A 62012-nucleotide genomic window follows, 5' to 3' on the forward strand; every position below is an offset into this window, starting at 1 on the left:
GCAAACGCTTCAGTACAGTGAAGTAATCACCTTTGGTTCAAATCCCATCCTTATGTGAATGTTCTATGTTCCTACAGCACCTTCAGACCGGGTCCCTCCCATCATCCGCCAAGGACCAGCCAATCACACATTAGCTCCTGGATCCATGGCTCAGTTACACTGTCACATCATGGGCAACCCCATGCCCAGCATACAATGGGAAAAAGATGGCCAAAGGATCCTGGGAAATGATGGTCGAATCAGCTTGATGGAAAATGGAACTTTTCAGATCACCAACCTCCAGGTACTGGAATAAGACTCATACTCTTACATTCATTTGCTGTTTAATAACAATGCAAATATAGTGCGTTTCATTTTTTTCCAATCCCATGTTAACGAAGCCGTTTGCTTTTTAAACTCGCGGCTTTTCTATGATGACATTCAGCAGTGTGTATTTTATAGTCCCTGTAATCCCACCACACTCATTAAAATGTATCCACTGTCTGCATGTATCAGTATTAGCACATCAAACATGATGTAGTTTACAGAAGATAAACCTAATCCAAGAGATAAAACAACAGCTTTAATTCCAGGAAAGTATGAAGCATTTAAACAGAGGACAATTTTACGGTTGACTCAGACGATGAGTTTTTATGAGCGGAGGAGAGGTGGGGAACATTGAGGTGTGATCAACATGACAATGAGCGTGTGAGGCCATTAGCGGTCGTTAGCGCCGTCTTACTCCATGCTAATGAAATCTATTCTGCCCAGAATTCCCTCCTGGGTACGAAGCAGCACCTGAGGTCACCGCAGCCTCGAAGAGACTCGAGGAGGCGTGCGCATTAATTGATTGTGGGTTCTCAATGATTAACGATCGCTGAGACTTGTAATTAAATCCTCAATGCATCAGTACAAGTGAGGACTGGATGAATAAAAGAGAGGGCTAGAAACTGAGAAACAGGGGTGAGGGAGAGGATAGAAGCAGAAATAGCTGAGACTCAGAGGCCTAAAGTACATTTTAAGATGCATTTGTGTCATGGTGGAATAAAAGGAAATGTCTTGACAGCTGAGAGCACCATCTTGGAAGTGCTCAGCCTTTGGAACTCATTTGAAGCTGTCAGACAGCATGTTGAAGTTCTCATCAGACTTCAATTCATTTTGATCTGGAACATCAAAACCAATGGTATTTATGGCCTAAGACTGCAGGAACAAGATCACAGAATTACACATAAAAATTATTCATTTTGAAATGTTGTTCCATAAACTTAAGAAGATGCCTTGTCAGTGATGTCATACATTTTTTTGTGGAGTCCATCACTAACACAAGGAATCAAGACCCAGAGTCATGTCGAAATCCATCGTCTGTGTTGCTGTACAGGCAAGTGGTTTGAGCTGTAATGACGGTAGAAAAAATCCCAAAATACAGTCATCCAAGCAGCTCTCCTGCTGTGAACTAACGTCCTTTCATTTAGTACACAGGCTCGTCATCTTATAATATTAATTTGTAGAGAATTTACCTGTAGAGTCGATAAAGTGCATTGAAAAGAAAGTTGTTTCATTTTGATTATGTTAGCATGACAGCATGTGAATATTTAACCCAGCTGTCACTAAACAGGATGTAGATCTGATATATAATATGTTTTATAGGTCTTTGGTAACGAACTAAAGGTCTGGGTAAATGTTTAACCCAGTAATGGTTAAGTAATCCAGGATTTTTGCTTATGAAAGTAGATATCTTGACATTTCGGCAACAAATACAAAGACAAAATAATTATTTTGACATTGAAGTTTGGATTTAAAAAAAAACACATTTTGTATTGGACACTAAAATTTTAGTAGCAGATCATTCAGATCACATACGTTGTGAGATGGGATTCAGTAGGTGCCCACCCACACCCACACTGGAACCACCGACAAGAGTTTTTGACATGCTTTGAGCCATACTCCCTCTCAGTGTCTCAGAAAAACCCAATAACTTTTCATTCTGTTCTATTTACATGCTGCCTAATAATGTGTTTAAAAGATGCCATTGTGACAGGAAGTAATGCTATTTGTTACATCATAGCTTCATTGCTACATTGATAATCCATCAGCTATAAAGATATTTCATTCATTGCCACAAATGTCAACACATTTTATCAACATAGTCCAGTTCCATCAAATGTCCCATAAATGAAATGCAGTCGTTTTGAAAGGAACCTGTTACTGATGACGATGATGATGATGATGATGATGATGATGATGATGATGATGATGAAAAACAGAACAGGGGACATATCAGCTCTGGGTGCTGCAGCACCTGCCACTGTATATCTCAGGGGACTCAGCTATAAGTCTTCTCATGTAGGCTAACCAAGTGACACACACTGTGGTTAAACATCCATTTGACCCATGGCATAGGATTATAAGAGATTCAATTCAAATAAAGTCTTTTAGATAATCCCCAAAGTTTGATTCTCTTCATCTGGACGCAGCGTTTTCAGTGGGAGAAACGTTTCGTTACTCATCCAAGTGACTTCTTCAGTCTCAGCTGACTGCAGGTTTCCCCAACCTTATAAACAGTACATTTGCATAATGACTGAAACCAGCCCACTGAAGGAACAATGGGCTGGGAGGTCATTTCCTTCATCATTATTATATTATTATCATTAATATGCAAATTCCCATGACCATAGAAGTCACCTGGATGAGTGAGAAAACGTTTCTCCCACTGAAAACGCTGCATCCAGATGAAGAGAATCAAACTTTGGGGATTTACTTACCTGGATGATTGAGCATGCATCAAGATGTTTTAGATAATGGGACTAAACTGCTTTGTTGTTGGTGATATTTTTTATTATACAAGGATTGGCTGTGGACAATGTGTCAAAGCAATGAAAAGAAGTTGCTAAGAAACAGATTTTCTTTTTCTTAATAATATATGTTAAAATAGGTAAAGGCAAATGTTTACAATGCTTTTTCAGTGATTGATTTTTTTTTTTTGTTGCCATCTACACTGACAGTTGTTAAACCTGGGGTAGTTTAAAAGATTCATAATGCTCATTTTAAAAAGCTCTTCTATGAATTAGCTCTAAAGTCTAAACATATTAAATACCAAAATAAGCATAACCTTTAAAATGGACAAACAATGAAATCAGACATTTAACTCAGTATAAATAAGTCAATTTCCGCTGTGCCCCTGGAGTAGGACAGATGGTCTGTTTGTTCCTTGTACCCTGGCAATGAGGAGATGCCATTATCCTGGGATCTCTGCCAGACACACTCTATCGTTGTCCGTCACTTTGGTGCCAAGACTCCCAGGCCAGACGGGACGTGTATGTGTGTGTGTGTATGGCGCTGCTAAATCGTAGCAGGCCGTGGGGTACGTTATAGGGGCTATTAATGTTAGATAAATAAGGAAGCGAAACAGGTGAAGGCCAACAAAGCCTGGGGAGTGTGAGAAGGACTACATGGACACAGCTAAACAGATTTCTGGGAGTAATCAGATTAAAGCAGGAAATCAAATTCCTATGTTGACTTTAAATCCCGGCATACACGCGTTATAGTTGATAATCAGATTTTCCTTCTGCACACACCCAAAAATAGGCTCTGACATCATTATCACCCTTCTGGCTGCTGATGTGCAGGATGTTCATGCTGGTGCTTTTGGGATGGGGTGCAGGTGGAGGGTAAATGAAAAAGGCACCGATGTTCACATTGCTCTGTAGGACTGCCAGATTATTTCTGCAGATTGTATAAAAAAATATCTCAAAGATCAAATATGTGCTATTTAAAGCATAAAAAATAAACATTGACATGTGCCTTCTTTAGGATTGGCGCTCCTCCCTTCTGCTCTCCTCTTGCCTCATACATTTTTTAGAAATGTGTTTTGCGCGCTTGCCCAAAGCTGCCAGCCTTGATTAATAGTCAGGTGTCCCAGCTATTTACCCCACCCACCCTCTGTGCGGAGTCCCTATCCACCGATCAAATGCTACCATCTGGGGGCCCCCTTTTTCCCCTCAGACAGACGCACAAGCCGGCCTACAGGTCAACTCAAGGTCAGGGCCTCTAGAAAGAGGAGAGATGAGTCACCCTGAGCAGGAGGGGAGAGGGACTGAGCGTGTGCACAGTGATCAGCGAGGCATTAGGTGTGAGAGGTTCTGCTGTCCACATCTTCTGCATAATGTGAAAGGTTTTCATTGCAAGTAAAATGAGCTGATGTGGCAGAATAAGTGAGTAAGGGAAGGCTAATTGTGTTTGCAGTGGATTTATCAATTGCCATGTAAATTGATGAACTACTGAAACATCTCACAGCAAGCAGCTGAAAAACTAACTGCAACCACACACACAGAGCTGGAAATAATTATGTATAGAGCCAGGAGGCCTCGTAGGCGTAACTTATATTAACCACAGTCTTTTGTCTTCATCATTTATTGCAAACTGAGCTGTGACACATGGAGTTTTAAATGTGTGTTAATGCAAATAGTTTGTTTGACATATTTTCTCACATAAAAGCACGTATTACCTCTTTCCCATCAATACAGTAACAATCGCCAAGGAGTTCAAGGGAGCAGAGGGTAGTTGCCTTCTGAGGTTGCAGCCCAAGAAGCCCTGACATTATAAGCACTCTTTCTTCACCAATAGGAGCGCTAACATGACCTAATAGCCAGCTGGAATTTGGCACAGTAACAACTACAACAACATCAATAAGACTTTTTTTTTTTTTTGGAGCTGTGTGTTTGCTCTGTGTCGTAGGTTTTATGATGAAAACAGAGTCGGAGAAACATGCTTTTATGCTTTTTTTTATATATAGGTTTAATAGTTGCTAGTGCTGCAAAAGTATATTATTACTTACACCAATCAATTCACATCAGTAGTGTGCTACAGACCTATCCTGGTGTCAGAGCTAACGGGAAATTTAAGACACCTGGTGATGTAGATTCCTCTGATCTAGGACTTTGTGTTATTTACCAGCATGTATGCTATTTGATTAGCCAAGTGGTGGGTGCTCCGTTTACTTAAGTACACATCTCAGTATGTTATGGCTCACACACAGTAAATATTCCCACCCCTTTCTTGATGTTTTAGCACTGTTTAACACTAACACTGAATATGAGATGATTTTTAACAGAATGAATGAAATGAATAAGTGGTCAACCTGAAGGGATAAAGTTTAAGTAATTAAAAAGCATGTTTAGAGGCACTGCTCTTGCAAACTGCTGCTACCTTTAGTGTCACAGTGAAAGACCCCCTAGCAGCTTCTTCTTGTAAGCAATTTCACAGCCCACCTAGCTTTTGGCTTGCTTTTCCAAAAACTTAATAGTATTCAGCTAAACACACACTCGTACACACAGGCACATTTATCACACACTTCTTAATTACATCTGCTCATAGCCTGTCCAGAATGCTAAGTAGCTGTTGAGTAGAAAGACTGGTGCCTCAGACATTTCTAGACCTCTAGCTGGTCATTAAAATTCTGTCCTTTGATCCTTTGCTTTAACTCTCCTCCTTAGATGAGAAACATAAAAGCCACCAGCTTGACTTTAGCTTTGACTTCAGATAGGTCCACTGAGATTCTATCATTTATGGAGGAAAATAAAATAACTGCATTTGACAACATCCCTGAAGTAGAAGTTAATTAAAACAGATGTTATGTTGAGGTAGCCTAATCAGAATGGAGATTGTCATGTGTAAGTGATTCCTGGGAGAAACAGATTTTTAATATACTGTTATGACGAATAAAAGCAGAACAAGATAAACACATTGTAAATATTATTTCAAGTGCCTTAACAGAAATGTGATTTTTTTTAAGGTATTGAACTGTAGATGATAAATCTTGTAGGATGTCACTATAGGTCTAAACAATACTAATGAACTCCATCTGAATTACCATGTGGCCCATGTGCCTTTAAACTTCATCTGTGAGTTGTTCCATCAATCAGCACACCAGTGACTCTGTGCTGCTGTCAGAAGTAGATGTCATTAAAAGAATCACAGCATTCAGACATGAGCGTTCTTCCAAGAATCTCATGACATATGAATGTGTTGGTGTTATGACTCACTCAGTACTCTTAATTTTGGAAAAGTTGTAACGGCTGTCTCACTTACAGTAACAATCGTGTTGGATTTTCAACACATCATTAGTATGAATGTTGGTCAAAGGGCAGAAGCTTCCTCTAAAGACTCGAGGCATCTGCAGACTTTTGAGGACGTGCTGGTGCTGCTCTAAAACATAATTAAGTGGCATGTTTAATGGGCATGCTGTGTTTTATTTTGAAACGTCATTTATTTTTCTGCGCTTTTATTGTGTCTCACTTGCTGCCCTCTTCATCTGCTCTGGGTAGTTTAGTATGGCTTTCTTTGGAAACGTGCTGTGGCACGTCTGCTAGAATGGCAGCCTTGGCCTTGGGTATTATTAGCCAGTGTAACAGACAACACATGGGTAAAGCTAGCCTCCAGGCTGTCTCTGCCAGAATGAGACTGTAGCTGAAAACAGACTTAGATGCTTTTTATAGTTGTTCTTAATAGTGGATGAATCACATTTGAGTATTTCTTAGGTCTTTGATGACAGATTGTTCTGTGGCAACACTAATATAAACTAATGTTGAACTAAACTAGTTTAGCCTTATAGTAATATAAAGGCTGAGAGCCGGGAATTTGAAAACAGTGCCTTCAGATAAGTTTATTTAAGTATATTTCATATCTCCTTTTATGTTGGCATAAAAGGAGATGGACAACAGCTTGTCCAAGCACAATGAGTCAGCAACATGGGGCGAAAGGTTTCCAATGTTCCTCTTGGTTCCTGAATAAAAACAAGAGTGGCACTAAGTGGCCCAGGTCTGAATGAGAGAAAGCCACCTGTATGGCAGATTGATGAAGGTAGCAATTTTCTATATTCTACTTTTCAAAAGGTCTTTAGGGATGAATATACACAAAGCTAAAAGAAGGTTCATCTTTCTTAGACATATAGCCACAAATGGGAGCTGCATGATGCTACAAGTTGACAGTAATAAGCACATTTTTCTGTACTGTGAAAGTGCATTGAAGGTATAGTTACCTGGTTGGCTTTGCATTAATAAAATCTCCCTGCTCCAAAAGCTTTGCATCCACACCAACTTCCAACTGCTCAGCACTCTCTCTGCAAACAATCTGTTTGGAGAGATATGACATTTAGTCTCAATCACTGGTAATGAGTGCATTACCACAGTATCACACACACGCATGCACAATAAACTAATGATACACGTTTTACTGTTGCCAGGAAACAGACTCTGGGGTTTACACCTGCCTGGCTAGCAGCTCCAGCGGAGAGACGAGTTGGAGTGGAGTGCTCACAGTCAAAGGTAAATTGTCTCTGTGTGATTTAAATACATGCAAATGGAAGCTCTATGAAGTGTCTACATATAACACAGAGATGCTACATGTGACGAGAAAGAAAATGTCCATGTATATGAAGTGCTGTTTAAAAAAAGTAATGCTGATTGTCACTTGTTAAATGTCTCCTTATTAAATGTGGGCAACTTAAAATTCATCAGCTGTGACTGAGTGTAGGATGTGTGACTTCACTGTAAAAAGCCAGAGTGTAGGTAGTGTTCCTCATGTCTGTGTAATTGCTTAAATGAAACAAGTAGCTGGGTCTAATTAAAGCACTTAGCCCCTGCTGTTCCTGAGCCAACTGCAAATCTAAATGTCAGTAATTGTATGCATGTGAATCCTGGGGTGAAGAGAAAGGACAAGAGAGGTAAAGCAAAGGTGAGAATATGCTGATGACCAAATTTGGGGTGCAAATGTGAGATATCATCTGTCTTAAAACACCCCATTTATTTAAGTGCTTTGTGTGGCTCTGCCCTTTTTTACTTTCTCTGCAGTGGAGCAGGCATTAGCACATAAAATATTTCAAGCAGTAAAAGATTTGTTTATATGACATTAAATGAAGCCTTTAACGACTTAACAAGCTACTCTGATAACACCTAAGTCTGTTATTTGACTATTAGTGTCAGAACAGTTGGCTCGGGTGTAACAGCAAAATCACAAAGTCTGTTAGAAGTGAGGAGCTCCACCTGCGGCGATGAGGATGCTAATGCTCAGTCAACATTAGTGGGACTACAGAGAGGACGTAATGAAACAGTAGCACTAGAGCCAGCTGTTATAATTAAATGTGCACTATTCTCTTTCACCTTTCCTGCTACTCCTCCTTCTTCCTGTTTGCTTCCCTTTCCATTCAGAGAGCGCAGACGTGTTGGTAGCTCAGGCCACTGAACCCTTCCAGCTGCCAGGCCCGCCACATAAGCCCATAGTCACGGATGTGTCCAAGAACAGTGTCTCTCTGACCTGGCAACCCAATGCCCACGAGGGAGGAGCCGCTGTCACCTCCTACATCATTGAGGCCTTCAGGTAAGTTGACATTGCTATGTTAATCCAGAGCTCTTCATTTCTCTTATACTTTTTGCACTTCTCACCTGTGGTTGTGTGTCTGGATGTAGAGTGGGTTATCTACCAATCAGAAGGTTGGTGGTTTGATACCTGGCTCTGTATAGCGAAGTATACTTGTGCAAGATATTGAATCTCAAGTAGGCCCCGATGCAGTGAGTGTGTGAATTTCAGAAAAGAAAGTTTTTTATCATTGTGTTTGTGTGAATGAAGTTTGAAATTAAAAAATGCTTTGAGTGCTCAGTTACAGTAGAAAAGTCCTATATAAGTACAAGTGCAGTTACATTTGTCTTCTTTATTTAACAGTTTTAGGATTTTTTTCTGCAGAAGCCGTGCTCCTTTTGGAACCAAGAAATACTAAATACTAGTTTCTTTAATGTGACTCCAACTTAAACTGAGTAATAATCTGGCAATAATAATATTATTAATTTGATGACAAGTTGCTGATAAGTCGCTAAAAAACACCTTGACACCTTAACAACCTAAAATAATATTGTCTTTTCTCTTGTGGCTTATCTAAATCTGAGTGGGCCTCCACAGAACCCTACAGGTATCTTCACCTGAGCAGAGGTCAGCCTTGGATTAATTAGACCCAGAATAGATTTAGCTAAACAGGGCGGGTGGTTCGGAAGGAAGCCTCTAGATGAAGATAGGCAAATGAAATATGTCCTGCCAATTTGATAAAGTTGGGGACACCGGCAGCGCTTAATCAGATCCAGACGTCCACTGTGTCCCATGGCAACGCCTGAACATTTCAGAATAAAGCAAACGGATTTTCTCTAAAGCAGCTGGAGGGGACCACAGGGATGTTTACAATAACATTTCCTTGCCTGAGGTATAAGGCTTGTTTGTAGGAGCACTACTATGTCTGCTTATGCCATATGTGGTATGTAAAAGGGTTTATTTAATGCACAAAGGCACACTTTCCATTTTCCTGCTGATGCTGTATCGATTTTGTCTTCTGTACACCTGTGTGAACTCTCTTCCACCATAAAGTTGCCTTGAAGCCAGTACTCAGGGTGTTGTGCTCACTTACGCACACGCACACAAACACACGCCACACACACATCCAGACACACACACATGTGTGTGTATTCATATCCTTGTGGGGACATCTCATTGACATAATGCTTTCCCTAGCTGCTTACCCTAACCCTAACCATAAAAAATGAATTCCTAAACCTAAACCTAACCATAACCAAACTGTAACCCTGAGACTAAAACCACATTTTGAGTCTCAAAAATGCCTTCAAACTTGTGAGGACTGGGATTTTGGTCTCTGTAAGGGCTGTTGGTGCCCACAAGTATAGTAAACTTCCAATGTTTGGTCCCCACAAAGATATGAATACACACACACACACACACACACACACACACACACACACACAGTATTTTAGAGCCACTTCCCCGTTGGTCTAATTGTTAGAATTCAGCATAAAGGTAGTTCATGGTGGAGGAGGCCTTTGTGACTGCCTCTCTGCCAAGGTGATGGTAAATTCACAGAGGAACAGAGAAAGGCAGCAGGAGGAGGGATTGTGGTTGGCGGTGGTGGAATAATGCATCTGTCTGGGGCAGTGCCACAAGGCCAACAACATGCCCTCATTTTATGTCAGCAGCTGTGCCTTCTTGCAAGCCCAATTACATTATTCATCAGGACAACAAATAGTATCACTGGGAGAAGATCTTTCAAGCACAAAGTTGTGTGAGCTGCAAAACTTCAGCTATTGTTTCATAAATAATATCAGCACCTCGAGGCGACTGTTGTTGTGAGTTGGCGCTATATAAATAAAACTGAATTGAATATTAGAGGAAACCAAAAATAGATCATGCTCTTGCGCAGAGAGCTTCCCATGCATTGGTTAATTATGAGGTTACACATCAAGTCGGTATTACAAAGCAGCTTGAAGCTGCTTGTCACTCTGCCTTCTTGTTGATAAGACCTACATATTTGCTGTTTTGTTTTCAAACATATTATGAGGAGATTTACAATATGACTGAGTAATATGAATTACTCACGGTAACATTAAAAAGCATGTTATAGAAGATATAGAAATTGTTCATATAGTGAAAATAATATGAAGGTTAAGCTACTGTTAGCCACTGTCTAAGATGGTGGAAAATGCTATGCAATACAATAATTCAATCGAATATTAGTCATCAGTTTACAGCAGTTGTTTATTTTACCTGTTGTTGTAGTTCAGTTCATATTGTAGGAGAAATATGGGAATAATGTGTTTTTCCTGAATTTTAGTTGATATTTTCTCAATTAATGAAAAAAAAAAACTACTGTAAAAGTTAGAGACTGATCATTTCTTTGTAAGTGAGCAAGTAAGTGGAACAAGTGGGTAAAAAAATCCCTTTTTAATTGATGATTGATTTTATTAATGATTTACTTTTGTTTTCTTAATCTTTTGGTTAGACTCTGGTGGTCTTTATTCCCTGGATATTTGTCAACAAAGCAGAAAATAATCAGCAGATGAATTAGGTTGCAGAATAATCTTTAGTTGCAGCCTCTTCAAAAAAATTATTGCATGAATAACTGGACGGGCAATAAGAGAGTGTATCATCTGCCAAGGTCACTGACGTATTTCACAAGTTCACAAGAATCTTCACATCAGCGTCGTGAGATTCTTCATTTTCTCTGCTCCACTTTTCAGGTGGAGCTTTCATTCAGTTCAGTTTGGAAGTTTTGGAGTAGTCATGCTGAGAGACAAAGAGCAGTAGGCACATGCAAGCTAATTATACTATAGGAGGCCTTCAGTTTTCAGGCCCCTCTTCTGTTTGGATTCGGGAGACAGAAACTATCTCTACTTTTAAGATTAAGCTTCAAACTTTCATTTTTGCTAAAGCATATAGTTAGGGCTGGATCAGGTGACCCTGAATCCTCCCTTAGTTATGCTGCAATAGGTGTAGGCTGCTGGGGCATTCGATGCTCATAGGAGGTCATATGATTGTTGGGTTTTTCTCTGTATGTATTATTGTAGGGTCTACCTTACAATATAAAGCACCTTGAGGCGACTGTTGTGATTTGGAGCTGTCTAAATAAAATTGAATTAAATTACTAGTTATTAGGGATGTTCCTAGTGACTAATTTTGTCAACTTAACGAGGAAATAAATGAGATTAACTGTGTAGTCAAAACTAAGAGACAAATATCAAGTTAGATTTGACAAAAGTTTAATGGACAATGTCAAAAAGTGTCTAAATAAGGAAAATATTGAACCATAAATCACATTCCTCAATCATTAATCACACTTTGCTGCTTAACTTTGTGGCATCTTGTGCATTATGAACATTGCATGTTATACACCAAGCAGACAATGAAGAAGCAGAAAAACCATGCATTATGAATGATACACATTGTTCTACAGTTTGTAACAAGTTTTACCTCAATAAAAGTCCAAATCTAAAACAATAACAAAACAATAAATCATCCATCCCCCCCAAATGACTCAGCTCCTCATCTTATCGCTAACAGAGAGCCTATCCACCCTTCGGAGAAAGCTCATTTCCGCTACTTGATCTTATTCCTCTGCTTTCAAAATAACTAACAATAATAGGCTTAACAAAAAGATCAGACCTAGATTAACTGAGTTATGGAGGTTTTCTACAACAATACCAGGGCTGTAGCTCCATGGCAGCTGGTCGCAGATGGCTGCGTAACATTTGGGACGCAACAATTTATCGACATTGGGCATCATTTAAAATGTTAAGAATAAATGACTAGTACATCTGGTACCAACCATCAACAGAAGCAACAGTTAGTCATCTAGTCAACTAGTCGTGCACATCTCTACTAGGTAGTTTGAGTACATTTTCTTGATTATAATAATATACTGCCACTAAATATCGCACTGCTTATCTGACTTTTTTTCATCTTCTGTACTTTTACAGCCAATCAGCAGGGAGCACATGGCAGACTGTAGCTGACATGGTTAAAATGGAGACACACACCATCACCGGCCTTCTTCCCAACACCGTCTACCTGTTCATCGTCCGTGCTGTCAACACCTACGGCCTGAGTGACCCAAGCCCCATCTCTGAGCCCGTCAGAACACAAGGTCAGCCTGCACCCCCCTTTCACCAAATACAGCAAGACTCACACCTGGAGTTGTTAGAAACAGTGACTGTGTGTTAATGCGCTGACAGCATCACTCTATGTGTGTGTTTTCCCTCAGATGTGAGCCCTACAGGTCAGGGAGTGGACCACAAGCAAGTGCAGAGGGAGCTGGGAGAGGTGGCTGTTCAGCTTCAGGACCCCGTGATGCTAACAGCAGCTTCCATTAGAGTATCCTGGAACGTGAGTGGCACATATTTCCCTGCTTTTTGGGGAACAAGTATTCATTTGGGGTTAGCAAAGAGAGAAAAATAATCTTCCATTTCCTCTCCATCTCGCCGTTCCGTCATCTTCTCTCATCTTCCCCCAATGCGGACCTCAATTTTTTCCAGGTCGACCGTCAGTCTCAGTATGTCCAGGGCTACCGTCTGTCCTACCGGCCCAGCGGGGGAATGTGGCTCCTCCAGGACATCAATTCCCCCTCGGAGCGCAGCACCGTCCTCACCGGCTTACTCAAAGGAACAGAGTACGAGATAAAGATCCGTCCCTACTTTGATGAATTCCAGGGCAAAGATAGCAGAACGTTGCTAGTCCGGACCCCAGAAGAAGGTAATAAGTCTGGTAAATGAAGAAATGAGTCTGTAATCAAGAAATCTTCAAAGAAAAGTGTTTCTAATAAACTGGGCTTGGTTTTCTTTGACACTGCAGGGCCTGTACGGCATTTTCATTAGCCTGTATGACACCACATGAATCTCCGTTATGTTATCTAATTTTGAGGTTAATTTTATATCCTCTGGAATTTGAGTTCATCTATACTGATCACTGTTTTCATTAAATTTGTGTGCTGCAGTTTTGGCAGCCAGGGGTTTATATTGGTTGATCCAAACTCCAGAGTAAAACACAAGGAAGGAGGCATATGTGCCATGAGCACTTATGGATTGACCTGCCTGAATAAGGAACATCATTAACTTATATACATGTGTCTTCTCTTTTATTACTTTATGTATTTGTTAATAATGACTGAGCTATAAATATGTGAAGGGGTTAGGAGCACACAAGTGTTATTTTTTCCCCACTCCTTTTCAAGCGCAGGTTGTATTTCCATCCTGTATATCTGCTCTATTTTGTATACATATACATATGTATTAGGGGTGGGTTTTGATTATCGATTTATCGATTAAAATCGATTCTAGCTTGGATAACATGATATCGATTCATTAAAATCCTGAATCGATTTTTTAAATATAAATTAGGTTAAACCTCACAAAATTTCCACAACCACCAAACAACTAAAACAGTAAATGAGTAAATTGTTTTGCTTCCACCACGATAAAATCACACTTCATGCAGAGCGCTCTCTCTCTCTCTCTCTCTCTGTACTTCAAGAACAGTTTCCCGTCTAAAAATCTGTTTTCTGCATTATTCGCTTGCTTATTACGCACAAGTCTACCGTTGTTTACAGCGCTGTTGGCCGCTGTTTTTTTTTTCCTTTTACTTCCGAAAAGAAAACCTCATTTCTACTGTTCAGTAGGCTACTGAACAAACTTAAACTTTTTAAAATTATGCAAAATTTCATAACGCTTAGCCGTGTCTCTAATCAAACCTCTGTAACTTTGCTCTGCTTCACTTCAGCAGCATCAGGTAATGTTCATATGTTGATTAATGGTTTTCTTTCGTTTTTGATCTACTGCAGAATATTTTTATAAAATCCCAGGCCAGGAAAGTCGCCTTCATGTTTTTCTGTGTTTTATCCTCAGCTACTTTGACACAAAGGCATCTGCTGTGATGCTCACATCTTTGATAAAGTCTCGCAAGTGTCAGCTTTCTTGTTATAGATATAAAAATATGGAAATGTACTGATGCATGATCTGAATTATAATATTTCTGACTCTCAAATCGAATTGAATCGAATCGTGGATCGAATCGATTCGGGACCTTGTGAATCGGAATTGAAACTATTCTAGAAATCAGTGACGATACCCAGTCCTAATATGTATATGTATCTATATGGGTGTATGTTCATAATTTACTGCGCTCAACTACTCTGCTCATCTTGATGAAATGAGAGAAATGTTCCTCCCACCTCTCACAGTACCCAGTGCCCCTCCCAGAGCTGTTACAGTGTCAACAGTGAAGCTCGGCAACAGCTCCAGCTCCAGCATCAGTGTCTCCTGGGAGCCGCCACGCAGTGACACGCAAAATGGCATCATCCAGGAGTACAGGGTAAACAAACCTCAGCCTAGTCAAGTCACAAGTCTCACACTCAAAGTGCCTTGAAGTGACTGCTGTGATTTAGTGCTATAGAAATAAAATTGAACTGAATTGAATTAAATAAAGCTTTAGTGGGGGCAGCACTGTGACTGCCCAGGAAAACCTCTGCAATGTGTAGTAACCACTCTCTGTTCACTGCCTTCACACTTCACACAAGAAAACATCATAGCTGACATGTAAGTAGTGCCTTACACACAAAATGTGTACTCACTGACCCAAATGTTAAGGCGGTTCTCTTATGAAATCACTGCTAATCCCATAAGATATAGATAAAAAGGAAACAGCGGGTAATTGGTGGATTGTGAGTATGATGTTTTCTTCAGTCAGGATAAATGGGAAAAGAAAACTTTACATCTGATGTAGTTTTAAGCAAAAAAGGACAGTAGTTAACTAGTTTATCTTTGAATTAAAATGTGAAGTATTTAAAAAAAAGTTAATGGCAAATTTTTCTGTATGCAAACAGGTTTGGTGCATGAGCACTGGTGATGACAACCAGACCCGATACTACAGTAACAAGACAGTGGATGGAAACACGTTGTCCACGTTGCTGAAGGGCCTGATGCCCGGAGTGCTTTACCAAGTGGAGGTGGCAGCAGTGACTAGCGCCGGGATTGGCACTCGCAGTCAGCCGGTGCCCGTCCTCATCAGTGAGTCCACAAAAATAATGAGAATAAAAAGTGGGCCAAGGTGCGAAAGTAGATGAATTAAGTAGACACTAATCCCAGAGGACGCAGGAAAATATTGAAGTCCATAGTGCGGCTCCAGCAATCACATACCTAAAACATCCAAAAACTTGTTATTAGAAGATGCTAATTAATGTTACATCTCAGGTTATGTCATCATCACCTGCTTCAGGTTTATTCAGGAAAGAGGTAATTATGTCCACGGTTAATAGTTTAGTTTAGTTTCACTTTATTAATAAAGACACACACGGTTTACTGATTGCTATTTTTTGGAGTATGAAAACTAAACAAACCAGCCAAAAATAAAATGGTTCAGTAATCTTTGGTCTTGTTTTTCTCCTGTAGAGCTGCCAGCTGAACAGCCCTCATTAGCAGGTGGAAGCGGAGGCAGTGGTGACAAGACCAATGGTGGTGAGGAGAGCAGCGTGAGTCTAGCTGAACAGATTACAGATGTGGTCAAGCAGCCGGCGTTCATCGCAGGCATCGGAGGAGCCTGCTGGGTCATCCTGATGGGTTTCAGCGTCTGGATCTACTGCCGCCGCAAGAAGAGGAAGGAGCTGAGCCACTACACGGCCTCCTTCGCCTACACACCAGCAGGTAAGGATGAAGGATGATAAAGATGACCTGAAGCTGGGATGATACTTATGAAGGAAGTCGAATCCAGAATGCTGCCATTGACATATGTACAGCCAAATAAAAGGAAAAACTTACAAATAGTTTCAGTGTAATTCCCTCCTAGGCTAAATTTGGGCTTGAATACTTAATAATCTTTATATATACCTACTATTTAGGTTCTGTTCTCTGTACTGCAATAGTATAAGCTTTAATACATGACTAGAAGTTTAAGTATGAACTCACATAATTATAATAATCAAAAAATAAAAACATAGATGCACTTTTTTGTGCTTTTGGTGGACATGAGAACAGCTGACTCTACATTATTAGAATAGGATATAGACTGAAGGATCTGTAAGAAGGATAACAGAATAATTTGTTTGTGAATCCCTGTTCCTCTGCTCATCACTCTCTTTCTCTCTTGCTTTTGCAGTCGGTTTCCCTCATGGAGAAGGACCGGGACTAAATGGAAGGTAACTGGTTTATATCCTACTAGTGCTGTTTCTGTGTGAACTAGTAGGATTAGGGTTGCTAAGCAAAGACATACAGACATTTCTAGAATTATATCTCTGAACTTTGTGATATTTTATTATGTGAATCTTTTTAAATTCACACCACATTTCTCACTGCATGCATGCAGCTTTTTCTCTGCCACTCTCTAATTCCATCTGGACAGTTATACTTGATGTTGTACTGCCCCACTACGACTTCAGCTAATGCCAGAGTGTCTCTGTAGGCAAGGAGTGCTTGGGGGCAACATGGGCAACTACCCATGGCTGGCAGACTCTTGGCCCACCACTAACTTGGTTCACAATGGCAAAGAGGCCGTCAACTGCTGCCCGGCCAATCCCGACACAGCTGAGAGATACTACAATGGTAGGAGTGTCTGTTTTTGTGATGCTGTGTTTACAACAACAGGAGCTTTGCTAAATCCTACCTCCATCCCTGTGTAGAAGCTGGCATCTCCAACTACCTGAATCAGACTGAGAAGTACAGCATGGGAGGCTCCACCGAAGGTCCCATCTACAGCACGATTGACGCCACCAGCGAGGACCTGCACAGTTTCACCTACGCCCAGCACAACTCCACCACTCCTTACGCTTCCACCTCCATCATGCCTTTCACCAACCAGACACAAGTTCCACCCCACGGCGGTGAGCAGCAAGACGACGGCCACTGGATTACCCAGCCCGGTCCATCTGGAGCTCAGTACGCCCAGCTGGACCGCTGCAGTGGTGAGAAAGGATTTCAGTTCTGTGAATTTGAAATACACGTCTGTCTCCTTTTGCGTTGATTACTTCGAGGAAATAAGAAAAAAAAGGTGAAATGTAAACCCAAAATATGCCAAAAATATGGCTTTAGATTCCAGTGTTTCCTTACTTTCCTTCCTTACCTTCCTTCCTTTTACATGGATATTTTGTCATCACTTATTGATATGAAATCAGCTCCAGCTTATCCGGAGGAACGCCTTGGTGTTCCCCCAGATAAGCTGGGGGAGGTGGCTGGGGAGAGGGAGGTCTGGGCTTCTCTGCTTAGGCTGCTGCCCTCAAAACCCGGCCACGGATAAAGTGGATGAAGATGGATGGATTATTGATATTAGATTTGAAACAGTCTGCATCTGCCTTCAGAATCGCTTCGGATTTTAGATTGTTCTGCTTTTCTAATGAAAAATACTAATCAGAAAATAGTGTTTTTGTTCTTTGTGGGCTATGTAAAAGCTTGTTTGTGGACTTGAATACAGAGCAAATTGAAAATGAGCATTTAATTCTGAAAGTCCAAAATACACAGAACCAAGGTGAGCAGGGGAATCAAAAGCTAACAGAATTACAAGGAGAAATAGAATAGCTGGGAAACTCGAAGCAGGGAGGCACAGAGCGAGGGTACACACAGCTGTGAAGGATGAGGGACAATGCAACAAAAAACAGAGGAAGACAGAAACAACACACACTCACAGAATAACAAGGGGACAGATAACAGGTGGGATGCAACAACAGACATAACGAGATGACGAAGAAAACTTGAGACACGGAGAACGACCATTACCAACGTAAAACAGGAATACACATCCAAATGTGACTCTGGGCAAGACAGCAGGAGTGGACTTGGGTAACAATGAAAGACAAAGGAACACAAAAACAAGACTGAAAGAGAGCAATCGTTCTATCTGCCAAGGTGACAGATCGAAAAGTTTTCAATGAATGCTGATAAAAATTTGTAGGGGGGTAGAGTGGGCTTGTGCTAACAATCCATGAAAAGTTGCCTTACGTCCACCAATGGTCCATCACGGTCAACTTTATTTATCTGTTTATTTGGATATATTGGTTGAAAATTGACAAAAAGCATGTAGTGATGTCACTTTTACATTTCACACCTGCCTTTCTTGCAAACTTCATAAGAAAACAAAATGAAAATGTACAAAATACAAAACTACTCCCTTAGAGAGTGAGCTGAGGTTTGTGCTCTCCTTCGTGGAAGCAGTTTGGCCAACATGCACTCAGTCATGCTACAAATCCTACTTTGCTGCCTCCGTGTTGCTATTTGTGAGCCACAGGCCTGCTGGGGTATGTGTCAAAATACGGTCATGACGAATCAGCTTATTGTGCCAGAACCTCCCCTTCAATTGAATCGCTGCATTTATTTATGTATGTCATTTTTTTAGGTAAGCCCAAGCAGAAGGTGATGGGTAAGGCTGTAAAGACCCCATCTCTGACCTGGATGGAGTCCTTGCCCCCGCCTCCGCCCATAGAAGAGCTGAAGCAGTGTGAGCAAGATGACGAACTTCCAGAGAACATGGACCTAGGGTGAGTCACAGTCCTGCCTCCTCAGATGCACATCTCTCTGAATTAGTATGACACTGTTGTATCATCACTTAGACTTAGTGTCACCTCTAACAGCTGCATTAAGTATAAAAGCCAGCATTGCTCTTAAGGCCCTGCCCTTAACAACTCAATTATCTCAGCCTTGGTCAACTTCTTGACTGATTTAGCTGTTTTCCCCACCCATGAAACGCAATTAGCAATGTTGACCCTTACCACTTGCACTCTGCAGCCTCATAGCAAAACTCATAGCTGCAGTACCATTCAATGGGAAGCTTAGCCTCCTGCAGTTTTGCCGTTGGCGAAGCCTCCTAACTTGAAAGAACATCATTAATCTTTAAATAGCCTCTTAGCTAGTTGGATTTGAAGGTATCACTGAGTAAACAGGTTGTACTTCGACAATAATTATGCAACACATCGAGGTGTAGAGCCGCACACGGCCTCGCTGAGCTGTAATCTGCTTCACTGTGTATCTAGATCGGATGAGGAATGGTGTCCACCCCTCCCTGAGAGGACATACCTGATGGAAGGCTGCGAGGACAGACCTTCGCCCCCTCAGAGGAACAACGCTTCCTCTCCAGCCACCTCCTACAGTCACCAGTCAACCGCCACGCTCACTCCGTCACCGCACGAGGAGCCCCAAGCCCACCATGACCTCCCCCGTCAGAACCAATCAAACAGCCAGCAGTTGTCACGGTACGTGCTTACTGTATTTTCTAAAGGTTGTGTCCATTTAACTGCACTGTGTCAATGTGTTTAAGTTCAGCAAATGTGCTGATGGAAGGGGATTTCTCTGCTAATCACAGTCATTTTACTGCTTACTGTTTAGTGCTTCATTCACTTCTCAGTAGAATTCACAATTACAGATAAGCAGCCTAGCTAAATCGAGTGCTATTGTCAGATGTGACAGACAGAATAAAATGACAAAACCAATAAAATCACATTATTAATCATGCCAAAAATCATGTGTTTAGCTGTATAGTAAACCTCACTCCTAAACATTACAAGATTTAGCTTCTGCTTCAGTTTATTTTTTGCTCCAGTAACATGCTGCCCTCACTTCCCAAAGCAGAAGGTTACCCTGCGGTCCCATGCCAGTTCCCCAGGCACCGAGCCCGCTGCTCACCCAGTCCAACCCCAGCCTCTCCGGCCAACAGCATCACAGCTCATCAGAAGTTGGCATGCTGCAGTGCCAGAGTCCTGCCCATCGCTGCCTCCAGAGCCAGGGCCCAGCTCTGAATGAAGACAGCATCAGCACGACCACGCCGGGTAAAGTGGCTGACGTGCACACGCATACAGAATACAGAGTAGCAGCCCCCACCCTGGAAGCTGATTTAAAGTTGATTTAGTGTTTGTCATGTGAGTAATCCTTCTGCATCGTCTCCTTGCTATTGATTATTTATACCTTTTCACCCACAGTGCACAGTCGCTCCTCCCCCGCTGATACAAGTACTCCACCAAACCAAAAATCAAGAGTGAAAAAAAAAGTGTCTAAGACTTCAGCTTACAGAAGAGACATACAAGGAGGTGGGCAGATTCAAATATGTGAATCACAGATACTGTGACTGTCCACAGCTGTTAGAAAGGCAAGATGAGAGGCTGGCATTCCTGACTATGGATGGAAATTGTAATCTCAGCTTACAGACTGTAATATGTTTACTGGATAAGCATGATTATTATCACTGGAAATGGAAATAAAAATCTGAAATTGCAGTCCACTGTGAATCCATAGCCTTGGCAGGAACAAGAACAAGACCTTTCATCTTAATAAGTGAATAATCATTTCAATTTCCATCAAGAAATCAAGACTGTAAGTCTCTTCACTTTTCTCACTTAGCAAAGAAAACAAAGAGAGAAATAAGAAAAAGCTGTTATTTTTTGGAAACTAAGAAAACTGTTTTTTAACAGAAACCTAACAATGAAAATGGAAACAAAAAGTTCTTTCTTAAAGTTTTAATGCTCTTTCCCTGTATCTCATTTTTTTTAGACCTGCCCCCTCCTCCAGAACCACCCCCAGAAGAGAGCCGGTTACAGGACCCCCAGGGGTGCATGGAGGCCAACTGTGTGACAAACGGCACGCTGTCCTCCCTGGAGAGGACTGAATATAGCATTAATAGCCAGCAGCGAAAAGGCTCGGGACAGAGACACACTGACAGTAAGTGTGTTGAATTTCAGCCATAATGCAGTTTAAGGTTAGACAAATCAAATTTAGGACAGAGAGTGTGGGCTCTCTTGGAAATGTTGTGCTTCTTGCAGAAGAAGAAAGCGGAAGAAAAGGCAGCACTTATGCACTCGGCTGATGAAGCCTCTTCCACATAATGATGCACCACGGTCCACTACTGCACTGCAGTGTTACACGGGAGAGTGAAACGGGTCTGTTTGCAACATGTCATTCTTTATAAATGACTTTGCAAAATAACCGTGAAGCCAGCTCTCCTGGCCATTTTCAAAAACAAAAGGCATGGCTCAGAGAATCTAAAAACCCTCCAGCGTGTATCCCTCACAGAATATCATGTGAAAACTCAGTGTTGTTTTTCCAAACCCAACTCCAAAAATAAATCTGGGTAAATGTGTGGTTATTGAATTCATTTGGATGGAAATGTATTCAATTCAATTTCAGTTTAACTATATAGCGTCAAATCACAACAGAAGTTGCCTCAAGGTGCTTTATATTGTAAGGCAGGGGTGTCCAACTCCAGGCCTTGAAGGCAGGTTTTAGATATTACCCTGGGTCAACACACCTGAATCAAATGACTATGTCATTACCAGGCCTCTGGAGAACTTCAAGACCTGCTGAGGAGGTCATTTAGTCAGTGTGGACAGCGTAACTGCAGACTTTCGGAAACGATGACGCATTTTAGTCATATGATCCAGTCATGTGACCAATTAAACTAAGATTGCGGAGGGCGTTGTTTTGTTTGCTCTATTAAAGATTGACATCAGCCTGTACATGCTCCAGATAGCTTTTCTTCAAATTGTTTAATTCTCACTCACTTTTGCAACTTTGTACTTTTGCGTTACTCGCAGCAACACCTCCACCTCATTGTTAGTCCATTTAAAAAACTTTTCCTCGACATTTTGCCGGAAAGTAAATAAACAGCAGACAGAAATACCGCAGGTCAAATCATCTTACGTTTCACGTATGCGCAATAGAGGACCATAAGCGTTTCAGTGTGGATGAACAACTGTTTGGAAACGATAGTGTGGACGTGGAGCGTTCTTAGACGAAAACGCAGTTTTCAAATTTATCCGGATTAGTGTAGACGTAGCCTACATCTGAAAAAGTGTTGTCCAGATCAGCTGCAAAATGTCCAAATGCACCTTTATTTTCCCATTTGCATCTGTCTCTCCAGATGAGGAGATGATCCTGTACAGCAGCAAGGCCGGTTACCTCTCCAGAGGTCAGATGTCTAGTAACTGTTCAACTACAGGAAGTTCCTCATCGAGAGGCTCCACAGGCTCCCGGGGGCTCAACTCAGCCAGGAAACACAATGAGGTAAAATTCTGCAAAAAAAACCAGTTATAGAGTTTTGTGCACCTCTAATGGTTTTAATAATTGATTCTTTTATATATTCATGAATATGAGAACAAAGCCTCTTCATGGGATTCAGTTTAATCTACATATCATTACTAATATGTGAAGGCACTTCAGAGAGGGCTTCTACACTCCCCCCCACACACACTCACACCGTCATGCTCTCAGGCCCATTCATACAGATCTGCCACTACCATTTGCTTCAAAACCTTTACAGTAAGAAACAATGTTAAGCCTACACAACCACTGCTCTCTCTGGAGTACACTTCTGAGGGCACACTTAACTGTGGGAGCACTCTTTTAAATGCACTCCCTGCAGGCTCCCTTGCGACGTGCTAGTGTCTTTTATGGTGGAGCACGCTGTGCCAGCTGAATGGAAGGCTCTGAAGGGAATTTGTGCTTACAAAGTTTGACATTACTGTAGGTAGGCAGCAAGCTGGGTAACCCAACAGGAGCTTAATCCAAAGTGATGGGAGCTCTTTAAAGTTAAATTCAAATTGTATGTAAATTCAGTTTGTAAGCTGTGTTTTGGATTGGTTAACTGCACGGAAAAAACTGAAAAGGTTGTGTTAATTAATTTCATGCAGGCACAATGCTGAAAAGGATCAGGACAAATATTTTCTTCTATGTAATTAAATGGATAAAATAGCTTTCAGCCACAACTTTGACTCTGGTTACTTTCAAAATTCAGTGTTAACCTACATACGCAGTGGTTTATGAGACATGGTTAGTGCAGCAGCTTTGATGCATTCCTTTAATGCTGTAGCTGTTAAGCTTACAGCTGTAACCCGAGGCATCACTATAAAGCTGCATGTGTGAGGAAACAGAGAAAGGATGGCTCTGTCACGGGTCACTTCTCAGTGCACATCAGACATGAGTGTTGCAAAGCAACTTGTAAAAGTGACACACATGCACAATCACTCTTTTCTCTTGCCACACACACAAAGGTTCCTTATATTCCCCTCCACCCCCTCGGTGGAGAACTAAAGAACACCTCACCCCTGCTCCACATGCTCCTAACTGACCCACGCTGACCTTTTTCACACCTTCCCAGGCACATGAAAGCACAATCCTCCTTTGCAATAAAGTTACAGGAAGCCTGGATTAGGTTACCTCTTCCTCATGTGGTGTTATTGCCTGCTTATCATGTGGCCTTTGATGCAGACGGCCAGTCTAGGATGGGCGACGGAAGGGCAGCAGATGTCGTCAAGCCTGTTAAAAAATGCTCCGAGGCTAGGAACTAAATAGGCCACTGTAACAGTGGTATTAGAGAGGTGTGTATGAACGTTTGAGACACTGAAGTTTTTTTCATACTTTTTATATCTCCTTTTAATTTCATAGCATGTTTTGTGAAATCCATCCATCCTGACCTTTGTATGAAGTTAATTAGAGTAATTAGAGTAAGTAGCATCACTTTTGATTCTTTTGAAACAATCTTTCTGGACTGAATGCAGAATAATGACAATCAAAATGCAGTGCATGACATGATCTTCAGAAACTGGAACAACTGGCAGTGCTTTAATATGTGTTTAATATGGGGAACCTAGTCTGCTCAAGCATAGTTCACATGATTGTTTGTACAGCACTTTGGTCAATCTGTGCTGTTTTTAAATGTGCTTATAAATAAATTGATTGACAGTCAGTAAAATGCACTACATGCATAAAAGACTGCCTCAGACAAGCTGTTTTGCCTCCCTCTGCCCTTTGAGCTAATTTTCTTCTGATTGGCTGCCCCGCATGCTTTTGGTTTACATCCATAACTGTAGCAGTATACTGTAGATGCGATTAAAAAAATAAGGAAATGCATTTTAGATCCACTTGGAGAGGAATTCCTGTTTGTAGTAGCAACTTCACTGTGATCAGCATGGAGCTGAAAGCTTAATTTTCACATTAAAAGATGAGTATTAAACATCGCATCATATTATTTGCAACACTTGCATGTGTTTTGTGTTACTGCAGAGCTTCCAGAAACAGATTTTAGCTTGAAGCTGTTTTCAGCATCCTCCGGTACATCGTGGAAATGTCAACAAGTCACTTAACTTCCTGTTAAGTGGTGCTGACCCAAAATTTACAAGATAGATGATTACTGCAGGAATGTGGCTCAGATCGAGAGGAAATTGTCTGAAGTTCTTCACCCTGACAGCTAAACAGTCTTGATAAAAACTGATTCAATCTCCATGGATGGATTAAATTGGCCCCTGATACCAAGTTGCTGCTAGAATAAGTTGTGTACTACAGTGTCCTGATAACTCGTTCTGTGAGACTGATTGTTTAAGCTACTGATGTTATATTTCTCTCTTTCAGGAATTAAGATAAAGAAATTCTATCAGTGTACCTTTGATGATTTGATCACCCTCCTGCTCCCCGCCCATCTAACCACTGTGGAGACAATAAGCTGAACAAGACATGGAGCTTAGGGTTTCAGGAACCTAGAGTCAAACCTATGTTATTGCTGTAAACAGACTTTACATTCTGCTTTTGGTATTGCTCCGAATATTTATGAGCCACTCAGATCACTCCTCACCTTTGGTTTGTAAATACCTGTGTCTGTATTTTGTGAGCTCTGGATACAGGGGTAAAAGATGTATATTGTATTTATGAGGATTAAAAAACCACAAACGTCTGATATTTAAAAAAAACAAACAAACAAACAAAAAAAAAAAAGTCTTCTTGAATGTGCCAACTTTTTTTCTCAAAATGTATACTTTTTGGAAAAGCATTAACTACTGTTGCACTCTTGTTGTGATGGCAAAACAACAGAAAATATGAAGCACAAAGTGTGTTTTCTGGTCGAGAATGAGGGGTGGGGGGGGGGTCAGAAAAACCAAAATGAGCTGGGTCTCGCTCCCAGATGGACGTCTCCGCCCCCCAGCGCTTCCCCACCAGGATCCCTGCTGCCATGTTGTCCGCTACGAATGTCATATTTTTCTATGTTTCCTCTGGTTTCTCTGCTGCAAAGTGTTCCACTCTGCAGCCAGACTGACAGACAGACTTTATGAAAGTTTGATTGTAATCCCTCTGCTTCCCCTCTTGTCTGTCTGAGAGGCTGTTTGCTGCATTTGTCAGATGAAATGTCAATATACTCCCTCCAAAACAAACAAACAAACAAACAAACAAACAAACAAACAAAAAATGTCTGTGGACTGACTTTTTTGTACTCTTGTTGTTTTGTAAATGTACAGTAAAACACATTTGATGACCTCTGCCTGTACTCATTCTTTTTTCAGAAAGCATAAGACAGTGCATGCATTTGTTTGTTTTTTAACTGTGCCACAGTTGCCATTAGTTGCCTCAGTGGTGGCTTTTTAAAAACTCTATATCAAGGGTATTAAGACTTTTTGTCTGCATTTAGCGGCGTGTGTGTGTGTGTGTGTGTGTGCATGCATGTGTGTTGGATTTTTTGTGTTGTGTTGCAGTGAATGACAAAGTTACCTTAGGTGAAGGTAAGTTCTGTCGCACACCGAGTCAGTTTCTGAAAGGTTTTCACTATTACTTATTTAATGACCGTGCTTCATAACTGATCTACATCGGAATAACTAACCTCAAACACTAATCAGTTATTTAGTAGAAAAACAATTTTATGCAAACTGGCATAACTTTTCACAGGGATTATAAGAGCTCTATATTTTTTACGTAAATCAAATTAAATCCTCCCACTCAGTTCAACAACATTCAACTCTGTGGATAAAAACCTTTTAAAAGAACATTTTTAAATATTATGTATTTCCACATCACTACATTGCATCATAACCTGTAATCTCAGGTCTGAATGAACGTATAACAATAGCTTGTGACACTCACTGTAACAACAATCCTTGTGCAAATCTTTTTTCTGGCCTTAATATCAGGTTTATACTTTGGGCTTGTTAGTACCAGTTGAGCCTCATTTGAATGCCACAACATACCTGTGTGCTGGTGCTGACGTTGCCTTTCCTTTACGACCACTGTACCAAAGTCACAATTTTCTGGTTTCTTTAATGTGATAATGAGTTCACTACTCAAATGGGCTTCACAGTCACTAGATTTCCATCCAATTTAGCACTACTGGGATGTTAATGAATGGGAGGTTCACATCAACTCAAATCATGATGAATCTGCAGTATGTGTTCTAATGTTATCATGAACATATTATGATGAAACCTCTGAGGAAGGTTTGAAGCACCTTGTTGAGTCTTGGATATTGAACGCAGCTGTGAAAGCAAACGGATCTAAACTGATACTAGCCAAGTGTACCTAATGAAATGCCTGGTTAGTCTAACTCCTGCCCATAACTGTATATAGGATGTATGTTATCCGTTGGTTTATGGACTACAGATTTTGAAGTGTAAGTATATGTGTTGTGGGAACTGTCATGTTTTTTAGTTTACTTTTTAAGGTGATCGTATTTGCACAACAGGATAGACTGCTAAATTATGAATCATCATGGACTCAGAATGTAAACAGGCAATTCAATTTATTGCAATTCAAGTTGTTCAAGTCAGCTTAAAATTGTAAAAGGGTAAGTGGTAAACCGCCAGAGACTTTTTTTAAAAAAGGTAAGTTTACTCAAAACTGACAACGGAGCTTGCAAAGAAAAGCGTCTGGACTTCTTTAAGTTGCTTGAAGACGTTTCACCTCTCATCCGAGAAGCTTCTTCAGTTCTAAGGTAAATGGTCCCACTAGGTGGGATACTCCCACTAGGTTTAAATCTGGGACTCGACACCATTTGACCTTAGAACTGAAGTATCAGTTGAACAGTATTGTACTGCAGAAAGTAGTGTGACAAAAATGGTGAGATAAAGGCAAATAAAAATAAAAATGGAAGAGAGACAGACCATCATAACACTTAAAAATGTAGGTCTTTCCAACAGAGAAATTGCAAAGAAAGTCAAGATGTCAGTGAGTGCAGTTTCCTTCACCATCAAAAGGCACTCAGAAACTGGGCCAAACTTTGACGAAAGGAAGAGGTCTGGCAGACTCAAAGCCACAGGTGAATCAGAGGACATTTCTGAGAGTTAACAGCTTGCGTGATAGGCGGCTCACAACAGCTTAAAGCACAGCTTAATAGTGGTCATAGTAAGCAAATCTCAGTTTCAACTGTGAAGAGAAGACTTTGAGCTCCAGGTTTGACAGGACAATGCTATGACGTCAGAATAAGACAAAGAAGCTTGCCTGGGCCATGAAACACGGCCATTGGACTACTGAAGACAGGAAGAAGGTATTATGGACGGATTAATCAAAATTTGAAATCTTCGGTTCATCATTCAAGATCTTTGTACGGCATCAAGAAGGCAAAACGATGGCTCCTCAGTGGGTGGCATCAACTGTCAAACATGGAGGAGGAAGTGTGATTGTTTAGGGCTGTTTTGCTGGATTCGGGTTGGTGACTTCTACAGAGTGAGAGGCACGCTGAACCAAAACTGCTACCACAGCATTCTGCAGCGCCACACAATACCCTCATGTAGTTGGTCAGGGGTTCATCCTACAGCAAGATAATGACCCAAAAAACATAAGTCTAAGCTATGCCAGAACTACCTCAGGAAAAAAGAACAAGATGGTAAGCTTGAAAACATGGGGTGCCCAAGACCGTCTCCAGACTTAAACCCCATCAAGCTGGTTTGGGATGAACTGGACAGAGGAGTGAAAGCAAAGTAACCTACAAGCGCCACATTTATGGAAACTTCTGAAACAGATATGGGAAGAACTTTCTGAAGAATATTTGATTTCTATTGTTGAAAGAATGCCACGGGTGTGTTCAGCTGTTATATCTACCAAAGGTGGATACTTTGATGAGTCAAAAGTTTAGAAAACATTTTGGTCTAAAAATTGATTCACTGATTTCTGGTTTCACTCCAGTTGCTTATTTGTAAGTTCAGTTCAGAGCGCAATGTGACATTAAACTGCATAATTTTCAATAAAACATTGGAGTGTTCTAAAACTTTTGACCATAAGTGTATAAGAACCAGTCCATTTACCATAAAAGCAAAAAACTGACCCCTGTTAGGGTGAAGCTCTGTGTCCATGCTGCTCACATGACAAACAATTTGGGACAATGTTTCCTGTTTCCCCACATCTCATTTCTACTCTTGGGGATGTGCACGAAATACAAGTGCCATCCATGGAAGATCACTCTTACACCTTCTGAGACTTCCTGATATCTGCTGCTAATGTTGGTGTCTGATACCATAAGACACGGGTTGGAGCTGATTTTGAGGGGACAACTGCAGCAAAAAAAGAAAAAAAAAGAAAAAGAAAATAAGGCCACAATGGACTTCTTTCAGGGGCTGCTAAAAAGTCATACTGATGGGGCATGTCTGATGGTGTGAATTCTTGAAAAGACCTTCTAAAGATAGGAAAGGTAATTTTCTTAGTTTTCCAGCCATACTCTGGTATTTCACTACCATTCTTATGGGATTTTCCTGGATGTGCAGCACATTCAAGTAGATTTCTTGACATACAGAAAGTAATCAATACAACGAAGGCTGAAAATTATTTACTCTGGTGCAAACTTCTAAAAAGATGCATCATCTAAGCATGCAGTCTTTAACTCCCCATCCACCACTTCCAGCTAGAACTACATGAATAAATAAACAAAAGCTCTTGCTTATTGCTGAAGTTCTGTTTGCTTCTTATTCTCCTAATGCCTAATTCTCTAATTCTTTCTCCAGCTTCACAGTGCGTTGCACCTGGGTGAGTACTGTACACGCATGAAATTGGCCAAATTCACTTCTCGGAGAGTTCAACACACTCTCCCCTCTGTCCACCAGAGACAAGGCATGCATTACCCTCCACTGCTCTACAGATGCTCGCTGTGTCTTGGCATCATGGCTTGCAGGCTCAGGCACACATGAACAGCCAGGGGTATACTTCCTCTTTCAGAGCTCTTACCTGAATGGAGCACGATAAGATGCTGCAGCATAGCTTTGTTGACTTCCACAGATAAAGATGCTGGAGGTGGAAACCAAGTGAAAACATTAAGAAATCTTCTGATAGATGCAGGATGAGCTTAAACTTGATGAATGTGTTGGTGTTTGACTGGCAAAAACTACAATAACCCACACACAGTTACAGTGTATTCTTGTGAGCAATGCACACAGCCTTAGGGGAACATATTCTAGGTGCTAAATTGATTTTTCCATGCTTATTAAGATGGGATTCTCAACAGGCTTTATTTCATGATGGTCTCAGTTACATAAAAACAGATTTGATTCACCAAAATATAGACTGCTAAAGCTTCTGTTTTTGATTGTGCTGAAGGACTTGCATAAATCAGATTTAGACCTGATTTTGCAGCAGAGCAGCTTTACAGAACGACTACAGATGAAATGCATCAGGTCCGGTGAGACCGGGTGTATGAGAAATTCTAAAAAAAAGAAAAAAAAAAAAAGAAAAAAAAGCGAGCTGCTGTTGAGTTCCAAATGAATTCCAAAAAGAAGCATAAACGACAAAGTCCAAAAGAGAATCGTAAATGAATCTAAAGCACAGGGAAACACATGGGGAATGAAAACAGACACTCTCAGTAATATTTAAATCCTTCTACTCACAGTAGTCTTCAGTAGTCATGTGTATCAGGTCACCAACCACATCTGAGAGCACTTCACTCTCAGACTTGTGCTTCTCAGGGTATGTAAAAGTAGAATGGGAGGCCTTCAGCTTTCAGGTCCCTCTTCTGTGGAACCAGCTCCCAGTTTACATCCAGGAGACGGACACCCTCTCTGCTTTTAAGATTAGGTTTAAAACTTTCCTTTTTGATTATAGGCTGTCACGGTCTGCGGTGGGTGGTGCCGAGTGTGGGAGTGTGAGGTTCCAGGTGCAGACACAGACGAGGAGACATTACCGAACTTGAAACGAAAAGCGAGCCTTTATTTGGGCTGATTAACGTGGCAAACAACAGAAAGCACTGAGGCAAAACTAAACTAGAAGCTGAACTGGGAAAACTAAGAAGTGACACTTAACTCAGACAGCAGGGAAGGCTAAGACAGGGTGACAATGATGCACATGACGGAGGCAACTGTGAACAGGACTGTGCTGGAACAACAAGGAACTATGAAACGTATATACGTAAGTAACATGGACATGAGCAGCACAGAGTCCTGAAACCTGGCGTAACATGGGGGAAGTTGAACAGACAACGTGGCAACGAACAAAGGAAGACTGAGGACTTAAATACACACATGAGGTGATCAGGGGAAGTGGAGACACATGAGAACACAGCTGACTAGAAGGAAACATAATGACAATACAGGGGAGAGTAACACTAACTACAATGAACAAAGAACACCATACTCTTTCAAAATAAAACAGGAAACACAGAGACATAGACATGGAGATAGAACATGAACTTAACCTAACCAGAGACATGAAACATGACAGGTAGACACACGGACCAGGGAGGGATGACAAAAGGGACTAAGAAACCAAGGACTAAACTGCAAACTAGAAAACAACTAGATGCGTTAAACTACACATGTGGATACAAAAATATGCATTAGAACTTAAACCCTGGGCCTCATGGCCCAGTACCGTGACATAGGCAATAGGCCGCTGGGGGCTTCCCATGATGCACTTTCTTTTCCAATTATTATGTGTTTATTCACACTATGCATTTAATCATTATCATTAATTATTATTCATCTCTGGCTCTCCTGCACAGTGTATCCTTTGTCATGCCCCCCATCCACCAGTCATTATGGAAAATCCAGTCTGGAGACTAACTGAAACTAAACTGAAACCAAAAAATCAAAATGAAATAATTTGTTTTTCAAAAATAAAATATAAAACTATAATAGCTCTGGTAGATAAACAGAGATGACAGAGTGATACACAACCTTGACACAGAAAGCCACAAGGAAAAGGCTAAGAAAATAACACGAGACTTAGCAGAATACAGCAAATGAAACAGTGAACTAAGATATAAAGGGGCATGATCAACAAGTATAAACGTATATAGCTGAGATCAAATAGAACATCTATATAATAACATAAATGAATCCAAAGTCCACAAACCAAAAACCCAGGACCCCGGCAGAATGGGGCAGTATCAGGTTGGAAGTTGACAGTGAAAAGTATAGACTGAGGAAAGTGAACAAAGGTCATAGACAATATACTTGATAAACCATGAACGGCAGTATGAATAGGATGCATTACTCCAAAAATAATGAGTAATGTTTTATTTCTGGATCTTTGGAATATACTTTTTAGTTTAGTTTGAGAATGATGTGCTAAAGAAAGAAAAAAGTAGAGACTTCTAATCAAACACAGCATTTTCATGGCTAGCTGAATACCATCAGCAACATAGATGTGTTCATGCTGGGTCATGCCATGGCAGAGCTAACAAAAGTGAAAACTTGAAACTTTTGATATTTTGTGGTATCATAATGAACCGAGTTTATACATGCAGTCTTGATGAAATTAAAATTCAATTCAATTTTTATTTATACAGCGCCAAACCACAACAACAGTCACCTCAAGGTGCTTTATGTTGTAAGGAAGACCCTACAATAATACATACAGAGAAAAACCCAACAATCATATGACCCCATATGAGCAGCACTTTGGCAACAGTGGGAAGGAAAAACTCCCTTTTAACAGGAAGAAACCTCTGGGAGAACCAGGCTCAGGGAGGGGCGGGGCCATCTGCCGTTGGGGTGATCAACACATAGTGAGTGAGAAAGGTGACTGAAGGAGAAATACTCAATGCATCATGGGAATTCCCCAGCAACCTACACCGATTGCAGCATAACTAAGGGAGGATTCAACGTCACCTGATCCACCGCTAATTCTATGAGGCAGATTCATGCCCATATAAATACCTGAATAAATTCCAAAATGAGTAATAAGTATATCAAAGTATCTATATGGTGGTTCCTGCTAAAGTACAGTGTATACACACATACACATACACAGTGGATTTTTTAAATGATTGGAAACTTGCTGCCTCAGTTATAAACTTGGTTGTCTAAATTTGTCCTCCAAGCACACAGGATGCTTTTGTTTGCAGTTTGTTAGCTTTCATTAGTTCTTACACAAGCAAGCTTGTAGAAACAACAGAGAGCAAAGGACAGCCGCAGATAAGAAGAAGATTTACGCTACTGACCTTCTAGTATGTACTGACCTTCTACCACACCCCCAGACTCCCCTCCATCCTCCCATCCTTCCCTTCTTTCTCTCCTCCTCTACTATAAATCACCTCACTCATTCATTAGGTTAGTGTCAGCGCTGTAACGCCCACTGAGCCTGAAGGAAGAGGGGCCGGCTGCCCGAGAGCACAGAACCACCGACCGAAAGAGGAAGGATTAAAAGAAAGGGGATGGCGTCGTTAAAAGCCACATTCCCATCTTCCACAATACAACACACCAATTTCCATGTTAATTTGCTTTGTGACAGCAGAGATGGATGTTAGTGACTGGCTGGTTGATGGGATGCAGCAATAGAAGAGTTCAAATGAAGCTATTAAGGAGGCTGCTAGTTCACTGAAAGTAGGACATGTGTGTTGTTTGTATATGTGAGGGAATATTCGACATTTAGGGGAAGTTGCAAAATGATCAATATTTCACCCCCATGTATTTTTTAATCGTATAACTGTTTAGAAGCCTAATATTCACAGTCCTACTGTACCAGACAAAAGCAAACGACAGACAAAACACCAAGAAATGGGAAATGGCACAAAAGAAAGAAAAAGAATGAAAGCTGTGAGCTATTTTTCACATGACATTATGGAAATATGAGGGTTTTAGAGGACGCAGCAAGTAAATATGAAAACGTGGATGCATGTGTTGTTGTTGTACTGTACAGCAGCTTTGAAAGTGAGGACATGTCCTATATGGAAAAGAAATAGAAAAAACTTATAAAAGACTTGCATCAGATGTGGCCTACTTCATATAGTGAATCATATAAGGCTTATATGATTTACTCATGAAAGTGGCCACTTTCATATATTGTTTTAGTAAGTATCCAAAACATACAAGTTTACTTATATCTGTTTTCACTCTTGTATGCTTTTCATACAAGTTTCACACAAGACAGATACAAACTTTATACGATTTATATATATCTTTTCCATATGAGGTGTCAGCGAGGGTACTCACAAAGATAGAAACGTGTGCGTGTGTGCACGAGTGTAGCGGTGTGACTGACAGAGCAATCTTGAAACACACCACCCATATGGCTGCCATTGATTTCCAGTTAATTGAATGATTACCACTTTAGCATGCACCACCACAGCCAACCTCTGCTGTCAATCAGCACGAATGCGTCGCTGCCACCTGAGCTGCTGTCTGTGCAACAGCGAGAGCAGGTTTACATCTCACACGTGCAAACGCTGTAGCTGGTGTGTGTTGCCCCAGGCACATGCTTCTTATGAAAGCAACTTATCAAATCAATATGCGGTGAGTGTGCTGTATGATTCGAAAATGTACTTTTGGGGGATTACTGTGCTAGTATTATCGCTATGCCTATTTTCTCCTTACGTTAGGTTCCATTTGTGTTGTGTGTACATTCTCTTTTACTGTGCTGTTTTTTATGACTGTAAATGAATCAATAAAGCTTCACTGTATTGTTTAAGCTCTCGGTCCTGTAACTGGATCCAAATGTGGCTATGGATTCAAACTGAGGATTTAGACATAATCTGGTAATACAAATACGTGTGACACAAATGGTAGTGTCATATCCCACGATGCTTGATAGGCAGCTGAAGTAAAACAATTAGAAATCCAGCAAATAATACTCTGCCTGTGTCTACACGTCTGGTCTTAGAATGGTAATTATCCATTTGTTAAAATAAAATAACAGACTACAGGGAAGGGATACTGTAAATCTACATGTGTGTGTGTGTGTGTGTGTGTGTGTGTGTGTGTGTGTGTGTGTGTGTGTGTGTGTGTGTGTGTGTGTGGTTACAGGCCATGTGTAATATGGGTCATTGGTTTGCTGACATGCTATATAAAGCTGGTATTTTGACATGGGCCAAAATCTGTGATGCACAAATCCCAAAGGCGGTGTGCCTGTGTGTGTGTGAATGTGAGCTAATAAGACAAAAAAACATACAGTAGGCTTTGATTCATTACTATGTAAGTACTGTGTGGTCTGTTCTACCAGGAAATGTGTGCCTGCACCGCTCAGTGGAGCTGGGGGCTTCATGTAGAAAACATATGGTCTTTAGAGAGGGAGACAGATGAAGGATAATCCCTTTGGCAGTCTAGCACACACACACACACACACACACACACGCACACACACACACACACACACACACACACACACACACACACACACACACACACACACACACACACACACATATAATCTAGTCCTGCATATGTGTGCTTTGTGAGTTTAACACCGTTTAAAGCTTGGTCCTCGAAGGTCTGCTTTTTGTCTTAATTACTTGTTTTTTCAGCCTGCTTTAGCTTGCTGCTCTGCTGCACTTTATCTGACAGTAAATCAAGCAGGCTGACATGAGAAGAGCTCCAGCTTCTTCCTTTTAGATTTTAGGATGGAACTAAAGAGCCTTCCCCATTCTTTGCATAAAGGAAACACTATAAATGACCCCTGTGCCTCATGCCCCACACGTTTTTCTTCATACTCCACACATTAATTCTGTTCCCGACGCACTTGCTACTGTGCAGCTTAGAAATGGAACAGACAACAAAACGGCTCTTAGCGTTCTGCGGTCCCAGTTTGATTTGACCGGGTCAACACAGATACAGGCGCGGGTTACATTTGAAAAAGCAAATAAAAGGAGCACGCTGTGATTTGTGGCTCTATTGGCTCATCCAGAACTCAAAAGTCGTTGAGGAAATCCGATTCCTCGTCAACTAAGCTGAACTTTGACTGAAACATCAAGTCAAAATGCTGCAACATAATCTCCACAATCTCCAGGGAGACACCACAGGAAGAGTGTGGGAGAGTTAAAAATTACACTCTTCCTGTTCCCGTCTAAACACAGACATATTAAGCTTTAATTATTCTCTCCAGTGGCTTTGTAATTAGAAGCCAATATCAGGTAGAGCAGCATTATTGGTTACTCAAGCCAAACAGATGAGTTCTATACATCACCCTTCCTGCTCTGCACAGCTATGAAGAACAGCAGGAGGTCAATTAAAAATCCAGCCCACAGGCCAAAGAGGGGCAGTCTGAAGTTAGCCAACTCACACTCAGGCTGCTCAAATTTCTGATGACTAAGAACCAATACACGGAGTCGTCATATGTCTGAGAACATGCACACAGCAAGACTTTTAGTGTTTGTAATGTGTCTGTGAACAGGAATCAATGAGGGAAGCCATAAACAGAATCAATAATGGTACTGGTATTAATACAATTTCATCAATATACTATTTAAAGAGCATATGAAGATCATTTTAGCTTGATTTGTTACTACTAGTGTCAAAGGAAAAGCAGCTTCAGTGAAATATTGTTGAGTAGAAAAATGATTTTATTTCACAACTTATTCTTGTGGCTTTCAATCAATAAAATTACTTTATTCCAAACTATAAAACCATCTGCAATGTAATGTGAACAAAATAAAATTCAAAATACAAGTACATTTCTGCTAGAATTAGTGAAATACCTGCATATATAAAAGGATAAACTATGCACGCAGCATTTTCATTTCAAATACTTCAAATCTTACTACAGTTCCAGGTATTTGGTGATAAAAGGTTAACTCGATTAATTACTTTAACTTTTTTTCCTAGTTCTGTACCTACAGCTTATTGCAAACAGGGTTTATAAAAACAACAATAAACTCAGGACATGCAGTGTCTTGGATTTCTTTAAATAATATTTGCTTAATATGCTGCATTTATATATATAGATATATATACACATGTTTGATCAGTGAGTGAAATCCTCTGTGTCATACGACTTCAGCACCAAATAAAATGTCCTGCAAAAAATACAGACATGTGCTGAGAGGGAACCTCCAGCACAGGATCTCTGCCTAATGACTGTTTTCTGACCATCTAGCATCCTGCCTTTGCATCTCTCTGGCCTTTTGCTGGGTGAGAATATCCTGAGGGAAGTATCTCATTATTGTTTCTCTAATGAGCGGAAAGGATGTAGAGAAGGAAAAAAGAGAACTTCTTCGACTCTGTGGAAGTCATTTCAAGGATGCTACCCTGAGATAAGTGGGGAGAAGTATTTAAAAAAAGAGAGGCATGCATCTGCCTGCGAAGGTGTCCCAAACATATACAGTATGAGCTATATGAAACCAGATCAGACAGAAACAAAAATAAAAACCTGAATAAACGCAACCGCGTAACTGTTACCAACATTTCTGAGAACGTGAATGGATCAGTGTCTGTCCCTTGGTCTTGGGAGGTGTATCTGCAGCTCTTAAACTTCAGCTGTGGTAGTTCAGTCACCATTGTAGCAGAGTCCCTAACTGTTGAAGGGTCTGGTGTTTCTGTCAGGATAGTGTTCTGAGTACTGGGCCTCCATTTCCTCCATCCAGGCCATGCTCCAGTCCCAAGCAGAAACAGGCTCCAGTTCGCCGAATGAGTCGCCTTCTGCATGGAAAGATGGGTACAAGGCGCTGAGGGGGGAGGCAGGCGGAGAGAAATCTAAACACAGGAGAGCACAACATGTTGACATTTCAATATCAAGCATGTGTCTGTGTGTGCGCGTGTGAAACTTTATTTGCCTTTGGAGAAGCAAGAGTAAACATTTCGAGCCCTCTGAGGAGCACCTTTCATGATGATTCTCAGGGGTGAAATGAACATTTCGAAGCTTCTTTGAAGCAGCAGTTTGTCCCTGAAAATAAAACTTTTCTAATTTGTTTGAGGCTCTGAAGCAAACCGAGCCAATTCACACCAACCGCTTTGTGCAGTCCAGTGGTAGCAACAAATTTCAAAGAGCTCCGAGCTCACGTCCAGAAACAAAACACAAAAACGACGCTGAAGCCTTGAAGCTATACAGGCTCTGCCAATTAATGTGAGAGTGTGAAAGTGCACCAATCTGTGACAAGCCTCTTCCTGCTGTTTTCTTAGGATTAATCCACACTGTACTCTTCAAGCTAGGTCTCAGATAAGTACACTGAACCTGTGTGTGCACTTAACTGCACAGACTTTTTTTTTATTGGTAACTGTAAAGCAAAACATTTTAAATGTTACTGAAAACACAACTGATAGGATGTCCTGAACACCCAGAAAATTTCACTTGACATACAATAAAATGAACCCATGACCTGATTCCATCATTGCACAAATGTTAAAAACGGGTACGGTTTGGCTGCATGTGATCCACAGCTTTGTACTCAAAGTAACTCAGAGTAACTGCGAGGGAACATAATCAGCTGCAGAGAAGCCACTTCAAGAGTTTTCATACTGTGTGATAGAGTGAAAATCATGCAAGGCAGAACGTTGCCAAAAGTGAGTGTAGTGAGTGGAATAAAGCTGCACGGACCCCGAGGGAGGGCAGGGTGACTGATGAGTTGACAAAGAGGGAAGTAGATGACTCATCTGGAGGTTCAATCTGTTGAAAGGTCCCTAAGTAATTGCCTGGTGCCACTAGATATTAGACTGAATGAGTTTTTGTCTTTGCACAGGGGGCACGTGGACCAAAGCAGAAAGTCTGCTCAGACACGTTTCTGCACACAGTGAGACATCAGAAATATACGAAGAAGGCCAGAGAGGCCAAGCTACTTCCACAAAGCATTTTCACAACATTGTAACCCTCCATACCAACTTAGGGCTGCTCTTCCTTACCATTGAGCATCTTTCATAGATGAAAGGCCCCATCTAGTGGGGGAAAGTGGTAAGTACAACAGCGTTAGTGGTTTTGCACTTGTTTGTTTTCATCCATTCCAATAGAGACTAAAAGCAGCAGCTCACAGCTTTGTTTATGTCACATGAAAAATCAGTGATTCTGCACATGGAACCTGAACTTTTGCGCTATGAGACAACAGCACATCAGCTGGCAACTACACTTTATCATTTCAAAGTTCAAATTGTTTTTTTAGTAACTGAATCATTTGATCTTTGTTTATTTATCATTCATAAATAAATAATAATGCTCCAAAGGATAGAGCAGTTCATGAGGAGCCACTGGTAGGAATGAACTAAACCAAACCAACTTGTCAGTGTATTGAGACACTGCTCTGTATAAGTTCTGTGTGCTACAGGGCTCCATTGTGCCTCAGGAGGTACACTTGACCTTCTATTATTTTGAAGGTCTGTAGTTTGATCCCCTGTTTTCTCGAGTCCACATGCTAAAATGAGACACACACTTGTTAGAGTGTGTGCGTCTAATAATTAGCAAAAGTTTATGGCATAGACTAAAGTGCTAAATGAATGAATGAACTAAAAAGTACGACATAAACATGAGTCTGTTTATCCTTTAGTAAAAACTATAAGCCACAGTTTATGCTGACTTAGGTATTTCTCCTTCTTACGTATCTTTTGTCCTGATACTATAAAAACTTAAACGAATCCTTCGGAAAGCAGCCTCCAAATTGTTTTCTTAAAATATAAACTTTTTAAAAACAAATGTTTTTGTGAGTAAATGAGTTTAAAACACAGACAAAATATAGATGGGTGACAACACTGAACACACTGATGGTTCAGGACTACAAGTTGTTGAAAGTAGCAGATTAAAAAACAACTCCACAGGATCACTTGTGGGAGTTCTGTAGTTTTTTAAATAGTATTTTTACTAGTATTTTATAACTTAACCCCACCCACTAAGTGCCGTGCGGTTAGGTTAGCTGGTCATTCAAAAAAGCTCACATAACTGTGCGTAGTTAAATCTCATTCATTTCCACCATCATCTCATGAAAACGGATGTTTTTATACATTTTTTTGCCACAACTGATTTTCCTATTTCAAAAGTGACATTTCTGCTGTTTACCTGACAAAGAGGCTCCGCTCATGCTCTCCGCTGCCATGGCCAGGAGATGAGCAAAGTTAGCACTGTCATTAGTGTAGCAGCTGTCCACGGAGCTGATGAGGCTGGTTCGGGCACTGGACAGGTTGCTGTCCATGACTGAGCTGATCGTGTTCCACAGAGAGCTGTCCCATTCGCTGTAGCAGGAGGAAGGCGAGCTCTGACGGCAGGCATGACGGAGACTATTTAATGGAGGTTCGGGCTCAGTGAAGGCGTCGTGCACCTGAGCAGAGCGAGTCGGCCCGCAGATGTAATTCAGCGTCGAGGCAAAATGACGGGACAGGGAAGGACGCTGCTCTGGCAGGGCACTGCTGACACAAAGGAGCAGAATGGTCAGCTACAGTAACTGTGCATGCATCTGTATGTAGGCTGCATACAGGAGAAACTAAGCCGATACGCAGAATAATATCATGGAATAGTCATTATAGTGTTCACCTTTGCTCAGTGCTGACTGTAAATGGATTCATTATGGCTTTACCTGTATCTCTCTGGTTTAGGAGTGAGCTCCAGGTACTCAGCAGCTTCCTGTGCTGTCAGCATGCTGCCCTGTTCATCACTCTGTGACACAGAAGATAATGCAGTGCACAGGTGGCTGTAGGATGGGCAGATGTTCTTGTTGCTGGGTCCCAGTTGTCCATGGGGGCCTGATGCAGGACACACTGACTGAAGAGAGCCCATGTCCATTGTTAGCTTTGTGGAACGACTAGAGCTGAGGGAGACGCAAACAGACTGTAAGACTTGTGTCTTTTTTTTTTTTCTGTCAAACAACCTTTAGAAATACAGGAAACCACTGTATACATCACACTGTATAAATGGTATCACTGATTTTTATGCTTTCTTCTCACATTTTGTTAAACATAACGTAACACAAGCTTAACAAAATATATCATGTAAGACTTAATGTATGATTTTATTGAGGTTAGAAGTGCTCGTAGCTGCAATTCATTGTCACAGGAAGTTTTTTTTTTACATAAAATATATTTATGAAAATGTGAAATTAGATAGCTAAGTTAATAAAGTGAACCACCACTTGTTCATAAAAATTGTTGTTGCTGTCTTTATCTCCTTTATTTAATCAATTCGCAAACATATATATAAAGTGAGGTTTGCTACATAACAGAACTACAGTATATAAGAGTTCAGTTGTCCTGCTGAGGTCAGACACAAACACTATTCATGCCAATAAGCTTATTCTTAGCTGTCTTTATCTTTGTACCTTTCTATACATAAAAGTCTACCAACTACATAAAGAAAAGAATAACCATTCAAATATGATAAAAGAAAAAAAACTTCAGAGCTTTGACTTTTCTGCTCTGTATAGTAATTAGGTTCTACACAGGAATGGTAAATGGCCTGTATTTGTATAGCCCTCTACTTAGTCCCTAAGGACCCCAAAGCGCTTTACACTACATTCAGTCATTCACCCATTCACACACACATTCACACAGTGACTTGTAGGAAGTGACTTGTAACAGAGTGCTAAACAGAGAGCACAAGAAGTCAGTGACAAGAAAAGACCACCACGTTAAACTATTCCATGTTTCAAAGCGAGTACCTAGTACAAGGGCAAAAACAACCTGGTATGTCTGTGATATAGTGTAATGCTTTGTAAGCAAGTACAGAGAATATAAAAGATTTGTTTAACATGCAGCTGAACATTGATCTGTGCGTTTGACTTCTGCAAATTAAAAAAACAAAACAAATATTTGACTCTATTCAACAATTTAGTGAATTTCTTCCTAATTATGAAATATTGAGTTAATCCTTTAATATGTGACACGATGTCAAAGAAGCCTTTAACTAACAAAATAAATCAGTTCATCCTCATTTATGTCCATGCAAACCAATATCTGAAACAACTCCCTGAGGTCCTTCAATACTAGACTAATACAGAATAGACTACTACAAAAATAAACAAGTAGTTGAACTGATCAAAATGTTCTGCATCAGGCAGCTTAATTACTGGAAGTACTGGGATCAGTAACAACCACAATTATAAATATACAAGGTGTCATAAATTAATGACAACTTTACTGGTTACACTTCCAAACTAGCAGTCTTCTTGTGTCCTGTGTTTTAAACTCAGTGTTACACATATCTGCAAATAGGATCCTTATCATTGTTCTCCTTAAGTGTTTCCACTAAAGTGGGCACTTTCTGGGACAGAAACATACTCAAAGCACCGAAGTCTAAGTCATCGCTGGCCATTAATGGATGGCTAAAAAAATAGAAGATACATGGCAGGAAGCAGGAAAACTTTGCCAGATTTTTTAACATTTCTTCTGGTTATTTGCATAAAACAACTGAAACATTGCATAGAAAGAAATATTAAAATACACACTACTGTAATGCTTTGCAACCAGAGGGGCAGGACATATCCAGGAGGTATGAGAGAAGGTGGGAGGATTTGTACTGTTGTAGGATATTTACAATATAAAGTGAATTGAGGACATTGTTGTTGTCGTCTGGTGCTATGTAAATAAAACTGAACTGAATTTCAGTCTTTCATTCTGGACTAGCTAGCTAACATTTTCAGAGGGCTCAAAGTTCCCACTGTGACAAAACTAAAGCATACTACTGTCCAACTGAGTGAACCACAATCACATCTATTTAACAATTTCAGAGTTTGAACAGTGTGTCCCAAACTGACTTGAGGGTCATATTAAGGTTAATCTCACATCGCTGTCACAGTGACAGCTAGTGTCTGCTACAGATTAGTAAATACATTCTGTTTTTATCAGTGGAATTGGAGAGGTTACAAAAACAGAGGTTTTACTGTTGAAGAGTTTACTGTTACTCTTCAAAAGTACCTGAACAAACAAACTCACAGCCTTAGAGTTAAAGGTAGTCTGCATTCTAGCTGCACTATAGGAAGGAAATATCCTGTATTATATAGATAATGTACTACCTTTATGCCAACTAAACTATCCTAAAGACTGACGTATACACTGGTTTTTATAGGGTTATCTAAAAACCTGCATTGTCAAGTCTAATTTTTCAGTTGCTGATGAGGAGTCAGAAACAACTAAATCTGTTTTTTTTTTCATTATTCCCCTTCTACACAACACCTGCATTTCCCAGAACAACATCTCCATTCAACCCTCTAACACCCAGTCTGAGTGTTTATCTCACCCTCCATCTGAGGTGAGGCTTTGCGTGTCAGTGGCGTCCTCGGTGGGTACTGGGGGAGGGGGCAGCAACATGTTCATAAGATGTAGTGATGCTGAGTAATGCAGCAGACGAGGACAACCCACAGGTTTACCACTGTCTGGATGTCCACCTGGATACACCATAGCAAACCATAGCAAAGTATAATTATCCAATAATTCCTTTTATTCCAGATTCTATAAGCATATTTTTAAATTTCGGGACTACAAAAAAGTTTGATCTGTGTACAAAATGTTTTTTACACTTCCACGAGGTTTGTGGACAATAATGATTTAATTACACAGATTGAAAGTACCGTGCTGGAGAGCTGGTATGTGACTATGTCCCTGGGTTCTTGTTGAAAGTATAGGGACACTGCTCACTGCATGCAGCTCTGTGGAGAAAACCAATTGGCCAATTCACGTTACTCAAGAAAGAAAGAAATTAACACTGCATTTCCAGATATCCACTGTTCCATATCTACCTTGCTTGCTGTGGTTCTTTTCCCATGATTCCCTTAGCACACCCATCTTGGGCTGGGGTCGTATGGCCTGTTTCCATGGCAGAGCCTCCCTGCTGATGATGGGTGAGGGCTTGCTGGCAGGATGAGTAAATATCTGGATAGTTTCGGCTCCTTCTTTGTGGGGCAAACCATGAGACATTTTAGTGACACGTCCCGGACTGTTGAAGGTCTTAAGACCACTGCCCATGAGGTCCACGTAAAAGGTGCCGTAGACACCGCAGCTATCGGTCACAATGGGAACGGTCGACTCCAGGCAGCTGCTGTCCTTCTTGGATGAGACTGGGAGGCCTAAGAAAACAGAGAGATTTATAAGAACACAAGTAGAACAAAAGGCTGCATCCCAAATTGCAAAATACTGCATGGGTTTAAAAGGTTTCTATGTTTCACGCATTGGGCCACAAAGTCAAGCTCGGCAGTAATCCCAGAAATGAGTTGAACAAACACAGCTGTCAAATCTTATATACGACGAACTATCTGAGCGGCTTTAGCCTGCACACAGATGCCTAAGAATCTTACAGATGTAGCACCTTCAAGCTGTTCTACAACCATCACTTCTTTTCAGGCTTTGTCTTTCTAATCACTGTAGTAGCTGTGGCCATTAAGGCCTGTTCTGTTCTACTCTGGGTCTTGCTGCTGCTTTCCCTTCTTGCAGCTTCATGTGGCACAGCCATAAGGTGGTTAGCAGTGTCACTTCCTGGTTTGAACCTCAACTGGAGTTTGCAACTCTGTGGAGTTTGCATGGTCTCCCTGTGCCTCTAGGTATCCTGGCTTCCTCCTATAGTGAAAAGGTATGCATACTGGGTTAACTGGATATTCTAAAATGACTGTGGATGTGAGGAAGCTAAAGATGGTCAATAAAAGAAGCTCTGCATAAATGTGTCTGTTCATCTCAAACAGTGCTGTCATAAAGCTCCTCCCATGTTTGGATCCAGTCTTTACATTACTGCCATCTTGTGGCTACATTTAGGTATTGTCACTGAAAGCTGTGCTTATGCTCACTGGAAACTGAGCACAAAGTATACCGGCTCAGCTATCACTGCTCTGGAATCAGCTAGGATCTCCACTTTGTATGAAAACGCAGTTTGCATTAGCCAGTAAACATGCTTTGGTGATTCAGCATCAGAACACCTGCTGTGCCAACACTCCACAGTCATTTTCATTAATATTTGGATTCCCCGCATAGATATTGACAGTTTACCATGTCACACACGCCTCAAACCTTTTTTATTCATCTGATCTGTTGTTATTAATACATCTGGTCCTCAGAGGACAGCCATAATACAAACATATGCATTAAAAAAAGGTGATGCTGAACATTAAACAGAATATAAAGTACTTAAAATGAGCTCAATATTAAACATATCCAGGATTAATAGTAATTCTTTTAACACCGATGGAGTGTTTACAGTGAAAATAGAATATCAATCATATATATTTCATTTTTGTTTGAGCAATTTGTATATATTAAAGCCATTTCTTATATTTTGTAAACTGTGTAATATATATTGTATTATTTAATTAGTTCAGTCTGTTACTGTTATTGTCTTGAAGCAAATGTAGCCAAATAATTTCCTCAGGGATTCATAAAGTATTCTGATTCTAAACTGCCTTTCTGTACCACAGTCACCACACGCCTCTCGTGTACATACAATGTTACACACAGTGTAATGTCTATGTGAGAATAGCACATGTTGTAGTCCAGTAAGTTCAATCCAGCAGCACAATTTCAGACAATGTCCTAACCTAATTCTCCAGATTGTTTTACATGACGTCTGAAAACAGCTTATGTAGCATCATCAGAATCATTGGTTGATTTTTTTCGTTTCCTCAACTGTAAGCAAAAAATCTTTGGTGGATTTTAAGAGGTCACCACGAACCCAAACAAGTAAATCTAGTCAGGTCTGCTGTAGGACAGCAGTTTGGGAGAAAGAAGTCATCATCAGTCTACTGTTTTGCAGTCCATACTCACTGGTGCTTCGGATTCCTGGGTGATGCTGACCTTGGGCCCATAGGTCATGGTACTTTTGACTCAAAGAAGGTCTCCAGCCTCCGGGGATCCACGGTGAATCTGGAGCTGCCATCCTGGAGAGAAACCAAATCAAACCAAAATGAACTCGCTGTAACCAAACGTCAAATATTAGAGACGTTTTTATGCTGTAGCATAGATTCATTATCTCCATATAATATTTATAAGAATCTCACTTTGTGTTCTCTACCATGGATACCGTGGAATTCTTGTTAACAAATGGCTTTTTGCTTTTGAATAGTACAAAACACTCTGACAGTAGAGGGGAAGATGAAGCATGTTCGATCCCCGTCTGCTCCAGTCTGCATGCAAGCTACTAACCCCGAGCTGCTTCATATGAATACGTGTGAATGTTTGGTAGGAGAAGTGCTTGTGCGAGTTATGTAAAGCGCCGTAAGTGCTCAGAGTAGAAAAGCGTTATATAAGAAGCAGTGGTGCTCTAGTATTTACCTAACCATAGTCATGTCAGAGGCTGGCACATCCCGAGTTTGAATAAGAAGGCACCAGTACTGCAAACCATGCAATGATGGAAGCAAGAGAAAAAAATGAAGGTAACTTGGAACAATTTTGAACTTTTTTTTAGAGTGAATGCAGCCATCTACGAAGCGCCTTGAGGCGACTTTTGTTGTGATTTGGCGCTATATAAATAAAATTGAATTGAATTGAATTGAGGGGTTGGTGAGTTTATTTTCTACTAAAAGTTGTAACACCATTTGGTGGTTTCTGTTCAATATTTTGTGATGCTCGTGTTTCGAAGGGTTAGGTCACTCAGTAATTCCTGTGTAAAGTATTGAGTCAGTAAAAGGAGTCGTTCCCTTTAAAGCTCACACAGATAGATTTAGGAAAGTACTGGATGGAGGAAAAGCAAAGAGGACTGGTTCTTACGTAGTGCTTTTCACTAACATTCACAGATGAACGCATTACAGAGAGTTCAGTATCCTGTCCAAAAATGCTTAGTCATTAAGTTAAGGATCTGACCATCAACCTTCCAATAGGCAGAAGACCTGCTCTACCTTGTACCTACACTGCACCCCCCCCCCCCCCCCCCCCCCCCCCCCACCCCAGATTTCTTTTCCAGGTGAATACTTTTAGGTGGTGAAAACAGATTTTGCTTCTGTTCCGCCTACTGCTTACTTCCTGTGCTTCTTCAACACGCCATCAACTAAAAGCAGGTGTTTTTTTGTCTGTAAACAAACATCTAAGAGAATGAATGTAATACATTTAACCAGCTGTCTTACCAACACTTTAAAAGCTGACTTGCTGACTATAATTCAAAGTGGTTTGTATACATTCAAGACACTACTTGAATGAATGTAAAGCTGATTCATCCACACTTGGTTTTAGTGGTTTGAATGTATTCCTGTCACTTTATTGTCGCAACAGAATCGAATATGCGTCTTCTTTTCATTTTACCTGTGTTTTATAATGAGATCTTCACCGGCTAGTCTTCGCAAACCTAAAAATAAAGGAAGATATAGTATCAACAAAATATGCATATTATTGTTTATCACAAAGCCTTTGTGGGTGTATTGGAGGTTCAGCTTTTTCTTTTTACTATGGTGAACATTAAAGCCTTAAACTCATACCTTTAGCCTTGCCAGGTCTTGGTATCAGCTGACCGGTCCTGCTGTGGTGTCTGAAGAGACAGATCGCTGCACCCATCAGAACACACCACAAGACGGCGCCGATGCTGCCGAGCAACACAGGGTCCTGAAGAAAGGCCAGGACCGGGGACAAATGCCGCCTCTGGCTATCTGCCTCGGGTAGTCCACCTAACTGTGAGTCTGAGCAGCAGAATGGAAGCACATTATGAATGAATACAACCCAGTCTGAGAACACACGCTGGTCTTTATCTGTCCTGATACAGAAATAAAAAGTTGACAGCTGTATTGCTCACTGATGACAAATCCATGAGGGTCACTCAGCATTCCTACTCCAGCCCCATTGACTGCTGCTATGGTGACCCAGTACTGCTTCCCTTGTTTGAGGCTAGAGATATGAAGGCTCAGTTGGCTACTATCCACAGTCCAGTTTTGGTACTGCTGCTCTTCGGGCTCCACACACCACACCTGAAGAAAGTTTGCATCTTTAAGAGTGAGATTGAAGCTTGTATCCACCCCAAACATGATCAAAATCATTTGTGTGGATAAAGCTTTAATCACTAAACAATTCATCAGCTGCTCCACATGGACATACCAGTAACTGAGACTCCAGTTATAACAGAATAAAACATTCCTACTAAGAACCATGTGCTCTTCTTTATTAAATATTTAATATGTCTACAATACAACACATTTCTTCCATCACAAAGTTTGCCTCAGAATCTTAGTGCACAGTGATTGGTTAATCTGTTTCTTGTTCCACTTGCTGATTAATTCTTCCATATATTTGTATGCAGGACTGTTTGTATCCCATGTTTCCCTCTTAAAATGACTCCAGCATGATTCATTACAATCTGTAAGGATTTATGTTTCCCTGAGGGTTTCAACAGTCTGCTGAGCAGATAACTGTGTCGTGCAGTCCTACTGTAATTACCTGGTATCCCTGTAAGATCCCATTGTGGGTTACAGGAGGAGGAGGCTCCCAGCTCAGATGGATGGTGTTATTCTGCTCATGATTGACTGTTACTGACACAGCCCGAGGAGAGGCACTGGGCACTGTAAACAGAGCACTTATTATTACCAGCAAAACACAATGAATATTCTCACATCACAAAGATAAAGTAAAAACCTTTGTCACCTGTCTCAGAAACTCTCAGGTGCCGGGTGTTGCTCTCCCTCCCATATAAGCCGCTGCCATAAGGCCGAACTTTGAAATCATACTTGTAGCCTCTCTTTAGGGGGCCCACCTGAGCCTGGAAGCTGGGGAATGTCACCTTCTCTGCTGCCCAGTCTGAGCTGGCAGTGAGCAGAGAGCGATACAGAACCTCAAAGCCATCAAGGTAATGCGGCTGCGCTGGGAGTGACTGGAGCTGGTCAGGGAGAAAATACAATGTGGATCGTGTACGTGTCATACTCCTGCATTCTTTCTGACACGTGGTGCAACAGCTTTCCCTTACCTTCCACTGTAAGAAGGACATGTTAGAATCAGGGGCCATGACGGTGACGTTCTCCAGAATCACACGCAGGGATGACAGCTCTTTGTGGAGGTCTTTCTGCTCAGTGTTGGCAGCCTCTGGAAACACAAGTGGTTTATTCAAACCCATTGCATTAACCACAGATGATTGCAGCAGTGTGTGAGGACCTCTCTGTTGCTGGCCAGATTGTGCAGTGAAAATTCACTAGCCAACGTTAACCTAGAGCATACTTGTTTCATGAATTCATTCACACAGCAAGAATCTACCGCTGACATAGAACTGCAAGGTTTCTTTGAACACAAACATGTTCCTAAAGACTCTAAACTTACATTACAGATTCATAAAGTCTTTCCACTGATACTTCAAATCCCTCAATTGCTAACCAAAGGATAAACATCATTCTTCACCCTCATTTGGTGCAATGATGATGGTAGGGAGATTGCTAAACCCTCACAGCTGTTCAGATGGACGGAGATTTTGCAGTTATGAAGACCATAACATATGATTCACATGGTTCCCTCTCTGTTATTTTTCATTAACTGCTCAAATCTATGAGTAAACATTTTAACATCATGTGCATTGGACAGTGCAAAGATAAGGATTTTTTTATGGAGAGGTGTTTAAGAAAGGTGTATGAGATGAATAAATATCTTCAACTGTGGCATGCATAAGCACTTTAGTATCTGCAAGTGAGCATATTATAATGTCTGAAGCTGAACTAAGGTATTTTTTGCATCATATTTTTGCATATACAATTGTGGTAAGTTATTTTTCAGTTAGACAACAGATACTCGATGACAGAAAACACAGTTGATTGTCATGGACAACTCCAACACGAGTTTCAAAAACTGCTTCAACTCATTCAAATGCAAATGCATGCAGCAAAGCACGCCCACAGCTTAAAAGATCTTACTCCAGAATGAGCAGCTGTGCTTAACATTTCTGCTATTCTTCAGCTTTTTACTGACCAAATCAGCTAATTTATGAAAAACACCTCTGCCTTTGCATCCTGTATATAATGTCACTTTGTTTTAATAAAAAACCTACAGCACGTTCTGGGAAATTACTGTTCTCTCCTTCATGTGCAGACCTTTGCACAAAGACGAACAATAATCTAATCACAAACCTACTTCCCAAGTGTGGACTTACTACAATCGCGTCTAAATTACAGAATTCAGAAGACTACAACTAAAGTCGTAGACACCACATGATGAAATGAATTAGTTTCAGCATATCAAATCATAACAATCATGTCTAAACTGTGGCTCTGACTGCTGTAAAACAGAAATGTCACTGTGTGAAGGAAGCACTCATTTCCTACACTTAGAGTAATCGTAGGAAAACATTCTGATGGCCCACACTGAAGCAGAGTGTTTTTAACATTCATCGAGTGATTGTAAAACACATGACACCAGATATATTTTAACAGCATTATCATGTAACCTCACCTTCAACTAGTAGCTGTGCACTGGCAGTGACCACACCCACATCATTGAGAGCAGTGCAGGTGTACTTCCCGGCATCCAGGGCTGTCACATAATGGATCTGGAGAGTCTGGTCTGGGTTTACGATGTACCTGTGTAAAGTAAAGTAAAGTGTGCATGTTAGTCCCCGTAGGGAAATAGTTCCTCTGCATTTAACCCATTCACCCAGTGAAGCAGTGGGCAGCCACCAATGCAGCGCCCGGGGAGCAGTGTGTAGGAACGGTACCTTGCTCAGGGGTACCTCAGGGTAGCCGTTCAGTGGAGTCGAACCACCGACCTTCCGATCATGGGGCCACCACTCTACCTACTGAGCTATCCCTGCCAAATCCATGTGCACACATGGATTTGAAATTTCACGTCCCCCTCATCTCGTCTAAAAGAATCAACATTTAGACATAGCATAGATTCAACTGATTTCATTTACAAGCCTCCATATAACTTAACAGCTTGATGTAGACAAAGATTAAGAATAATTTGGACTTTTGAATTTGAAAAACAAAGACTGCTCTGAAGCGCAGTGCTTTTTGGTGTTTTGTGTCTGTTTTACATAAAATGTTAACACTTAAAATCGCCACAGTCTGCAATATTTCCACACCCATAAAGCATAAATGAATATTAGCCAGTGACCATGTGAAAGGGTTCTATATTACCTGCCATTGGGCAGTGGTCCCTGCTCTCTGCTCCAGACCACAGCAGGTGGAGGGTCACCTTTAGCTTGGCAGTAAAACTGGGCAGACTCTCCCGCTCTTACTGATACGTTTTCTGGCTTCAGCACCAGTACGGGCTTGGCTGCAGTACAACAGAAGAGAAACTCAAAACTATGCTTTGCATGTATCAAAGTGTTTTGTTTGCAGAAGGAAAACTTGCATAGGGTAATATTGCTTTGGAATCCTGACATTGCATTGGAAACTAGCGATGCTAACACAGTGATGAGTTGTTTTCAGTTCCTGTCTCACCCAGCACAGAGAGCCGAGCTGCCCTGCTCTCCCTCTCCCCCACAGTGTTGATGGCCGCACACACGTAGGCACCAGAGTGACTTTTCTCTGCAGGACCGATGATAAGCTTCCCATTCAGCTTCTGCAGCGGAAGCACAATGCAGACAGGATGTGGAAATCGCACAGGATCTATACATATATGTACACTTCAAACTGGTGACTTGAGACCATAAACTCATTAGTAGAGGTCACACAACAAAACAGCCAGAAGATTTTCCATCAGACTTCTTTGTGGAACCAGAAGTAACTCCCTGCTGGAAATGTAAAAGCATGCACTTTTTAGACCTCAAAGCTAAATTGATTTGTACTGACCTTCTTTCACAGGCAAACCTCTGCAAATGCATTTATCGAGAATTTATAATCTGACTTTTTTCCAGTTTTTTTAATACAATGGTGATTTTTAGTGAATGAATTCAATCCAGTACTATGCTCTTATCAATGCAAACAGTGTTACCTTAAGAACTATGCATTTACCTCCTGCTGCTGCTGTTATGTTAATCTGACAGCGATGTCTGCACCTGCATCTACAAGGCTGATTTCAGTGCCAGTATTCCTCATCTGATCCGTTTCTACCCTCTAGAGCGTTACTGTCAAACGAATGTAATATTGTTGTCAATTTGATGAGAATTCCTCCAAGAGCTGGCTGCTGTGTTGCTGTTTGTTGGTTTAGCCGACATGACAAATTTCACACTGATACTGGATTGTTTTGACATTCACCTATTTGGATCCAGCTTTTTCCTACCATAGAAACTGCCCTGAAAGAGGTCCTGCAGGGTCATTAAAAGGGTTGGAACATGCACAAAGGTGTGGATGCTAAAGGTCAGAGTGCAAGTTCTTAAGAGGAAACATCATGTGACGGTGCCCTTTGCATTTGTTAATAGTTGTGAAGTTCCATTTCAAACAGTTGTAAGAATCTATTTTACACAGGTTATATAGCTGTAATAGATTTATTAGGGGCAGACAGCTCACAGTGTAATGATGATCAGCACTGCTGATGGGCAGCCCATCCTTCTTCCAGACAACATTAGGTTCCGGATGTCCCACTGGGGGGCTGCAGGTTAAAACAGCCATTTCCCCCTCTGCCACTTCCACATCAGTAGGCTGCATACTGAACTCCTCCTTCAACACTGCAAAATCAGAGAGTTCAGGTTAAGCTTACCTGAGACCTATATCTTTGAATACACTGAGAGATAAACTGTCTGCATGAGATAAAATGTCTATTTCTGCACTTGTCCAACCCTCAGCCCAGAGGGTTGGACAAGTGACATTTCCTCATATTCAACCACAGAACAGCCTTGACTCACTCGCATGTAAGAAAGATATGCAACAAGCATGCAGTGTATTTTCTCTCAGTTTGAGCTTGTGAATGTGTCGGAAACCTTTATGAGAGGCATTCCTCTCTGTACTGCAACTTTTCCAGCAAGACAAATTCATGTGTCTCACTGCTCCCATCAACTCCAATTCATATTTTCTGTGGGCTTTACTCATCATTACTGAACCTTTTTTCCCAAGTAAAATAACCAGACATCTACCATAAATGGCCATCCTCTGAATGGGGAAATATCCTCTTCATTCTTATTGCTTTTTACTTTTTAAGAAAATTTGTTTGATCTCAACATTTTTAACATTTTCTCATTAACACATTTTATTTTTTAATTTATTTTGAATAAATTTTTATTTAAACAGAAATCATATTAGTCTGTTTATTTAATCAGACAGTTGACCCACATGACATTTTGCAATTTTAGACGCCAGAATATGAAGGCTATTATCTATTATATTAATCATATCATTATATATTATATCTATTCTATGAACATAGTGAAAAGCTATACATAGTGAGAAGCTAAACATAGAAGGTTTTATAAAATAAACTCCAAAAAGGAATACATTATTTTAACTACAAATAATGCATTAATGAACATTCATGAACAACCATCAATCTGACTGTGATATAAAGGCTGATGAGTCAGACCTACCATGTGAGACTGGAGTAAGATGAATAGGTAACAGGGTGGCTTAGGGAGTGATATTGAGCCAGGTGGTTTGAAATGTTGGGAGTTCTGGTCCTCATACTGTAGGGACTGTTGTTGTGAAGTAGTGCTGTATAAATCCAGCTGAGCTGAATTTACCTGAAGTGAACTGAATTAAATCAACAGCTCACTGGGACACTGTTTGACTCCAGCAAACACTGACACTGTCTCTCTGTGACTGTAACCACGCACGTCTTCATCACCTCTCTGTACGAGTGTCTGTGTGATGTCTTTATTGCCCCACCTCTGTTTTCTGATTAGGGTTTCATCTATTGTCTTTTTTAGAGAAAAACAAATTATAAGCGCATCTAGAAATTATTTTTAAGATGCATGCATCCAGCCAAACACTTGTCTGTACTCGGGCGAGACTTGAGAATGGATGCTTAAAAAGCATTCCGATGTTCAAAGACCCAGAATTCTCCTGTGGAAATAAGGCTGATGTGCTTGGAAGAAATTCTACTGTCAATTAAGTGCTTTAGCAACTGAGAATATCAAATATCTCAGCTGCTAAAGCACTTCATTACTGATTACTATTTTTGCTAAAAATGGAGTTGGAAATAAGTCTAGAGACAAACCAGAACAGGAGACAGGAAATGTGTTTTGATTGGTTCAGTAATGAAACTATGTGAAAAATATAGACATAAACCCCCTAGATCAAATTAATTTTACACATACCGCCCAAAAGTGGGCCAGACCTGTGAAAATCTCATTTCTTGCAGTGTGAAGCAGTTTGTCTGCACATTTAGTCCCTGACATATCTCAATATAAGAAGGAAACAAAAGTGCAATTTCAACAGCGTCTCTTACTATGCCGTTTTTCTACGTGATAAAGAAATGATGCTGTAGTAAATGAAGTAATGAAGTAAACTCTGTCAGCATGACTGTTGGGCTTGAATTGTATGAAATAAATGCGTAACATTAGAGAAGTTTAGTTAATTTCCTTAATTCAAAGAACATTTCCTATTTTATTTATTTATTTATGTCTTTAACTGGATACATTGTAAAAAACAGACACTGATAAAGTAGAGACTGAAACAAAAGGAACTAATTGCTTATCTGTTACTTCATTACTCTAATGTGAATGACTGTGTGCGAGGTGCTTATCAGTAGTAAAATCCTGAAATTACGAGTAAAGTAAGGGATTACTATTGCAAAAAAGTAATTAGATTACAGTTACTTTCCCGTAAGCATGCTGTGTTAATGCGTTACTAAACCGTGATTTTGCTTGTGAGAGTGTCTCATAGCAATGATGTAGGCGCGTGCGACGTTCATGGTAACAGACATTTGCAGATCAACAATGGATAATATATAGAGTGGGGGAGAGTATGACCAGCACACAGCGTTTAAAGCGTGGAAGTACTGACCTTACTTTGAGTTTGATTTTGAAAAAAGTGACAAAAACATTAGCGTCTGCTGTACAGTGCGGGGGAAGAAAACTTATTTTTACAGCAAAAAAACCCTTAAACTTCTGAGCAAGTACCAAGCACGCTGCCACGGGAATGTGAAATAGAAAATAGAAGAGAAACCCCCGGATCCCCCCACTGACATGACCGCTGCGGCACTGGGCAAACCTCCACCTGCTCCACTCCTGCTAAACAGGTGAAAATAGATTTACGAACGACAGGACTCAGTGCCAAGTCTTTGATTTTATTTATTTTCTGCTGTGTTTTACTTGCATCTATTTGAAAGAGTGAGTGTAAACACAAAACATTTTTTTAAATATGCTGGACTGTGCAGAAAATAGGTTCAAATGTTAAATGAATTTCTTCAAGTCAAAGACTGTTGCATATAATTACATTTTTGCTTGATGCAATGTGCATAAAGTTAAAGGATTAAAACTAATAACACAAGTTTTAAAAAGAGACTTTTTCATTTGATTACATTTTATATGATGGAAAATGAAAGGTGTATTGTTTTATTACCTATTGAAGTTGTGTATCATGTTTTTTAAAAGTAACTAAGTAACTAATTACTTTTGAAAATTAGTAATCAGTATCAACTGGATTACTTTTTTGGAGAAGTAATCAGTTTACTTTTTTCAAGTAACTTGACCAACACTGGTCATGAACATTTGAACTCTGTGCCTCTGGGAGGCCGATGTTCCCACAGAAGAAAACATGATTGGACCTTAAAACAGACTGCTTATAAAGAACAAGTTTGTTTCTGAGTGTGCAAAAAATTTGACACCAGTTTTTATACTTTGAGTGGTTATTTTTTATTATTACTCTCAGTTTTTTTGCAGTATTTGTATATTTGAACATTCAGTGTCATTTTGGTTTTCATTTAACTTTATGTTGCTTTTAATTCAGTGTTTCTATGTTGTGTGGTGTCTTGTAATGCACTTCATAGGTCTTGTATTTTAAATGTATTATATAAATTATTAAGGTTGTTACTACTCATGTTTAAGGCAAACAACTATTGATACGTTGTAAAAATATAAAATAAATACGAAATATGACTACAGTGTAGTTGCACTACGATATGATTATTTAAGGACTACATCTTTGCATGATTCATACATACACGCAGACACCAGATGTTCTTGCAGACCCTCATTTATCTATAAGGCCAACCACCCTTTAAGCCAACTTTCTTCTGATTGGTTACCTCGTGCACATCATGTTTCTGTGGAGCCTTGTATATGAAAAGACTAATCTAATCAAAGTGTTTTAGTTGTCAGTTAGACAGACAGTTCTTTTTATGCCTGTAGGGAAATATTTTCTGTGGTACAGCAGGTCCTATGAGTAGCCACACATGTCCCAGTCTCACCTGCGATAAACAGCGATGCATTACGGCTGGTGTCCTTCCCCGCACTGTTCCTAGCCACACAGGTATAGACACCCTCATGCGACTGCCCCTGTCTTCCCCCTTCCACGCTCAGAAAGAAGAGGCTCCCGTCTGAAAGGATCATCGGCTGCAGCTGGCCATCTCTCTTTGCGGTCTCTAGCAGCTGATTGTTGCGTAGCCACTCAATAGTTGGCTTCGGGCTTCCGTCAGCGCGACAGGAGAGGGTGGCAGGATTGCCAACTTTCACCACCACATCAGAGGGGTGGTGGACAATGCGGGGAGGTCTCTCTTCTGCTCGAACCTTGGAACCTGAGGAGGATAAAGAGAGAATTGGTTAAGCAATGCTGCTCATGTTAGCTTTGATTTCCTGAGTTTGTTTCTGTGTGTTTCACAACAGGAGATTTGGTGTAAATTACAGCACTTTTCTCTGTAAGAAGCAAACCTCAGCCCTACACATCGCCACCCCTGAGTTCCAGCCACTAGCAAAACCCACAACAAACAAACGTATGCTCTGCTACCAACAAACAATGTGTATTTGCAGCCAGTTGCAATGGAATGCCATTGTTTGAGCTTCCCATGGGACTGGATACCCAAAGACGGTGCACAGATGGTGATCAGCTTCCTGACAGGAGCGGAAGTCAGAGGTTCTCAGGAACATCCAGGCCAACAAAAGCTGACGGGAACTTCCTCATCAACGGGACATCCGCCACAGAACAAAAGACCATCTTCAAGAGACACTTAACACTCACTTTTGAAAACTTAAAATGTGGGAAGAAACAAAGTCCTACAAGTGTGTTAAATTACATCATTAAATCATCTTAGGTTAGCAAGGTTTGGGAAGGCAAGTTACAGCACAGACGCTGCTTCTTATTTAATTTATACTATGAAAAACACATGCTTTCAATGTAATTTATACCAGCTGTGTTTAAAGAAAATAATCAGGAAAACAGGAAACTGAATTCACATCTAAACTGAATATTATCTTAATCTGACCCAACATTTTGGGAGTCTGAAATGGGAAAGGACAATCAACAAAACAGCTCTTGTCCCTCTTGAGCTGTTCTTTCATTTACTATAGGCGGAAATGCCTTCCCATTACAGCTAACAATAAGCTGTCCAACCTCATTGTCACTGTGTCCTTTCACATTCAGAGCAAAGGCGGGATGCAGTCAAAATACCAGCATGTCGTGGTCAAAACACTCTCAGGACATTTCTAAAATGCTTTATTCTTGGGAGGTAGGTGGTAATCAGGACGCTCCTGAACGTCACCAACATTTCCATTCAAACAAGCTGCACAAGCTGGGTAACAAATTATGAATTCATAAACTGTTAGAGGTTTACCCAAAGATCAGCTGGCAACAGATTCATTATAATTGTAACTATATTTAAAAAAACAAATCCATTCAGCTCATGCAGCAGAAGCACAATGCAGACAGGATGTGGAAATTACACAACATCCATGCATATATGTACACTTCAAACTGGTGAGTAACTTGAGACCATAAACTCATCAGGAGAGGTCACACAACAAATCGGCCGAAAGATCATTTTACACTTCTTTGTGGAACTGGTCTGTGAGCTCTCGTTAGTGACTTTGACACATTAATTGTCTTACAGTTTTTTACAGTTTATCTGTGCATTGGTGAAGCTGCTAGAATTAAAGCAAGTGGAACCCTGAACACAGACCCTGCAGCAGTATTACAAACATCCCCCTCAAAACTCTACGTTAGGTCTTTTTAGATTTTTCATTTCATGTCAAGGATTCAAAGTAACACATTACAGTTAAAAGGCATGCTCATCTTTTCTAACACAGGTTGTTTAGTTGACAGGAAGAGTTCCAACAGTACTTACCGAGGAGGAGAACTCCAAACACGGGTAGAAATATGTTCTCCAAATAACTTCTGCTCATCATTCTGAGCAGCCAAGTCAACAACCAGGATACTTTCCTCTGATATTAAATTTAAAGCTAACCTGTTACGTAGCATTTACGCCTCATTTTCACAAAATTGCCATTTGAGGGTTTTTTTGTTTGTTTTTTTTTGTTTTTTTTTGTTGTTTGTTTTAAAGTTACCGCAACTATATATATATATATCTTAAACTTAATTACTGCTCTATAACGATTACTCCCTCGCAGTCCCAACTCCACACAGCTGGGAGGTGCAGTGAAATTTAGCTTCCTGATGGAATGGTTTTCAAAATAAAACCACGAAAGGTCTCGAGGCACAAGGCTCAATCGTCCCTGAAAGTTGATTCTGTTCACCGGGACATTCCGTTTTCGGTGAACAGAATCAACTTCCTGGGAAGACCACGAAAAAAACCCGCAATGTTAGTATAGAAATTATTATTAGTGTAGAAATAAATATTATTATTGTTATTATTATTATTTGGAAATAAATAATAAATTTATTTGCTTTAGTCCATAAAACTGCATTCTGTGATTTTAATTGATGTGATTTTAATTTGTATTCAAAATGGCAAGGTTTGTTTCCGCTTTTCTGACCACAGAAAGTTAACCGCTACATTATATGAAGCAAACTACTATCTAGATTAATGAATCTGTGTCCCCTGTGTTTATGTTTTAGTAAGTTCTTTTCTCTCGTTGTATCTATTGCAGATACTTTGCAAGAAATTCAGGGTAAAAAGAAGTCACATGTCATCGTGGAAGAAACGTTTAATTACTACATTACTACTGAAGACTCACCTGTTCTCAGCTGCATTTGAATAAAGCACCAAATCCGCACTTAAGCTTAAATTTCAAAACTTACATTTTAACTACTGATTTTATCTACTGTTCTGATTTTATCTGTTTTGATTTTATATACTGTTTTGTTTGTTTGTTAATTAGTTAGTTTGTTTGCTTGTTTTAATCAATTTTAAATCATGCTTTTTATTTGTTTTTGTTTCTAATGTCTCTGTAAAGCACTTTGAATCACCTTGTTGTTGAATTGTGCTATACAAATAAACTTGCCTTGCCTTACAACCAAATGTAAATCGCATAACACTATCAGAAATACCTGAGACCAGCAACGCTCTTTGGATTTTTACATGCCACAATATTACAGAATATAACCAGCTATTGAACAAAGAAAAGTAATGAATAAATGAAAACCTTGTCGAATTAAAATATATTTGCCAGTGATTCTCACAGCACTAATTTATATTCTGTGGAGTCAGTTATAAAATAAATAGAATAAAAGAAAATACATTTCTGATGACCACTGTAAACACTGCTATAAACAAACAAGCAAAACATCACACTAATATTAATATCAATTTCAACAGTAGAGTTTGGTTTTGCCTTTAAATATTGTATTTTAGGTTTAATCAAAGGAACGGAGGAGGAAGTATTACATTTTCCATTTAATCATGAGCTGTTGTCCATTTTCAGCTTTTGTGCTAGCACTCCTATGTGGCAGGAAGTTTTGAATCTCTCCATGTTTTTATTTAACAATAGAAGGAAACTGTACATCTGCTCCTCATTCATTGTGTCCAGCAATTCAGCTTGAAGGCTTTGTCACAGTAGGTTTTACTATAGCTTTTTGTAGATATCTTAAATTACTGAACTAAAAACAGGTTAGAGATTTTGTACAAATATACAATAAATTGAGTTTTTGATTATAAAAAAAACCATGCCATATAAGAATAAGTTCTACTACATCTCCTAAAGACAGAAAACAGTCCTGATGCTGAGTTACTTCCAAGTTTCCACAGTGAGGACAACTCCCAAATAAATGGACTACCACTAGTTCATTCTTTCTAATGGCGCACATAAATAAAGCATTGTGTAGTGAACTGTGCATTGTGAAGGTCAGAAAGGCCCGGGGCTAAGTGATGGATGTTTATATTGATCCAACAACTTAGGCTGGATGGCCTCGGCATCGGCAAGCTTTCAGCCTACAACAAAGGCTTTAGAGAGGATGAAGGATGAGTCGCCCCTGCAAAAACACAGCCCATGGGAATGGTGCTGGGACCAAGATGTGCGGAGGGAAGGGACCTCTTTCAGGCTGTAGACCAAAAGGTCAGCAAAGGTGTTGGAAATGAGGAAAAGAGGGTGGGAAGGCATTAGAAAAAAGAAAGAATGTGTCAGCTGTAGTGAGGAATGTGACAAAATGTGACTTCAGAGTAAATTCGCTTGTAAAGGAATTAACAATCACTGTCAACACAAAAGGCTGAATTAACTTAATTTAACCCAAAATAGGTTGTCTTTTTTGGCGGCTTAAGATAATAATTAAAGACTGAAGACAACAACGAAATGCCGATCTTAATACACTTAATAAATCTGAGCTGATGTAACTACTATGAAGAAAAAATATAGATGAGACTTTATTACATACAGCCAATGTGTTTTCTCTTTGATGAGACTTACTTTGAAACATAATTGTGAACTGACTTTTTTGCTGTGACATATATAGTACACATCACAAATTTTAAATATGTTTTGTTTAGTAAAACAGTTAGATTTAAATAAACATTGGATTACATTTACAGTTACATTACTTTATCTGGTCATTAACTTAATGCATTTATAGATCTAGAGTTTGAAATGTAAAAAAGAGTAAAAAAAGTAAACATTTTGAAGAAAAGTTATGATGACTTTTGATTTTCAATACTTACACTTTATGTAACAAGGATGCAAAAGGCAATGTTAGTAACATAGAAGATATTTATCTGTTTTAAAATCACAAATTTAGTTGCAGCTCTAAGCCTGTCAGATGCGCTACATGCCAGCCTATAAGGTGCTGTCATCTACCTTCTCACTTAAAGGTCTTGCACGAAAAGTTTCAGCTCTTCTGCAGCAGAGTGCTGTCTGTCAGCTCTGTGAGTTTAGCACTCACCTTTTCTCCGGTGTGCCCTGTTCCTGTGAGGTGTGTGCTGGTGTCCCCCACTGTGATGAGCACGCTCCTTGAACAGGGTCTTTGACCTCTTGTCTAAACCTGGCTCTGCCGGCACGATGCCATGACACTTGCACCACTTGGAGTACTCTGCACAGGTGCAGAACCAGGACACCCAGAGGAGCCACACACAGACACGCATCTTCATGCTACGGGTCCAGGATGCAATTCCCCAACTCCTTACTGTGGTTCGGCTGTATCAACCATCCCCTCAGTCTACTCTCTACCGTGGCACTCCACAGACATTCAACATGTGACCTATCTTACGCCCCACTTCTTATTTGGAGATTTATGTTTCTCCATATTCCTCAGCTCCTCTTCCCTCCCTTCTTACTCTGGTTGCTCTCACTCTCTCCCTCCTCTTTGGTCTCCACCCCCCCCTCTGAGTAGTAAGAAATTGGGAGATGTGGGGTTGGGTTGGGGGCAAACAATGATAAAAAAAAAAAAAAACAAGTTTCAGACCTCATGCTGAGCACATAGTGAGGAGAAGGGGACCAGGGGGTACTGTCTTGGGATAAAGAGGGAACAGAAAACAGGGCTCAGTGTAGGGCAGGAAGGAGGGGAGAGAAAGATGAAATAAGTGGGAGGTAAGAGAGTGAGGCCTGTGTTCACTAAGTCAGGTCACTTTCATCAATCAAATGTCTACCTACTGACTGATGAAATGCAGCGTAACAGTGTCTAAATATGGAGATCATCTCATAAACAGAATAACTGGACCTATTTTGATCATTCTGAAGCTGAGGCTTATAACTTTCAGAAAATGCACAAGAACAGACAGAAAGTTATTTCATTTCGTCAGATTTCAGAGGAACCTTTATTTGGACTGCTCAAAGGCACATCTGAAATATTATTTTAAGTTCACATGCTCAATTGTGAATTATAACACCAGAGGAATGCTGCGTCGCTTGACAAACAATAGCTTAAAAAAGGACAAAATGGGTACAAAGGCTCCTTTTTCTCTCACTGCTTTGCTTTAAAGTGACACTCCCCCCCTCCCAAACACACACACACACACACATCCCATACCACCATCAACACCACCGTACACTCCCTACCCAACCTCCCACCAGCCAAGTAGCCAAGCAAATTTGTAGTTGCCTGTCTGCACAGTATGAGTCTCATACATCATCTTGGCTCGCCCACAAGAGGCAAACAAAAGTACCAAGTCAACCTTGTCAGAATGTTCTGCTTGCAATTCAAACGCAGTCAGTTCGCCTGCTTTGAGTGGCCTCCCAGAGTGCACAAAGAATACACTCCTGATTTGATTTGCATTACATCAACCTATCAACAAAAACAAATGGGCTTCCAAACAGAGAAGCACAGATAGGTAGCAGTTTGGGCCATTTTTTTCTGCTCTGTACCAGTTCCTTTCAGTATGTCTGTAATTTGTGACAAACAAATCTCAAATTGTGACCAATCTCAGACATAGTCAGTGTATTTATCTAATGCCTGTGATGGGCCTTTCATTGCCTATGCACAAGTCTAAAAATACTGCGTGAATAAAAATAAAGAGCTTTGCCAGAAGGCTGGTTATAATTATTTTCAAGTTGACTGGAAACTCTGCTCTCCGTCAGACCCGGACTGCACTGTACAAGTGCACCTGTCACTTGTGTTTCCTACAGAAAAAAGTTATCTTTATACTTTCTGTTACGACCAATCATACATTGTATAGAAACACCAGAATTACTGGGAATTGCAACATCTTTCTGATGTGCGTTTTGTTGGCCTTCACATCAATCACCACCTCTATCCTGACAAATGTGTTCATTTCTGGCTTTAAAAAACATCCCAAAAAGTCAACATGAAGGATCAAAGGTTGTTTTGTGACT

The 62012-nt window shown here is 40.4% G+C and overlaps 2 protein-coding genes across 7 annotated transcripts in view; one reads left to right on the plus strand and one right to left on the minus strand.

Annotated features, from left to right (window-relative positions):
- Positions 1-25563, plus strand: part of robo3 (roundabout, axon guidance receptor, homolog 3 (Drosophila)) — a 172494-nt gene extending 146931 nt beyond the window's left edge. For 2 of the 5 annotated variants that reach the window (XM_076888924.1, XM_076888927.1), the window contains exons 9-28: positions 78-283; positions 7220-7301; positions 8184-8352; positions 12282-12448; positions 12566-12687; positions 12837-13053; positions 14537-14667; positions 15179-15362; positions 15744-15995; positions 16447-16486; positions 16750-16889; positions 16967-17248; positions 18673-18814; positions 19307-19525; positions 19899-20098; positions 20249-20356; positions 20817-20984; positions 22183-22325; positions 23529-23638; positions 24669-25563. In XM_076888924.1, the coding sequence (XP_076745039.1) occupies positions 78-283; positions 7220-7301; positions 8184-8352; positions 12282-12448; positions 12566-12687; positions 12837-13053; positions 14537-14667; positions 15179-15362; positions 15744-15995; positions 16447-16486; positions 16750-16889; positions 16967-17248; positions 18673-18814; positions 19307-19525; positions 19899-20098; positions 20249-20356; positions 20817-20984; positions 22183-22325; positions 23529-23612 (3056 nt within the window). In that variant the 3' untranslated portion in view covers positions 23613-23638; positions 24669-25563. Of the gene's footprint in view, positions 1-77; positions 284-7219; positions 7302-8183; positions 8353-12281; positions 12449-12565; positions 12688-12836; positions 13054-14536; positions 14668-15178; positions 15363-15743; positions 15996-16446; positions 16487-16749; positions 16890-16966; positions 17249-18672; positions 18815-19306; positions 19526-19898; positions 20099-20248; positions 20357-20816; positions 20985-22182; positions 22326-23528; positions 23639-23705; positions 23756-24668 lie in introns of all 5 variants that reach the window. The other 3 variants (XM_076888926.1, XM_076888925.1, XM_004567445.3) reach the window with 3 other exon arrangements.
- Positions 25564-35751: 10188 nt separating this feature from the next.
- Positions 35752-60616, minus strand: robo4 (roundabout, axon guidance receptor, homolog 4 (Drosophila)). 2 transcript variants are annotated; one of them, XM_023153342.2, is made up of 19 exons: positions 60127-60616; positions 55274-55600; positions 51442-51599; positions 50434-50554; positions 50128-50266; positions 49442-49569; positions 47976-48091; positions 47657-47888; positions 47453-47574; positions 46815-46986; positions 46504-46701; positions 46331-46373; positions 44861-44973; positions 42853-43179; positions 42685-42762; positions 42354-42501; positions 39700-39930; positions 39186-39529; positions 35752-36901 (listed from the first exon to the last, which is right to left on the minus strand). In XM_023153342.2, the coding sequence occupies exons 1-19, from the start codon at positions 60329-60331 to the stop codon at positions 36720-36722; spliced, it is 3384 nt and encodes a 1127-aa protein (XP_023009110.2). In that variant the 5' UTR covers positions 60332-60616; the 3' UTR covers positions 35752-36719. The 2 variants fall into 2 exon arrangements, with proteins under 2 accessions (XP_023009110.2, XP_004567506.2); XM_004567449.4 differs by lacking the exon at positions 60127-60616 and adding an exon at positions 57143-57477.
- Positions 60617-62012: the final 1396 nt, after the last annotated feature.

Source organism: Maylandia zebra, linkage group LG10 (genome assembly GCF_041146795.1).
Source record: "Maylandia zebra isolate NMK-2024a linkage group LG10, Mzebra_GT3a, whole genome shotgun sequence".
Lineage (NCBI taxonomy): Eukaryota > Metazoa > Chordata > Actinopteri > Cichliformes > Cichlidae > Maylandia > Maylandia zebra.

What these genes read in the sequence shown, in the direction of transcription:
- robo4 (XM_023153342.2), bottom strand. Translation starts at nt 60,331, where the DNA reads ATGAAGATGCGTGTCTGTGTGTGGCTCCTCTGGGTGTCCTGGTTCTGC. An exon ending in CAGGGCACACCGGAGAAAAG is followed by an intron (nt 55,601 to 60,126) that starts GTGAGTGCTAAA and finishes TATCCTCCTCAG; the next exon opens with GTTCCAAGGTTCGAGCAGAA. An exon ending in TGTCCTTCTTACAGTGGAAG is followed by an intron (nt 47,889 to 47,975) that starts GTAAGGGAAAGC and finishes CTCCCTGACCAG; the next exon opens with CTCCAGTCACTCCCAGCGCA.